Source organism: Arachis hypogaea, chromosome 13, assembly GCF_003086295.3.
Source record: "Arachis hypogaea cultivar Tifrunner chromosome 13, arahy.Tifrunner.gnm2.J5K5, whole genome shotgun sequence".
NCBI lineage: Eukaryota > Viridiplantae > Streptophyta > Magnoliopsida > Fabales > Fabaceae > Arachis > Arachis hypogaea.
In genome coordinates, this window is record NC_092048.1 from 54,003,609 (window position 1) to 54,061,098 (window position 57,490).

Below are 57,490 nucleotides of genomic sequence, written 5' to 3' on the forward strand. Positions count from 1 at the left end.
AGTTATTTTGTTTTTATTGAGTTCTTACTAATTCTCTGATCATGCAGCTATGTTCTTCCAGGAACCGACCACCTCAAGCTAGAAAAAGAAGAATGCTACGCAACGCGACCGCATAACAGAGAGTCACGCTGGAGCGTGGCTGGAGGCGTGCCAAATGGCACAATTCGTCCCACGCGTCCGCGTCGTATGGGCGTAATGGCCTCCCACGCGAACGCGTGACCCACGCGGCCGCGTGCCCTGATTTTCGACGTAAAACGGGTGCACAGTTGAAAGTTGTGCTAAAGTGGTGCTGGACTGGCGCTGGACGCGCAATTCCCTTCACGCGACCGCATGCCCCACGCGGCCGCGTCGTACCCCATTAACTGCCCACTCGCGCGATCGCATGCCCCATGCGATCGCGTCAACCCAATTTTGGCAATTATATCAATTTGAACAGAGAGTTGTGCTGGCGCGAGGCTGCACTCGCGCCAGAAGCACAAACTGGGTCACGCGAACGCGTGATTGACGCGTTCGCGTCAGTTACACATATGGCCATCCACGCGATCGCGTGCCTGACGCTAAGGCGTCATTATGAAGAATGCGCGACGCACACGATCGCGTCCTTGACGCGAACGCGTCGCTTGCGCCGCCCAGTTTTCTTCTCTCTCTCTCCCAATCCTAATTCTCTCTTATTCTCTTATCCTTTTATTTTTTTCTTTCATTTTAACATTTGTCTCTTCTATTTTCAGTTCTTATTTGCTTGAGGACAAGCAAACCTTTAAGTTTGGTGTTGACGCTTCGCTTAAGGGTTTTCTGTTTATTCCTATGGCACCAAAAGGGAGGCGAATCATCTTCACTGAGGAGCACAACCTGAAGAATAAATGATTGCTAGGATAACTAAGGTGGTTGAGTTCCTTTCATTTTTTTTTATTCCTCCCCTCTTTGTTTATGTTATGTTCCGGTTTTCTGCTATTTTTCTTTGTTTGTTGCATGATCCTTTATTAGTTAGAATCCTAGGACTAGTTTAGTTTTCTTTTAATTACTTTAATGCTGAAAAGATGTTTCATGTACCACTCACTGAACTTGAACCTAAAAAGAAAAGAAAAAAGAAGTGATGTAGTGCATGAGAATTTGAGTTTAATTTTTAGAATAGTCTTATTTACTTAAATGTGGTGGTATTTTCTATGACTCTGAATGCATGCTTGAACAGTGCATATTTTTTATAGTGAAGTTTATAAATGTTAAAAATTATTGGCTCTTGAAAGAATGATGAAAAAGAGAAATGTTATTGATAATCTGAAAAATCATAAAATTGATTCTTGAAGCAAGAAAAAGCAGTGAAAAACACAAAGCTTGCGAAAAAAAAAAGAAAAAAATAAAATAAAATAAAATAAAATAAAATAAAAAGCAAGCAGAAAAAGCCAATAACCCTTTAAACTAAAAGGCAAAGGGTAAAAAAGGATCCAAGGCTTTGAGCATTAATGGATAGGAGGGCCCTAAGGAATAAAATCCTGGCCTAAGCGGCTAAATCAAGTTGTCCCTAACCATGTACTTGTGGCGTGAAGGTGTCAAGTGAAAAGCTTGAGACTGAGCGGTTAAAGTCGTGATCCAAAGTAAAAAGAGTGTGCTTAAGAACTCTGGGCACCTCTAACTGGGGACTCCAGCAAAGCTGAGTCATAATCTGAAAAGGTTCACCCAGTTATGTGTCTGTGGCATTTATGTATCCGGTGGTAATACTGGAAAACAAAATGCTTAGGGTCATGGCCAAGACTCATAAAGAAGCTGTGTTCAAGAATTAACATACTGAACTAAGAGAATCAATAACACTATCTGAATTTTGAGTTCCTATGGATGCCAATCATTCTGAACTTCAAAGGATAAAGTGAGATGCCAAAACTGTTTAGGATTGCAGTTGTAAACCCCACTATAAGAGAAGACATGGGCTTAATCGAACTCTCATTCTCATGCAAATTCACATCCTAAGCTTATATTAGTTTTGGTTGCTTGAGGACAAGCAACAGTTTAAGTTTGGTGTTGTGATGCATGAGCATCTTGTCTATCTTTTCCTAGTGAATTTGCATCTAATTTTTTTAGTTTAATTAAGAATTAATTATATTTTAGCCACTATGGATGCTATTTTGAGTTTTGTGCAATACTGTTTATTTTACGTAGCATTTGGCGGAATTTGATGAAGTTTCTGCAGAGAAAGAGAAGAAGCCAAGGAGATGACCAGAGAATACTGATGAGTATTTTGGTGAAAAATAAATTTCTCCCAAAACACACAAATCTAACCGGCAAGTGTACCGGGTCGTATCAAGTAATAAAAACTCACGGGAGTGAGGTCGATCCCACAGGGATTGAAGGATTGAGCAATTTTAGTTTAGTGGTTGATTTAGTCAAGCGAATCAAGATTTGGTTGAGTGTTTTGTGATTTGCAGGAATTAAATTGCATTGAAGTAAAGAGAACAAGAAATAAATTGCTGAAACTTAAAGAACAAGAAATTAAATAGCAGAAACTTAGAGTGCAAGAAATGTAAATTGCGGAATCTTAAAGTGCAAGAAATGTAAATGGCTGGAAATGTAAAGGGGATTGGGGATTGGATTTGCAGAATTTAAACAAAGGAAAGTAAATAGCATCAAACAGAAGAGTGAAAGAGAATTGGGATTGAATCGGATATGAAGCAGAAAAGTAAATGAACATGGAAGGAAAAAAACAGAATGTAAATTGGGGATTTGGATCTCAGGACCCAGAGACTAGAAAACTGAGTCTAGATCTCAATGCCTTCCTAGATCCAATAAGAACAATTGCAAAGGAATTGTAAATTGCAAGAGAATAGATGAGAATCAAGTAACAGAAACGGAAATTCAAATTCAGTAAATAAAGCAGAGAGATCCAAGATTGAGATTGAAACAGAATTTCTTCAATTCTCCAATCCAAGATCCAAGACAATTGTAATTGAAATTGAAAGCAATAAAACTGAGAGAAAGAGAAGTGAATTCTCCTTCCCCAAGACAAAGAAATTAAAGTTCACTCAATAACAAAAGCTCTCCGAAAACTCTTATGAAAATTCCAAAAGAAAAGCTCTCCGAAGAACTTGAATTCTATCCTATTTATACACTTTCTTCAAATGATCTTCAAGCCTTGAGTTGGGCCTTTGCTCTTGGTGGAATTGGGTTGAAAGAGGCCTTGGTTGATTGCTCTTGAAGTTTGAAGAAGAACCAAAGTGAACCAATTGAACCGGGTTTGAGTTTTGCAAAAGTTGGACCAAAAGTTGGAGCTAAAGTTAGGGGTCTAACTTTGGCTCCAACTTTTCATAGCAGCCCACAAAACTTGCTTATATGAACGTTGGTGCCAACGTTAGGGGTCTAACTTTGACCCTAACGTTGGCCTTGCCTTGTGTGCTAGTGGCGCCAACGTTAGCCACCAAGTTAGGGGGCTAACGTTGGCGCAAACTTTTGTTCCTCTCCCTTGTATTTTCATGCGCCAACGTTAGCCTCCAAGTTAGGGGGTCTAACGTTGGCGCAAACTTTTGGTGCCCAGGGGAGAAATTCATGTGCCAACGTTAGCCTCAAAGTTAGGGGGCTAACGTTGGCGCAAACTTTTGGAGCCCAGGGGAGAATTTTCAAGTTCCAACGTTAGCCTCCAAGTTAGAGGGCTAACGTTGGGGCTAACTTTTCAACCAAAAGTTTGTGCAAAAGTTTGATGCTAACTTTAGGTCCAGCTTTTTGCTTCCTGGTTCAATTTCACTTATTCCATTGTCCTCTCTTCACTCCTAGCCATTCCTTCTTGCTTCAACCTTTCTCCAAGCTTTCTTCACCTATCATTAATCAACCAAACACATCAAAGCTATGCTCAAAATCATGAGATATTCATTCTTTCATAATATGCAACAAATATAGCATAAAACCTCATGAAATGGCATGAATTCATATATGGTTGATTCAATCAAGGGAAACATGAAAATCTACTCAATTAGCTTGCTTGTAGCTCAAGAAAGTGCATAATTCTAATGAAAACAAAAAAAAAGACTAGTTAAAATAGGCTAGGATGACTTGTCATCAAATACCGACGTGGACGCATGGCTCACGCGACCGCGCGGAATGGAGGAAATCACAATGACGTGATCGCGTGCCTGACGCAAACGCGTGGACTGGAATCTGCACAAATGACGCGAACACGTGGACGACGCGGACGCGTCACATGGGCCACGTGCAGAAAATGTAGAAAAATGCTGGGGGCGATTTCTGGGCTGTTTTGACCCAGTTCTTAGCCCAGAAATCACAAATTAGAAGCTGCAGAATGGACAAATCAAGTGGTCCCCACCCATCAGCTGAAGACTTGTTAATTAATTCGAATTTAAATTCAAATCTTATTTTAGGAAAAGATATTATTTTAATTTTAATTTTAGATATTTGATTTTTAAATTATTAGGATTAGTTATAAAAGGGGGAAGCTTTCCTTCCTTTGTAGATAGGTCCTGGGGAGGATCCCATTCCATCCCAATTTACAATCCTTATTTTCTCTTTTCCATGAGCAACTAAACATCCACTGTTAAGGTTAGGAGCTCTGTCTATTTCTATGGATTGATTTTATTGCTTTTTCTATTTTAATTTATGTATGGATTTATAATTTAAGAATTATTTTCGCTCTTTATTTTATGAATTTGGGTGAAACGGAAGTATGACCCTCTTTCTATTTGAGTTCTTGTAAAACTTGGAAAAGCTCTTTACCCGAACAACAGCTTGAAAACTATTTCTCCTAAATTTTAATTATTTGGACTTAACGGGATACGTGACATATAATCCTTTTATTTTTGGGTAATTAGAATTTTTGTGGCATATAAACTGGAATTTGATTATCACCCTCTAATTGGAATTAATTGACCAAGGAATTGGCTGTTGATGAATTTTAGAGGAGACTAGGAAGGTCTAAGGAATTAGGGTCTAGTCACATATAGTTTGCCATAAATTAAATCCTACATAATTAAAATAGTTAGTAAGAAATATTAATCCGGAAAAATAAGATAACTCTGAAACCTTAACTATCTTCTCCATATTTTATTCCCAACTTATTTATCTGCCTATCTTTAATATTTTTTATATTGTTTAATGTCTTTTATACTGCATCTTAACACTATTTTCTATTTGTCTAACTAATTCTATCAAACGCTATTGTTGCTTAATCCATCAATCCTCGTGGGATCGACCCTTACTCACGTAAGGTATTACTTGGTACGACCCGGTGCACTTGCCGGTTAGTAAGTGTGGTTGTAAATACCGCACCATCAGGACAAGTCAAATTCTTCATAGTCGGAGTAGACTATTTCACAAAGTGGATTGAGTCAGAGCCCCTAGCCAACGCCACTGCTCAAAAAAGCCAGAAATTCCTATATAGGAACATTGTCACAAGGTTCGGGGTTTCATACTCCATCACCACAGAAAATGGTACTCAATTCACAGATGCAGACTTCAGGAAATTAGTAGCCGACTTGAACATAAAGCACCAGTTCACCTCCGTCGAACATCCTCGAGCCAATGGGCAAGCTGAAGTTGCCAACAAAGTCATACGGGCTGGGTTGAAACGGAGACTGCAAGATGCGAAGGGAGCTTGGGCTGAAGAACTTCCACAGGTCCTATGGGCATATCGAACCACGCCACATTCCACCACAAACGAATCACTGTTCCGAATAGCATACGGTGTGGAGGCAATAATCCCAGTAGAGGTCGAGGAAGGGTCGCCTAGAGTAGTCCACTACAATGAAGAAGCCAACTCGCAACTTCAAAGAGAAGAACTCGACCTACTTCCGAAAATCCAAGAAAGAGCTCGGATCAGGGAAGAAGCACTAAAGCGCCGAATGGCTTCAAGATATAATCAAAAGGTAGTGCAAAGAGGTTTCGCAGAGAATGATCTCATCCTAATCCGAAATGATATTGGAACAACTCGACCCGGAGAAGGAAAGTTGGCAGCAAACTGGAAAGGACCCTACCGAGTCATAGAAGTACTTGGGAAGGGCTACTACAGACTGTCCGAACTCGATGGACGAGAGCTTCCCAGATCGTGGCACGCCTGCAACCTAAGAAGGTACTATAGCTAGAAAAGGTAAAAGATCTCATCATAGGATGCACTCTTTTTCCTGAAAAGATTTTTTAATGAGGCACCAAGTTGAGATCCAGATATTATCCGACTTAAAAGGATGAAAAACTCCAACATGTATACATTTGCGCTTTCTTTTGAATAAAAAATATTTTAGATATTCTACAAATTCTCAAGACGCATTAATCTGAAGCATTCATCGTCCGATTATAAAGCAACAAATCAACAGAAAGTGAAAAACAGATTCACTGCACGATCATGATAAAAGACCAATAAAGATGAAAACGCGATTCATCTAAAGGTCGACAGAAACCACCTTCTACAAATCGGCAAAGATGAACACAGAATAATGCAAGAAGTTATCGAAAGTGATCTGAAAAAGAACCTGACGAGGTCTTATGGATTGCTAAATAATAACTTAAAAGACTGGCCGACATTGAAAAGTCGGACCAAGTCAACCCAAGTTATCAGCAAATCCCTGGAAAGAGGTCTGGCCAACCCTATAAAAGAGGAATTTCTATAACTTAGAAGAGATCGACCTAACAAAGTCGGTCTCCTACAAAATAAGTTATATAAGTAATCCCTGAAAGAGACTTGACAAAGGTCCAAGAAAGAGGATTACAAAATAACTTAGAAGTGATCGACCTTACGAAGTCGGTCTCCTACAAAATAATTTATATAAGTAATCCCTGAAAGAGACCTGACAAAGGTCCAAGAAAGAGAATTACAAAATAACTTAGAAGAGATCGACCTAACGAAGTCGGTCTCCTACAAAATAAGTTATATAAGTAATCCCTGAAAGAGACCTGACAAAGGTCCAAGAAAGAGGATTACAAAATAACTTAGAAGAGATTGACCTAACGAAGTCGGTCTCCTACAAAATAAGTTATATAAGTAATCCCTGAAAGAGACCTGACAAGGGTCTAAGAAAGAGGATTATAAAATAACTTAGAAAAAGACGACGCAAAGAAGTCGATCTCCTACAACAAACAAGTTATAAAGTAGTCCCTAAAAGAGACCTAGCAAAGGTCCAAGAAAGAGGACTGCAAAGGTAGCTAAGACGAGGACCAACGTAAAGAAATCGGCTATGGGTTGCTAGAAATACAAGCAAGAGCAAGAAAACCGAGAAACAAGTTGGACCCGCCCATTCATGACCTCAAAGGAGTCAACCCGCAAGCAACAGGTGCAAAGCGATCCAAAGAGACCGAGAAGCAAGGCCCCAACATCTCCAAAAAGTGCTAAGACAAGTGCAAACGACCAGGATATAAAATACAATAACGAGCTTCAGGGTCAGCCCCAAAAGCTTGAAAACTACTTGTTGTTTTTCATAAACAAAGTTTCTAAACAAGCAACCCAAAAGGGTATCCACAGTCGAGCAAAATATTCAAACTACAAAAAAAAAGAGTTCAGAAGCCCACAAGCCGGGCTATTTACACAAAATATCCAAGAGAAATCAGCAAAGATCGGGAGCCTTTTCGACAGCATCAGTACAAGGAGAAGGAAGGCGAGTCTGAATAGGCACAGCATCCACGGTTCCATCATCCCGGTTTAGAATCTGGCAATCCAGACCAGACACAACTGGAGGAACTGAAGAGGTTGACACTTTGGCAGAAGACACAGGGGGAGGTTCAACATCATCATCATCCTGGTCATCAGGGACAATCTTACCATCCCTCACAACATTATCCAGGCTGAAAAGAGTAAGGTCGGCCTCGGGAGCAATAATCCGAACCTGCTCCTTCAAGTTCTCATAGGCAGCAGTTACGCTGCCAACAAGATGACCTTGAAGCTCGGAGTAATCAGCTTGGGCATTCTCCAACTCCTCCCTCAGGCGCACCACCTCCCGATAAGATGTCACATAACTGTCCTTATGCCTCAATGTCATGTCCTCGGCCAACCGCACAGAAGCCGCCAGAGCAAGGGAACTTACCTTTTCGTTCTCCAGATCCTTCTTCAACTTGGCTACCTTTACCTTAAGCTCTTCCTTCAGGCCCTTCATCCGGTCGAACTCCTGTTTAGCCTCCTTCATAAATTCTTTGGTGGCATGGAGAGGAAGATTCTGAGCAGTTCGGTACAGGGCAGCCCCCATATATGCCATTTTAACACTGTTTCGGGTCATAAAATCCAGATGGCGAAGGATTGACACATCATCCATGGGGAGGGTACCGTAGGGACCGATTAGCTGATCTACAAACTCGATTACATTAAAATCAGGGGCGTCAAGGTTAAAGGCCTCAATTGTTTTCTATTTCTTGTTGGGAGGAGCACCAGAAGTAATGGCAGAAGTCTGTGGAGGATCAGTCAGACGAACTCGAGGAGTGGGGATCACCTTCCTTGGCCCAGGAGAACTCGGCACGGGCGGCTTCACTGGAACTTGAGAAGATCCCTCTCCGGCCGCCTTGGCCGACATGTTTTGAGCAGCAGCAGCCTTCTTCACCTTCTTATAGGCCTTCATGGAATCATTGTTTTTCAACATCTCTGAAAATACAGAATCAACCATAATGATGAGTTACAACATAGGAGAAGAAAAACTCAGAAACAAGTATAGAAACAAGTCAGACAGTACCTAAAGCAGTTCGAACCAAAGATGGATCACTCAAGAATCTTTTTGTATCCAGATGGGGTGGTTCCCCCCACAAATCTTCAAGAACAACTACAAAAGCCCGCTCAACCTCATTAAGCATCTCCCATGTATAACGTGGCACTCTCACATTCTTTTGCCACTTTAGAGGAAAAGCAGGCTCGTCATTCTCATCAAGAAAAAAGGGGCGGACCCCCTCAATAGCACGGACTCGGAAGAAATAATTCTTAAAATCTTTAAAAGACTCATCATACATAGCAAAAACTTTATGCCCCTGGGCCGATCTGAAAGAAACCCAGGAAGCTTTCTTTTTGGAAGAACCTCCAGGCTTGGCCGAGACAAAAAGATAGAGGAAAATAGTTTGAGAAGGTGTTATGCCTAACTCTTGGCAAAGCAATTGAAATATCTTGATAAAACCCCAGGAATTCGGATGAAGCTGGGATGGAGCAATGTTACATGACCACAATAAGTCGGCCTCGAAAGCAGTAAAAGGAAAAGTAACGTCCAACTGGCTGAAGAAATATTCATAGGCATAGAAGAAGGGACGCTCCCCCTCGACAAAAGTAGGAAAACAAGCCCTCTCATCAGAGTCAGGAGCTACAAGCTCATAATCCCTCTCCCGAGAACTGTTACCACAGATCCTATGACTTTTCCTCAGCTCTACACAAAATTCAGCATCCACGACAGAGACACACATTAGGACAAGGGAGTCCAGCCAATCGGACATCCCCTCAGGAACTTTGGAAGACATCTCTACAACGTTATTGCGAGAAGACATGAGGCCAACTAATCCTACAAAAAGAAAAGAAGATTGGATTACTAAAAAACATCTCGGAGGAGGGGCAAAGCAACTCTACTAATATGATACAGACGAACAAACAGAAAAGAAAAACTCCAAGACTCAAACCAAAGTCCTGGGGCATCCTTTGGAAGCAGTGACAAAGCAAGATTTTCAGGAAAAATATACAGCTTACGTCTCAGCGTCCCCCAAACAAAAAAATATATATACAAAAAGTCATCAAAGCCACTATCTTTTTACAAAAAGCTTCGACAACACCAAACATGCCAAGCAGAGAATCGTCAAAGACACAGTCTTTCCTCCAGAATCAAATAAAAACCATCATCGAAAGCACAAACAAAAACAGTGATAACATGCAAAAGCCCTAAAAGCATCAAGCAACAGAAAAGACAAAAAAATTCATACAAAAGACGAAGAAACTCCAGAACACGCAACAATCAGGCACAGTAAAAGCAGAAAGATCCAAACTTTCTCCAAATAAAATCAAATTCAGACATAAAAATGACAGAGGAGGAAAAATCGAACCTGGAAAATAGAAGAAAACCTCGAAAGAAAGCTGAAGAAGCAAGAAGCGACAGAGCCACCCCCTCGAACGGAAAAAACTCGCCGGAAGAAGACGGAGGGTGAAATCCAGAATCATTCCTTTTCCACAGAAAGTGGTAGTAGAGCAGGCGTCGCAGGAAGAAAGTGCGAAACTCTAGGGAAAAACGGAAAATGAGGGAGTAAAGGGAGAAGTTACGAAGAGGAACGAATAAGAGAAACCATTTCTGATGGCAAAGTTCAAAATAAAAACCATGGGAAACGGGGCATTTGAAGTCAATTAATGAGGGTATTAAACCCTCGCACGTTCCCAAAGTACCGATATAAAAGCGCGCGCTTTTAAAGGAAAACATTCCACATTCAAAAAGGCTCTACAAAGAAAGGAATTGACAAAATGCTTGAGTTCGGCTTCACTAGAGAACGACCGAAGTCAAGGACTCGACCTCAGAAAAAAAGACCGAGCTCAAGCAGGGGCACTGTTCACACCCTGGGTCGAGCTATCCGACCTGGGATGATTGGCGACAAAGCGACCGACCTCTTCAGGTCAGGCTACCCGACCTCTTCTCAAAGAGGTCGGCCAAATCGACGGAAAAGCCCAATAAAGGGCCCAAATAGAGGAACACGACCCAAACCCAAAGGCAGTCCAAGCCTAAAGAAGTAAAGGCGGTTCCCTTAAAGATAAGCTGACCCCACCCAAAGATAAGATAAGATAAGATAAGATAACTAACTTATCTTATCAGAAAGGTCAGCCCACACTACTATAAATACACTGGAGCACCCAGGTATAACTCATACTCTAATTCTACTAAAAACCTGTTTAATACCCATGTTAACTTAAGCATCGGAGTCTCTTGCAGGTACCACCACCCTCCGGTGACAAAGGATCAGCAGTGCAGCCAGTCCAACAAGTCGGACACGACAGCTTCGGCCGCTACCCACCAGCCGGACACATCATCTCCGACCAGTACAGAAGATCTCGTCCGAGATTGACCTACAATTTTAGGTAACCCTCGGAACACCATCCAACCACCAACCTAATCCAATGTGACAAAACATTTCTAGCATGATTTTCTCATTCCTCTCTCAAGGTTCAGAGGAAATCCAATTATGAACAATTTCTCTGTCGAGACAATTATTCAATTGAATGAAGACTGAAAGCTTTCTAGCAAAATCAAGAGAAAAGACAGAAGAAGAAGAATGAAAACTATTATTGATCCATTGAATTACAACAGAGCTCCCTAACCCAATGAAAGGGGTTTAGTTGTTCATAGTTCTGGGAATGAAAATTGAAATTGAAAAGTACATGGCAAAAGTAAACTAAAAGTTGCAAAGAAAGTGAATTGTGCAGAGGGTTATATTTCTCCCAGTGTAGGTACTTTCTAACTTAAACTCTAAGCTATTTATACACTTTCTTTATTTGGCCTTCAAGTCTAGGATGTGGGCCTTGGCCTTTTGTTGAAGCAAATTAAAGTGGCTCTCAATGGTGTTGAGGATGGACGTTGGCCAATTAACATTCACACTTTGCATGGTGCCCAATTATGTGCTGCTGGTAGTAACATTGGTGCTGACGTTAGTAGGAAAACGTTGAGCAAAACATTACTTGAAAGAGAATTAGAAATGTTGCTAACGTTTGTCTCAACGTTGGTTCCCCAACGTTACATACAATGCTGCCTACTTATGCGTACACACGCTGCCTTGTGCGTGCGCACACTCACAATTTTTCTACTTGTGTGTACGCACACTAGGTCCGCGTACACACACAAGGCTTTTTTGGCAGCTCAAATTTGGAAACCCATCGTAGATGTTGGACCAAACGTTGGATTGCCAACGTTTCTTCTAACATTGCCTTCTTGTGCGTACGCACGCTGCCTTGTGCATGCGCACACTCTCTTCTTTTTTCTTGTGCGTACGCACACAGTGCTGTGCGAACGCACACAAGGCAAACTTCCCAGCTCCAATTTTAAGACTTCATCACAGACGTTGGACCCAACGTTAGATTGCCAATGTTGCCTCCAATGTTGCTCCTTGTGCGTACGCACGTTGCCTTGTGTGTGCGCACACGTTGAATTTTTCTTCTTGTGCGTACGCACACAAGGCAGTTTTCACAATTCCATATTTAAGTCTCGTTGAAGACGTTGGAGGTAACGTTGGTGAGCTAACGTTTCCTCCAACGTTGGCACCAGCAATAGCAGAATTTTGCAGCCCCTTGCACCAACGTTACTTCCTTTTTCTTCCTTCCATGGGCATTCTTCAGCTTCTTTCCATACTTCTTCCTTGCTTCTCTTCACCTATCATCAATCAATACATATACATCAAAGCTTTGCTAGATTCACAAGAGTTTGCATCATTCTTAACACACAAGTAAATATAGCATAAATCTTATGAAAATGCATCAATTTAACCATGTTTGAATGAATCAAGATATGTATGAAACTTTCATCCAATTACTTGCTTATTGCTCAAGAAAGTGACTAAAACCTAATAAAAACAAAAGAGAAAGGCTAATGAAACTAGCCTAAGATGCCTTGGTATCGCAAGCCCAGTAAGTGGTACATGAGACAACTTTTTACAATTGAAAGCAAATAACAGACTTAAAAATAACAAAATTAAACTAGAACCTAGGAATTGAAATAACTAAAGATCATGCAGACACTAAGACAAAATAGCAGAAAACAGGAACATAACATAACGATAGTAGAATAAAATAGGAAGTAAAAAAGGAACTAAGCCACCTCAGTTTCCATGGTGGGGATCTCTCTCCTCTACCTGTGGTCCATACAGGCTTCTCAGATGGCCAAAGTCCTGTCTCAGCTGGGAAATCTCCTGGCGCTGAGAATCCTAGGCAGCTCTCATCTGATCAAGGGTGGTGGTGAGATACTCCCCGCGGTTGTCTTGTATCACCCTCATCTGCTCTATGGATTCATTGAACTGCTGCTAGTGGCTATCCTGTGTGATTCTCATCTGCTCAATAGAGGAAATAAGTTGCTCCCAGTACTCCTGAGGTGAAAAGTAATGTCCCTGAGGTAATGAAGGATGGTCCTGTTGAGCTTCCTCCTCAACTTGGTCTTCTCTGGAGACCCTGTGATGTTCCCTAAGATGCTCCGTGGTCTTCTTAGTAATTGGCCTCTCAATAGGAATAGGGAAGTCATAATCCACCATTACCTTTGTTGCTTCACACAGGCGGTAAATCAGATATAAAAAACCAAGCCTAGCCTTCTTAAGAGGATTGGAGGCAATGTTATATATCTGTTTTGGAATAATGTCCTCTACCTCCACCACTTCTCTTTTTCATGATACAGTGAATCATGACAGCCTGGTCCACAGTGCATTTGGACCGGTTGCTAGTAGGCATGATAGACCTTCGGATGAAGTCTAACCATCTCCTAGCCATAGGAAGAAGATCAGTGATCTTCAGTTGGTTCGGCTTTCCCTCTACACCTATTCTCCACTGAGAACCTAGAATGCATATTTCTTCAAGTACTTGGTCCAGTTGCTGATCTCTATGCATCCTCTCACTGTAGCAAGCAAATACATGATCTGAAGGTGGCAGATGGAGGGCCTGTCGGATGCTTCTCGAACTGAAATTAATGACATTTCCTCTCACAAAGCTTTTGATAGTTCTTTTCATTGACCCCATCTACATCTTTGTAAGTGACCCAGAGATTGCCATAAAATTCTTGGACCATCAGTTGTCCAACCTCAGTGTGCGGGTTGTACAGAAATCGCTACCCTCTCTTCTGAATCTGAAATTGAATTTCCAGATATGCATTCGGTTGGAGCGCAAATCCCACTTCCGGAGGTACAGCCTTCTTATAAGTATGCTCATAAAAGTGTCTCATGGAGCTTGGAACGGAATCTCCATGCATTATAAGAACTGATGGCTGGCTCTTTGCCTTTCCTCTTCTTTGAGGACTCAATGGTTTTTGGTGTCATTACAATGAACAGAAAAATAACAAACAAAGCGACAACACCAAATTTAAAATTTTTGCTCGTCCTCGAGCAAATTAGAAAATTACAAAGAGGAAGACAGAGAGGAGTAAGAAATCTGAAAGAAGGAAATAAAAATTAAATTTAAAATATTCTTTTTCTCTTTTTTTTTTTACTGAATAAATACAGAATAAGAAGAAACTAAGAGGGGATGTTGGGGTCTTGTAGGAGAGTGGTGAGGGATGAGGTGCTCTATGAGGGGCGGGGTTACGGTGCAGGGTTGATGTGGGGAAATGTTGTGGGTTAGGAAGAGTGAGGTGGGGTAGGGTTTTGAATGTGTATAGAAAAGGGTTGGGGACGAGGGAAGAGGCTGGGCTATGTGGTACTCAAAGAGAGGGATTTGAGAGGGTTTATGTTAGTGAAGGATTGTGTGTATATTGAAGTGGGAGGGGGCTTTATAAGAATTGGGAGAGGGTAGTGTGTCACGGGTTGGAGGGGTTTGTTTAGGGAATGGTGTGAGGTATGAAGAAGGGGGTCACGGGTAGGTTAGGGGGACAAAGGGAATATATGGGGAATGAAAGGAATAAGAGGCTGGAGTCACGAGTAAGGGGGTGATGAGGAAAAGTCATCTTATGATAGTTTTACAAGCATTTTTCACTTGTTTCATTAGGTTTTATGCACTTTCTTGCACAATAAGCAAGTGATTGGAGTGGATTTTCATGATTATTTTGAATCAATCAAACATCATTTTTACACAAAATCATAAGGGTTATGCTAGAATTAATTGATTTTATGAATGATGCAAAGACCTTATAATTTTGGTGAGACTTTGATAGTTTGTTTGGTTGCTTGTAGGTGAAGACATGAAGAAAGGAGGAGGCAAAACAGTAAAGCGTTACGTTGAGAAGAAGAACGCTACGCTCAATAACAAACAAGGATAGCGTCCACTTCTCTAGTGAGCGTGGCGCTCACTTTCCCACCTTTTTCGTAGATTTCAAGTTGGGAGGCAAGCTTGGGCCATCTACGCACTAAGTAGCACTCAATAAGTGAGCGCAGCGCTCAAAAAGGGAGCGCTAGGCAAGGAATTGAATGCACCAAGGAAGGGTAGTGCTCAAACAAAGGAGTGTAACACTCCAAATTTGCACCAAGCATAGCGCTCAATGAAGGCAGCACGAACCAAGGGAGAGCGCTCAATAAGTGAGCGCAACACTCAATAAGGGAGCGCTAGTGGGAGGCACATTGCGCACCAAATTGGCGCACTGATGCACGAAAAACTTGTCTCATAACAAATTTCCTTCGGCAAGTGTACCGAATTTGTCATCAAGTAAAAACTCACAATAGAGTGAGGTCGAATCCCACAAGGATTGATTGATCAAGCAACTTTAATTAGAGGAATGTTCTAGTTGAGCGAATCAGAAATTGAGTTGAGAATTGCAGAAAGTTAAATGCGGGAAAGTAAATGACAGAAAGTAAATTGCAGAATCTTAAATAGGAATGGGGGAATTGCTCATAAATGTAAATGACAGAAATTAAAGAGAATGGGTAAGATCAGAAATGGGGAGTTCATTGGGCTTAGGAGATGTTGCATTCTCCGGATCAATCTCATTTACATCTCTTCCTCAATCAATGCACTCATTGATCTCATTGGCAATCTTAAGTGATTGAATTACAATTTCTTGTAATTCAATCTCTCAAATCTTGATCAATAGCCAATTCCTTGGTCAATTGCTCATGAGAAGAGATGAAGTATGGTCACTGATTATACCACATGCATTTCCCAAATCAAGAATTGAGAGGATTATAGTCACATATCCATTCAAACCCAATTTGGTCCAGCATGAGAAAGTATTTCTAGCTTGATCTCTTCATTCCTCTTCCAAGGTTCAGAAGAGATCCAAGTATGAATAGTTTCTTTTCCAAGATAACTACCCAATTAGATGAAGATCGAAAGCTTTCAAGTAAAATCAAGAGAAAAGATAGAAGAAGAATAATGAAAACTAGTATTGATCCATCAAATTACAACAGAGCTCCCTAACCCAATGAAAGGGGTTTAGTTGTTCATAGCTCTGGAAAATGAAAACAAAGATGGAGAATACATGATGAAAACTAGAAGAGCAGAGAAAGTAAAATACAAGAAGTAGTTCTATGCTATTTTTCCAACTCCCAGCAACTCCCAAAATAATTCAAAGCTACTCCTATATATACTACTCTTCTCACCTTCTAGTTGGCTCTTCAAGTCTTGGGCCTTTGGATCTTGAGTTTGAAGCAGTTCTTTTCTTTAATTGGGCTTGGCTTTACTTGCAGAGAGAAAGTGTGAAGTGGGCAGAGACTTTAGCTCAAGGCGTTAGGGGTGTTAACGTTTAGTGAAAATACGAGTTCGAGAACGTTAGTGACAATCAACTTTCTCACTAACGTTCCTTAGTAAAAGCCACGTTAACTTCAACGTTAGTGGCACAAACGTTGCCTCTAGGTCCTTCGCACACGTTATTGGGGCTTAACTTTCCCAATAACATTGAAAAGCCCCCCTTGCTCCTACGTTAGAGCCCACGTTAACTTAGTTAACGTGGCTCTTTAACGTGGGCTTGTCATCCTTCGAGAACGTTAGTGACATTCAACATTGTCACTAACATTCCAATGTGCCCCCATGTCTCACGTTAGAGTCCATGTTAATTTAGTTAACGTGGCTCTTTAACGTGGCATTGCTTAGCCATCCCCAACGTTAGTGACAATGTTGAGTGTCACTAACGTTGGCTCATCTTTTACTCATCCACGTTAGCTTCCACGTTAACTAAGTTAACGTGGGAGTTAACGTGGCTCATAGTGGCTTGTGTGGCTCCTTCCAACGTTAGTGACAATGTTAAGTGTTACTAATGTTGGCCATCACCTTCTTCTTTCACGTTAGCCTCCACGTTAACTTAGTTAACGTGGAAGTCAACGTGGCTCCTTGGGGTTGTGTGGTTGCTTCCAACGTTAGAGACAATGTTGGGTGTCACTAACGTTGTCGACCACCCTTGTCTCTTCACGTTAGCTCGTGGGAGTTAACGTGGCATTGTGCACTTAGGCCAACGTTAGTGACAATGCTGAATGTCACTAACGTTTGCTTCCTTCCCCCTTTTAACGTTAGAGGCCACGTTAACTAAGTTAACGTGGACTCTAACGTGGCCACTTATGAGCATTGGCCAACGTTAATGATAATGTTAAGTGTCACTAACATTGGCTCAAATTTCCTTCTTCACATTAGAGTTCACTTTAACTTAGTTAACGTGACTCTTAACGTGGGTAATGATGGCTTCGAGAGCGTTATTGGCAGTCACTTTTCTCATTAACTTTGCAAGTTACCTCCCATTCCTTGCTTCCTTTGGTCCTGAAATCAGGCAATAGAGTGCATCAAAGTTCTAGTCCAAGTCATGGGTAATGCAGCATACAATTTGTCACTAAACTCATGCAAAATCCTCATGAAATTATGTAAAATGCACAATGTATGCTTGAATCCAGGTGTAAGTGAATATCTACCCAAAACTAGCTTATTTCCTAAGAAAATGCATGAAACTACTCTAAAAACAGTAAAGAAAAGGTCAGTGAAACTAGCCAACATGCCCTGGCATCACAACACCAAACTTAAAGCTTGCTTGTCCCTAAGCAAGTACTGGAACAAGAGAATGATGAATGAAATGCCAAGAGAAATGAGTCATTCTTGTGGAAGTCATGTCACTGATTTTATGGTGGTTTCATGCATAGCAACTTAGGTTCATTCCTTCACTGGCTTTCAGACCTTTATCATACCCTACAATACTCACTTTGCTTACATCCCATGAGACTTTTATTCATTGATCCTTTTATTGTCATTTCAGGGCTTATTGGTGTTCTTCAGGCTAAGTGTTCTGTAAGGGGGCAACTCTTTAAGATAAGCTTTCAGCCAACACTCCCGAACCAGTTGGTTCAAGGTGCTAGGTGTTGAGACACCCCTAAGGACTTACTCCCTCAAGTCTCTCCCCCATACATACACACCACAGGCATATAGTTTATTCATTTTCTTTTCTTGAGGCCTTGGTGTCCAGCACCTCTTTGGGTTACTAAATGTTTTGTGGTGATGGTTACTCTTGATAGTGGACTTTCAGCTGATAATCCCGAGTTAGTTAACCCAAGTTACCAAGTGATAAGGCACTCCTAAGAGCTTATTCATCCAAGTAGATCCCTCACACAGGAACACCACAGACACATGCCTCAAGATTTAAAACCATTGGTGCCTAGCCTTATTGCTTAGTCTTTTTCTTTTATTCCTCAACTTTGATTGTTCTTTCCCTTTTTCTTATTAGGATCTTCTTATTTATCTAGTCTCATGGGGTGTGTCTCAAGTATAGTATTCATGACAGATAGTTATTTTCCCACCTTATGGTTGAACCAACTTAGCTAACTTATGATCACACCAAAAACTCATGAATGCACTTCCATATTATGAACTCCACTCTGGTCTTTTTAAAAACACAATCATTCTCTTTTTCATCTGATTTAAAGGGACAAACATACAAGTAAGCACGGTAAAGATGCAGTGACATAAGGACTAGATATCATAAACCTCTTCAACAAGAACTTAAAAGAAGGAATTTAGAAATGTTTAAACTGAAATGGAAGCAAGTTCTCTTTCATACAAGATCTTCCTTATTTAAAACATAAAGAAAGATGGACCAAAGAAGGAACTCCACCACCTTTTACTCTTGTGGATGTCCATGCTCTCCTTCTTAATTGCTTGTGCTCCCACTTCCCTTGCCTTTTCCAAGCAGCTTCTTCCTCCAATGTTGCATGGCAACCATTCCCAATGCATTCCCCTTGAGGCACGTGTGTAGTGCCCTCTTCATGAAGTGGCCGAACCTTTCCCATTAAATTATCCAATCAATCTCTTTCAATGCTCCTTTCCTTTCCCTATAAAGATAAAATAAGAAAAGTAAGAATTATCACAAAAAGAAATCACTTTAAATTTTTTTACGGCTAAAATAATAAAGAGATGAAAAGATGAGATTATTTATTCATGAACTCCAACTAACTAACTAACTGTGTATCCTTATATGCATTTTGGTGGCACCATGGGGTGACACCAAACTTAGTTTGGAGCACTGTGATCAAAAGTCTTGTTCAAAGCTCCAAGACTAGCAATGCTCTCTGTTGCATTCATGCTTTCTTGGTACGCTTTGAACACCAAACTTGTTCTTCACTATATACTGCAATATAAGGACTTCACCAAGTTTGGGTTGGAATTCATGAATATTGACTTATTCAATAGTAAAAGCTAATAAAACATGGGTTGCCTCCCATGAAGCGCTTCTTTAGTGTCACTAGCTTGACGTTTCTCCTTCATCAGGGAGGTTGATAATGCTTCAAGTCCTCCCCTCTTGCCTTGGACTTATATCTATTGGTTGTATCAATGATCTCTACATGTTCCAATGAGAGAACTCTGTTAATAGTGAAGACCTTAGGTAACTGAGATGGTACAGTGGGGAGATCAGGTGGGATATCTGGGAAGTAAGCTGAGATCACTTTATCTCCTGGAGAGAAATCTTCCGTAGGGATCTTCTTATTCCTCCACCCCTTTGGTACCTTCTTCTTTGTCTCTTTTGATGCTTCCCTGCTCTTGGTGACTTCTTCTTCTAAGTGAATTTTGTTGTTGTCTTCACATGCCTCTGGTGGTTTAGGTTCCTCCAGCTTCTCCTTGAGCTGTGACGATTGCTGTTTGCCTTGTTCATCATTCAGTGGGGTTTTCGGATGCGTTGGTGGTGCCTCAGTGCTTGTTTCCTCTGCCAGCATCTCATTATGATCATTGCTTGGTTCTTTATTTTCTTGGTCAGCTTCTTGGGAGAGTTTGAAGACATTGAAGCTGAGTTGTTCATCATTGATCCTCAATAATAGCTCCCCTCGCTCCACATCTATGAGTGCTCTGGCTGTAGCTAGGAATGTTCTTTCCAATATGATTGGGTGAGTGTCACTCTCTTCCATGTCCAAGATGACAAAGTCTGTTGGGAGGTAGTATTTCCCAACCTTTAACAACACATTTTTTACCACCCCTATTGCTTGTTTTTGAGTTTTGTCAGCCAGCCTGATGACCACATCTGTGAGCAATATCTCATTGATCTGCAGTCTCTTCACCAGGGCTAAGGGCATTAAGTTGATGCTTGCTCCCAAATCGCAGAGTGCTCTATCAAACATTGTTTCTCCTATGGCACAGGGGACATGAAAACTCCCTGGATCTTTTTTTTTTCGTAGGTAACTGTGGTTGAATGAGGGCACTACACCCCTTGTTCATCACTATAGTCTGGCCTCCCTTGAGTGAGCTTTTCCTAGGAAGCAGCTCCTTCATATACTTGATATATGCAGGCATTTGTTGGATAGTCTTGATGAATGGTATGTTCACATGCAAAGATGCAAACAAGTCAAGAAATCTTGAGTATATTCTCTTCTCCACAGCACCATTGAGCAGTTGGGGAAAAGGTGCATGGAGTCTCAACAGCTCCTGTTTTGAGATTTCTGGTTCTTGGTAATCTTTTTCCACCTCCTCTACTAAGGTATCTTCAGGTTGTTCTGACAGCTTGCTTGGCTTGTCCTCAATCTCCTTATCACTTATAGTGACCATCTTGCAATCTTCCCATCTTACTTTCTTTGTTTCACCTCTCGGATTCTTTTCTGTATCACTTGGGAATCCATCTGTGGGTTTGGGAATTTGCTCAGAGAGATATCCTACTTGAGATTCCAACCTCTTGATTGTGTCTCCCTGGTTCTTGAAACTGGCTCGCACTTCCTCCTTGAACACCTTGTTGTCTTGGATATCCTTGCATATGTCTTCAAGTAGATTTTCAATCCTTGAGATTCTTTCATCAAGTGATGATAAGTCAAGCTGAGAAGGGTTGTTCTGGCCTTGATATGAATGTGGAGAGGTGTTGTTATTGGGATGTTGATATGGTCTAGAGGTGAAGTATTGGTGGGCTGCATTGTTTGGATTTGGGCGCCTTTGATCAAGGCTTTGGTCTTGTTGATTTCCCCACCCAAAGTTTGGGTGATTTCTCCATCCAGGGTTGTAATTCTTGGAGTAAGGATCATGGTTCTGCCTAGGTGAATTCCCAATGTAGTTGGCTTGCTCCTGACTATCCTCTGCTTCTTCATTCACTCCTTCTTGGGTTGTTGATGAAGTGGAGATTGCTGCCACTTGGTTCATCTCCATATTCTTGGTGAGGTCAGCCAGCTGCTGGGTAATGAGCTTGTTTTGGGCCAGCAGAGCATAGAAGTATTCGTTCTCTGCTACTGTTTCAATGACATCGATGGCTTCCTCAATAGTCTTCTTCTTGTTCAAAGATCCTCCGGATGAATGGTCTACGGCCTTCTTTGACTCATAAGACAGCCCTTCATAGAAAATGTGCAGCAGCACCCATTCGTTGAACATGTCAGGTGGACACCTCCTTGTTAGGTCTTTAAACCTCTCCCATGCTTCATATAGAGTCTCACCATCTTGTTGCCTGAAAGTTTAGACCTCAGCTCTCAGCCTATTGATTCGTTGAGGAGGGTAAAATCTTGCTAAGAATTTGTTCACCACGTCTTCCCAAGTTGTCAAGCTTTCCCTTGGAAAATATTCCAGCCACTTGGCTGCCTTATCCCTGAGTGAGAATGGAAATAAAAGCAGTCTATAGGTGTCAGGATGAACACCATTAGACTTCACTGTGTCACATATTCTCAGGAAGGTGGTTAAATGTTGATTTGGGTCCTCTTGGACACTTCCTCCGAACGAACAGTTGTTCTGCACAAGGGTGATGAGCTGTGGCTTCAGTTCAAAATTGTTGGCATGGATGGTTGGCTTTTGAATGCTACTTCCACAGTTTCCTGGGTTTGGATTGATATAAGAGCCTAAAACTCTTCTATCCTCCCCAGTATGATTTGCTCGACCTCTTCCGCCATGGTTTTGAGCCTCTTCTTCATGATGGTTTTCCATGTTTTCTTCCATGTTTGGTTCAAAGTATTCCTCAAAGTGTTCCTCCTCTTCTTCAGCACCAACAACACGTTTGTCTCTTGCCTTCCTCCTTAGTCTAAGGAAGGTTCTCTCAGGTTCAGAATCAAAGGAAGTTGAAGCCCCGCTTCTACTCCCTGTCATACAACCAACAAGTACAAGCAAAGAGAATAGGTGCAGAAAGTATATCTGTCAGAATTACTGTTAGTGTGAGTGAGGCAATATATCAAACAGTTAGTGGGTTAGTGAGATGAAATGTAAATAACAGAAAAAAAAAAGTAGGGGGAAGGGAAGAAATTAACTAAAACAGGAAGTAAATAACTCAAATAGAAATTTAAATCAAACAAAAATAAAATGATCAATCTAGTTATCCTCCAATCTAATCATTGTTGATGCACAATCAATCCCCAGCAATGGCGCCATAAACTTGATGCATGGAAAACTTGTCTCATAACAAATTTCCTTCGGCAAGTGTACCGAATTTGTCGTCAAGTAAAAACTCACAATAGAGTGAGGTCGAATCCCACAAGGATTGATTGATCAAGCAACTTTAATTAGAGGAATGTTCTAGTTGAGCGAATTAGAAATTGAGTTGAGAATTGCAGAAAGTTAAATGCGGGAAAGTAAATGACAGAAAGTAAATTGCAGAATCTTAAATGGGAATGGGGGAATTGCTCATAAATGTAAATGACAGAAATTAAAGAGAATGGGTAAGATCAGAAATGGGGAGTTCATTGGGCTTAGGAGACGTTGCATTCTTCGGATCAATCTCATTTACATCTCTTCCTCAATCAATGCACTCATTGATCTCCTTGGCAATCTTAAGTGATTGAATTACAATTTCTTATAATTCAATCTCTCAAATCTTGATCAATAGCCAATTCCTTGGTCAATTGCTCATGAGAAGAGATGAAGTATGGTCACTGATTATACCACATGCATTTCCCAAATCAAGCATTGAGAGGATTATAGTCACATATCCATCCAAACCCAATTTGGTCCAGCATGAGAAAGCATTTCTAGCTTGATCTCTTCATTCCTCTTCCAAGGTTCAGAAGAGATCTAAGTATGAATAGTTTCTTTTCCAAGATAACTACCCAATTGGATGAAGATCGAAAGCTTTCAAGTAAAATCAAGAGAAAAGATAGAAGAAGAATAATGAAAACTAGTATTGATCCATCAAATTAAACAGAGCTCCTTAACCCAATGAAAGGGATTTAGTTGTTCATAGCTCTGGAAAATGAAAACAAAGATGGAGAATACATGATGAAAACTAGAAGAGCAGAGAAAGTAAAATACAGAAAGTAGTTCTATGCTATTTTTCCAACTCCCAGCAACTCCCAAAATAATTCAAAGCTACTCCTATATATACTACTCTTCTCATCTTCTAGTTGGCTCTTCAAGTCTTGGGCCTTTGGATCTTGAGTTTGAAGCAGTTCTTTTCTTCAATTGGGCTTGGCTTTACTTGCAGAGAGAAAGTGTGAAGTGGGCAGAGACTTTAGCTCAGGGCGTTAGGGGTGTTAACGTTTAGTGAAAATACGAGTTCGAGAACGTTAGTGACAATCAACTTTCTCACTAACGTTCCTTAGTAAAAGCCACGTTAACTTCAACGTTAGTGGCACAAACGTTGCCACTAACGTTGCCTCTAGGTCCTTCGCACACGTTATTGGGGCTTAACTTTCCCAATAATGTTGAAAAGCCCCCCTTGCTCCTACGTTAGAGCCCACGTTAACTTAGTTAACGTGGCTCTTTAACGTGGGCTTGTCATCCTTCGAGAACGTTAGTGACATTCAACATTGTCACTAACATTCCAATGTGCCCCCATGTCTCACGTTAGAGTCCATGTTAATTTAGTTAACGTGGCTCTTTAACGTGGCATTGCTTAGCCATCCCCAACGTTAGTGACAATGTTGAGTGTCACTAACGTTGGCTCATCTTTTACTCATCCACATTAGCTTCCACGTTAACTAAGTTAACGTGGGAGTTAACGTGGCTCATAGTGGCTTGTGTGGCTCCTTCCAACGTTAGTGACAATGTTAAGTGTTACTAATGTTGGCCATCACCTTCTTCTTTCACGTTAGCCTCCACGTTAACTTAGTTAACGTGGAAGTCAACGTGGCTCCTTGGGGTTGTGTGGTTGCTTCCAACGTTAGAGACAATGTTGGGTGTCACTAACGTTGTCGACCACCCTTGCCTCTTCACGTTAGCTCCCACGTTAACCAAGTTAACGTGGGAGTTAACGTGGCATTGTGCACTTAGGCCAACGTTAGTGACAATGTTGAATGTCACTAACGTTTGCTTCCTTTTCCCCTTTTAACGTTAGAGGCCACATTTACTAAGTTAACGTGGACTCTAACGTGGCCACTTATGAGCATTGGCCAACGTTAGTGATAATGTTAAGTGTCACTAACGTTGGCTCAAATTTTCTTCTTCACATTAGAGTTCACTTTAACTTAGTTAACGTGACTCTTAACGTGGGTAATGATGGCTTCGAGAGCGTTATTGGCAGTCACTTTTCTCATTAACTTTGCAAGTTACCTCCCATTCCTTGCTTCCTTTGGTCTTGAAATCAGGCAATAGAGTGCATCAAAGTTCTAGTCCAAGTCATGGGTAATGCAGCTTACAATTTGTCACTAAACTCATGCAAAATCCTCATGAAATCATGTAAAATGCACAATGTATGCTTGAATCCAGGTGTAAGTGAATATCTACCCAAAACTAGCTTATTTCCTAAGAAAATGCATGAAACTACCCTAAAAACAGTAAAGAAAAGGTCAGTGAAACTGGCCAAAATGCACTGGCATCACGCACCAAAGCAGAATTGAGCGCAGCGCTCAAATTGTGCACTGAGCGCTCTGCTGGAAGGGGAACCAAGCCACCCCTGATCCACTTATTCAAGGCCAAATCCAAATCAACAAAAGCCCACTCCAAGTTTTGATGACTAAAAATAGAAATTGTATAAATAGGAGCAATTTTGATTTGAGAAAGGACTTTTACTTCACACTTTTCTTTTACTTTTCTTTTTCTCTTGCAATTTTATTTTGGGAATTGGGGATTAGATCTAAGTTTTCTTTCTGTTTGTTCTTTCTTATGAAACTTCATTTTCTATTTTGGGTTTTGAATTCAGATTGGAGAACTCCACTGAAATTCATCATCTGAGAATCATCTTTTGCTTTTCCTATTTTATAGTTCTAAGAATTGGAAATTGGATCTGAATCTTCTTTTCTATTTTCATTTTACTTCTTCTGTAACTTCTTCTTTACTTTTTGGTCAAGAGAGTAATTGAGATCTAGATTTGCTTTCTATTTTTGTTACTTCACTGAATTTGTCAATTTCTCTTTAGAATTTCAGAGTTGATCTAAGTTCTCTTGCTGTTTTGATTCTTCTGCAATTTTCCATTTCTGTTTTGCTACTGAGATCCTGATCTGAATCTCTTCATCTCATAGTTCTCTGATTTACCTCAATTTACATTTTCCAGCTCAATTTTGAATCCCAGTACCCAAATCCTTTTATTATTCATGCAATTTAAGTTTCCTAGCAATTTAGATTCAGCAATTTAAGTTTCTTGCACTTTAAGTTTCAGTCATTTACCTTTCTTGCAATTTATGTTTCAGCTCTTTTACTTGCACTTTAATTTTTTGCAATTTATTTCTTCTGCACTTTAAGACTCAACCAGTTTTCATTCTACACTTTAGTTTACTTGCAATTTTACTTCTATTAATCAAGTTTCACTCAAATCATCAAATATTCACTTAACTAAATTCATCACCATATGCTCAATCCATCAATCTCTGTGGGATTGACCTCACTCTTGTGAGTTATTACTACTTGATGCGATCCAGTACACTTGCCGGTGAGTTTTTGTGGAATCGATTTTTCCTCATCAAGTTTTTGGCGCCGTTGCCGAAGATTGATATAGATTGACAATGATTAATTAGGGTGATAATCTAGATTAAGCATTTTTCTTTATTTTTTTCAAGCACACTAACTGTTTGAGATTTTGTTTCATCTAACCTTAACCACAATCTATCAGTAGAGTGTTCTGTTTTAGTTTTCTGATTTTGTGTGTGTTTTATGTCAGGAGGAAGAAGAGGTGAATCCACCTCCTTTGATTCTGAACCAGAGAGGACACTTTTAAGAAGAAGAAGAGAGGCAAGAAAGAAGGGAGTTATTGGAGAAGAGGAATCAGAAGAAGAGGATCAAGAGATGGAGGATAACATCCCAAATCACCCTGATGGTGTGGCCAACAACAATGGCCAGCCTCAGAGAAGATTCTTAGCTTCCTACACTATCCCCAACCCAAGGAATTGTGGGAGCAGTATCCTAACACCAAATGTCCATGCCAATAACTTCGAACTCAAACCTCAATTGATTACCCTGGTTCAAAATAATTCTCAGTATGGAGGAAGTGCTGCTAAATCTCCAAACCATCTCTCTGTGTTTTTGAGAATCTGTGACACTGTCAAAACCAATGGAGTCAACCCTGACATCTATAAACTCTTGTTATTCCCATTTTCACTGAGAGACAAAGCCACACATTGGTTAGAAACCTTCCCTAAAGAGAGCATCACCAGTTGGGATGATTTGGTTAGCAAATTCCTAGCCAAATTCTATCCACCCCAAAGAGTCTGATGAGCGGATAATTTATACCCTTTTTGACATTTTTTTACATAGTTTTTAGTATGTTTTAGTCACTTTTTATTATAATTTTATTATTTTTTATTCAAAAATCACATTTCTGGACTTTACTATGAGTTTGTGTGTTTTTCTATGATTTCAGGTATTTTCTGGCTGAAATTGAGGGACCTGAGCAAAAATCTAATTCAGAGGCTGAAAAAGGACTGCAGATGCTATTGGATTCTGACCCTCCTGCACTCGAAATGGATTTTCTGGAGCTACAAAAGCCCAATTGGTGCTATCTCATTTGCGTTGGAAAGTAGACATCTTGGGCTTTCCAGAAATGTGTAATAGTCCATACTTTGCCTGAGATTTTATGGCCCAAACTGGCGTTCAAACACCCACCAAAGACCCTTTTCTGGAGTAAAACACTGAAACTGGCACCAGAACTAGAGTTAAACGCCCAAACTGGTACCCAAGCTAGCGTTTAACTCCAAGAGTGGCCTATGCATGTGAAAGCTTCAATGCTCAGTCCAAGCACATACCAAGTGGGCCCCGGAAGTGGATTTCTGCGCTATCTGCACTTAGTTATTCATTTTCTGTAATCCCTAGTAACTAGTTTAGTATAAATAGCACTTTTTACTATTGTATTAGGGGATTATGATATTATCATCCTTGGACTTGGAGGCTGGCCACACGGCCATGCCTAGACTATTTTCTCTTATGTATTTTCTACAGTGGAGTTTCTACACCTCATAGATTAAGGTGTGGAGCTCTGTTGTTCTTCATGAATTAATGCAAGTATTATTATTTTTCCTTCAATTCACGCCTACTTCTTCTCTAAGATATACTCTTGTACTTAATTCAGTTAAGTCAGAATGAAGGGGTGACCCGTGACAATCACCCACTATCTTCGTTACTCGCTTAACCAAGATCCGCGTGCCTGACAACCACAAAGCGGTCTACATGATGTTCAACGTAGTCATTGGACGACAGCCGGAGTATATTTGACGTTAGGATTTTCGCCAGTAAAGAATGTCATAAAAACAGTCGCGTTGTAGATATAGTCTCTAAACCAACAAAAATCCCTTCGTACAAACGTTTTGGTTGTCACAAGTAACAAACCCCTTTTAAAATTGATAACCGAGTATTTAACCTCGGGTCGTCTTCTCAAGGAATTGCAGGGAGGTATGTTCTTATTATTGGTTATGAAGATTGTAAATTGGGGGTTTTGGAAGTAAGGAAGCAGTATGTTGCACAAAAAGAATAAAATAAAATAGTAATAATAAAATAAACTCTTGGCAAGGTATGAAGACTGGAGGTCCTATCCCAGCTATCCTTATCAATTGTAATGAGAATTGGATTTTTTCTCCCACTTTATTAACCTCTAACTATGAAGGTAAGTTAAGTGGATGAATTAATTCTTGAAGAATTCCAATTCTCAATCAACAATGAGTTTGATAACTCAAGAGTCACCAATTATTTAACCAAAGCCAAAAGGGGAGAAATTCTACTTGAATGAAAATAATTTGGATAAATCGAGAACTTTAATAAATTAAAGAAAGCAATCATAAGTCTGGAATACCTCAATTAACTCTAATAAAGACATCAAATGTAACATGGAAGAGTTCATAAATTAAATTGGAAAAATAAATAAAAATAAAGAACCTGGGATTGAGAGTCACTCCTAAAACTAAGAGAAATCCTAAATCCTAATCCTAAGAGAGAGGGGAGAACCTCTCTCTCTAAAAACTACATCTACTCCTAAAATGGTGAATATGAGAGCCTCCCTATGAATGGATGCAATCCCCCACTTTATAGCCTCTAATCTGTGTTTTCTGGGCCGCAAACTGGGTCGAAAACAGCCCGGAAATCGCTGGAGAAGAATTCAAACACGCTGATTTCCGTCACTGCGACGCGGCCGCATGGATCACACGGTCGCGTCGCCTAGCATCAGGGAACTATAGCATATTATATATCAAATCAAAGCCCCGGACTTTAGTTTTCCAACGCAACTAGAACCGCGTCGTTTGGACCTCTGTACCTAAAGTTATAGCCGTTTGAGTGCAAAGAGGTCAGGCTGGACAGCTTAGCAATTTCTCCAACTTATTGTATTCCTTCCACTTTTGCATGCTTCCTTTCCATCTTCCAAGCCATTCCTGCCTTATAATATCTGAAAACACTTAACACACATATCAAGGCATCTAATGGTAATAAGAGAGGATTAATAATAAGCAAATATAAGATCAAAGAAGCATGTTTTAAATCAAAACACATAATTAGGAAGGAAATATAAAACCATGCAAATAGTATGAATAAGTGGGTAAAGAGTTAGTAAAAACTACTCAATTGAGTACAAGATAAACCATAAAATAGTGGTTTATTAACCTCCCCACACTTAAACATTAGCATGTCCTCATGCTAAGCTCAAGAGAAGCTATAAAGAAATGAAGAGGAATGGTAGAATGTATGAAATGCAACCTATGAATGCAACTACATGCAAAATGTTTCTACCTACTTAGTTAAAAGTAAACAAATCCTTCAAGAAGAAATATAAACTGGATTTCACTAATTTAAATTATGAAAATGAAGTACAAATAGACTTGCAAGAAGAAAATAGCTCATGAAAGCAGGGAACAAGGAATTGAGCATCGAACCCTCACTGGTAGTGTATACACTCTAATCACTCAAGTGTTTAAGGTTCGATTCTCTCAATTCTCTACTAACCTTGCTTTCTAAGGCTTGCTCTTCATCTAACAATCAACAAAAATTTAATGCACAGATACACATATCAAGAGGTCTTTTAAGGGTTGTAATGGGGTTAGGGTCAAGATAGGATTGTATTTGGCCAAGTGGACTAAAATCTGAATCCTTAATTAACTTAAACTTTTCACCTAACTTTAGACAATCTATGTAATCACAATACAAAATCTAACTACCCATCAACCATGTTTTCCACATTATTCATGCAATCTAATTCTAAGTATCGTACATATGCATTGCTTTCACCACTTACTTTGGGACATTTTGTTCCCTTTCTCTTATTTGCACTTTTTCTTTTCTTTTTCTCTCTCTCTTTTTTTTTGTATATGTATATATTTTTTCTTTTTCTTTTGTTTTTCTCAATGCATATGATTAATTTATTGAATGCATGAACATGTCCTAAACATTTCTTTCACATCATGTAAAAATTTTAACATACTCAATTCTCAAACCAAATATTTCCAAACCAAATTTTCCGCACTTAAATCATAAGCACTCTCACTAGTCTAAGCTAACTAAGGATTCAAATTAAGGACATTATTGTTTTCCGCTTAGAGTTAATGATGTGCTAAAGTAAAGAACAAAGGGGTAAAAAATGGGCTCAAAATTGGTTTGCAATGGATAATGAAAAGGTTAAGGCCATATGGGTATGTAAGCTAAGTGAAACAAAGGCCTCAATCATATAAGTGCATGTATACAACAAACCATGGAAATATAGAATTAAGCAAGACAAAGATCACAATTTTAGAGAGAAAAATACACACTAAAAATAAAATATTGGTTGATAAAATGCAACCAATTCAAATAGGCTCAAAAATCTCACAGGTTTTGTGTGTTCGAGCTCTAAACATGTTCCAGTATAATATCTCTTCAAACAAGTGTAACATTAAATTTTATTCAAATTAGTGAAATTCTCTAAAAATTTTCTTGAAAAAGAAAATATTACTTCAACCAAGTGGTAAAATATGCAAGAAAATCAAATAATCATGCAATCAAACATGCAAATGCAATAATTAACAAGGAAAATAAAATATTGGTGTTTGAGAAGAAAATACTAACCCATGGAGATCGGTATCGACCTCCCCACACTTAAAGATTGCACCGTCCTCGGTGCATGCTGAGATGTGCAGGTGGACGGGTTGCTCCAACTGACGCTTGTAGATGGAGTTGCCTTAGTTGGAGATCTCTTGGTTCCATTCCTTGCTGGTGTCTTGTCAGTGGCCTTCTCTTTTTCTTTCTTGGTACCCATGTCTAAGGAAGAAGAAAAAAGGAAGAGTGTAAAATATAGAAAACTAAGACTGGAAGGGAGGAAATTCCAAGTGATAAGGAATGCCAAAGGAAAGATGATAGCCCAACTACATGGTAGCTACAACATGTAGGAAGGACAACAATAAAGATCAAAAAGGGGCAATTCAAAATAATAAGATGCAAGAGGATAAAAACATGCAAATAATAGGCATGAGAAGCATAGCTCAAGCATCAAGTAATAAATGTGCTAAATTAAAGAGCATGTGTAATGATGACAATTGTGAATGATAATCCCAAATACATTGGGTGTGCAAGTTAAAATAGGGATGAAAATAATGTAATCCAAATGTATATGAGAGCCATAAGTAAATGTCAATTGTCAAATCTCTTCTCCGAGTAGCCACGTGCTCAAATGAAATAAGGCATTTATCCAAATAAAACTCCAACACCAATTAGAATAATGCAATGAATGAAATATGCAAATAAATGAAGTAAAATAAAATGAGAGGGAAAAAGGATGAGAAGAAAAAAGAAAGTGAGAAAGGAGAGAGAAGGAAGAAATTAGGATTAGAAAAGAGAAGATAAGAAAATTGGCACTAATCTGGATATGTTGTGCGACGCTAGCGACGCGGTCGCGTGGATGGCGCGGTCGTGTGGTGCGCGATAAGGTTGGGTGACGCGGACGCGTGGGGCACGCGATCGCGTGACTCGATTTGTGCTAGTGGCGCAAGTGCAGCCTCGCGGTCGCACAACTCTCTGTTCAAAACTCAGTATTGCCAAAATCCAGGGTGACGGGGTCGCGTGGTCGACGCGATCGCTCGGGTGGCCTTATTTCCAATATGACGTGAACGCGTGGGTGACGCGTTCGCGTGGTAGGGCTTGTGCTACTAGCACGGGTCCAGCCCAATTCCAGTATAACTCTCTGCCATACACCCTTTTTATGCCGATTTCAGGTCACGCGGCCGCGTGGGAGGCCATTATTCCCATATGACGCGGTCGCGTGGGGTGATTTGTGCCATTGGCACGCCTCCAGCGCTGCTGCTGCGAAACTCTCTGTTCATATTAATATTGTCTCCCATCTCCTTTTGACGCGGACGCGTCGCTGATGCGGTCGCGTCGCGTGCTCGCTTTTTTTTTTTGTAATCTGAAAAATGCAGAGTGTTAATATGAATGTGATGCAAAACTTCAGGTTCAATATAATAAAATAAAATAAAACTAGAAAACAAATAAAACTAAATAAAAATGAAAAAGGAACGATTATACCATAGTGGGTTGTCTCCCACCTAGCACTTTTAGTTAAAGTCCTTAAGTTGGACATTTGGCGAGCTTCCTGTTATGGTGACTTGTGCTTGAACTCATCCAGGAATCTTCACCAATGTTTGTGATTCCAGTGTCCTCCGGGGTCCCAAACTAAGCATGTAAAGCCCTTAAGAAGCTTCAAACAGATTCTTAGGCTCCCAGGGTGACAAATGCCAGAACAGATTCCAGGATCCCAAACTTTACTTTTACACCCATTTTTGTCTCGATCTGCATTTTTCCAGCCGGGTGAAAGGTGATCTGAATTCTCATTGCAGCGACCAAACAGCTTCCTAGACCCATTCAGTTGAGCTTTATACCAACCCTTGCGTTTGAACTTAAAGCTTCCAACCATGATGAACCTTGCAGGACAATTCTTACCACTGGCCATCTTCCTCTTACTCTTAATATCACAAAGAGCTCTAAGTTGACCATCCGTCTCCAGTAGCCCATATTCAAGTGGGATTAGAAAGCTATGGGATATGAATTTTACCCACTTGAATGTTGTGAAGGATGATGGCAACTTAGGGGGAGGGGTTTTTAATGAAATTGCAAGCTCCACTCCCTTGTGCTCTTTTCTGATAACTACCACCTCTTTGCAAGCTTCTTCAATTTCAACCTCTTCTTCTTGGTAGCTTTCTTCCAATTCAATCTCCTCTTCATTGCTATCCAAGGGCATAGGAGGCTGTGCTTCTTCTTGTTGAATCTCCATCACTTGATCAACCTCTTCCAAGTCTTCAACTGTGATATGCCTTGGAGATTGTACACCCTCCTCAGCATCAAATTCAACCATCTTGGAAAGAGGTTCTATGACTGGACTTTCCTATGGAGGTTCTGCATCTCCTAAGTCTTCAACCAACTCTTCTTCTTGAACAATGACAGCTTCTTCTACTTGTTCTAGTACGAATTCATTCTCTGTCTTGTCCACTGAGGTTTCTGGTATCTCCTTCATGCTACGCTCTTCACTAGACTGTCCACATGGGGCTGTGGCTGATCCTTGTGTATTTGAGCGCCTAGAAGCCCATTGAATTACTACTTGCTCCAGTTGTTGAACGGTTTCCTGAAATTTAATTACTGTTTCCCTTAGGCGAACCTCTGCTTCTCGGGTTGCCGGACTTGGACATGATACAAAAGAAAGTGGTGGTGGTTGGGAGTGATTGGATTGGAATTGGGGTGGTTCTATATATGGTTCATATGGCTCATAAGGTGGTTGGTATGGTGGTTGAGGGTTAGGGTCATATGGAGGTGAATGGTGGTAGTTGGCTTGTGAGTGTGGTAGTTCAAAGTTGTGTTGAGGAAAGGGTTCATAGGCATATGGTGGTGGTTGTTGATAGTTTACTGGAGGTGGTTGTTGCCATGAGGGTTGATCAAATCCTTGTGGCTCCTCCCATCTTTGATTGTTCCAACCTTGATGCCTGTTCTCATTGTAATTTCTTCTTCCTGCAACATTATTGTAACCAGACTCATAGCCAAAGGGGTGAGAGTTCATAGTAGTAAATAAAAATTAAAAATAAAAATAAAAAATAAATTTAAATTAAAAGGTTATTTAAATTTTGAAATTGAAAATTAAATTTTTGAAATTTTGAATTTTAAATTTTTGAAATTTGAATTTTTGAAAATTTTTTAAATTTGAATTTTTAAAAAAATTTTAAATTTGAATTTTGAAATTTGACTTTTGAAATAAGATAAGATAAGATAAAAATTTTAAAATAAAAATCAATAACCTCTTAATTTAATAAAAATAAAATAAAAACAAATCAAAAAGCAAATATTTATAATAACCAATAATAAGGCACACGTTTGCAATTCTCCGGCAACGGCGCCATTTTGACGTTAGAATTTTTGCCAGTAAAGAATGTCATAAAAACAGTCGCATTGTAGATATAGACTCTAAACCAACGAAAATCCCTTCGTACAAACGTTTTGGTTGTCACAAGTAACAAACCCCTTTTAAAATTGATAACCGAGTATTTAACCTCGGGTCGTCTTCTCAAGGAATTGCAGAGAGGTATGTTCTTATTATTGGTTATGAAGATTGTAAATTGGGGGTTTTGGAAGTAAGGAAGCAGTATGTTGTACAAAAAGAATAAAATAAAATAGTAATAATAAAATAAACTCTTCGCAAGGTATGAAGACTGGAGGTCCTATCCCAGTTATCCTTATCAATTGTAATGAGAATTGGATTTTTTCTCCCGCTTTATTAACCTCTAACTATGAAGGTAAGTTAAGTGGATGAATTAATTCTTGAAGAATTCCAATTCTCAATCAACAATGAGTTTGATAACTCAAGAGTCACCAATTATTTAACCAAAGCCAAAAGGGGAGAAATTCTACTTGAATGAAAATAATTTGGATAAATCGAGAACTTTAATAAATTAAAGAAAGCAATCATAAGTCTGGAATACCTCAATTAACTATAATAAAGACATCAAATGTAACATGGAAGAGTTCATAAATTAAATTAGAAAAATAAATAAAAATAAAGAACCTGGGATTGAGAGTCACTCCTAAAACTAAGAGAAATCCTAAATCCTAATCCTAAGAGAGAGGGGAGAACCTCTCTCTCTAAAAACTACATCTACTCCTAAAATGGTGAATATGAGAGCCTCCCTATGAATGGATGCAATCCCCAACTTTATAGCCTCTAATCTGTGTTTTCTGGGTCGCGAACTGGGTCGAAAACAGCCCGAAAATCGCTGGAGAAGAATTCAAACACGCTGATTTCCGTCACTGCGACGCGGCCGCATGGATCATGCGGTCGCGTCGCCTAGCGTCAGGGAACTATAGCATATTATATATCAAATCGAAGCCCCGGACGTTAGCTTTCCAACGCAACTGGAACCGCGTCGTTTGGACCTCTGTAGCTAAAGTTATAGCTGTTTGAGTGCGAAGAGGTCAGGCTAGACAGCTTAGCAATTTCTCCAACTTCTTGTATTCCTTCCACTTTTGCATGCTTCCTTTCCATCCTCCAAGCCATTCCTGCCTTATAATATCTGAAAACACTTAACACACATATCAAGGCATCTAATGGTAATAAGAGAGGATTAATAATAAGCAAATATAAGATCAAAGAAACATGTTTTCAATCAAAACACATAATTTGGAAGGAAATATAAAACCATGCAAATAGTATGAATAAGTGGGTAAAGAGTTAATAAAAACCACTCAATTGAGTACAAGATAAACCATAAAATAGTGGTTTATCAATATTCTCTTGGGTCTCTAATACACAGACCGAGTCCGTGAGATTAGGATCTTCGTGGGATAGGCTAGAACCATTGGCAGCCATTCCTGAGATCCGAAAAGTCAAAACCTTGTCTGTAGTATTCTGAGTAGGATCTGGGAAGGGATGACTGTGACGAACTTCAAACTTACGGATGTTGGGTGCAGTGACAGTGTGCAAAAGGATAAGGGTCCTATTCCGACGCTAGTGAGAACCGACAGATGATTAGTCGTGCGGTAGCTGTACCTGGTATTTTTCATCCGAGAGGAGAAATCTGACGGTTGATTAGCCGTGAAAAGATCGTACCTGGTATTTTTCATCCGAGAGGATCATACAGCTTGCCATGGAAGGGAGCACGCATGGTTGGAAAAAGACAATAGGAAAGCAGAGGTTTAGAAGCAACAAAGCATCTCCAAACGCTTATCTGAAATTCCCACCAATGAATCACATAAGTATCTTATTTTATTTTATGTTTTATTTATCTTTTAATTATCTAAACCTCATAACCATTTGAATCCGCATGACTGAGATTTACAAGATGACCATAACTTGCTTCAAGCTGACAATCTCCGTGGGATCGACCCTTACTCATGTAAGGTATTACTTGGACGACCCAGTGCACTACTTGGTTAGTTGTGCGGAATTGTGAAAAGTTTGAATAACAATTTCGTGCACCAAGTTTTTGGCGCCGTTGCCGGGGATTGTTCGAGTTTGGACAACTGACGGTTCATCTTGTTGCTTAGATTAGGTAATTTTGTTTTTATGTTTAAGCCTTTTATTTTTAATTTCGAAAAATAAAAAAAAAAGTGTGTTTTCGAAAATCATCATTCAAAAATTTTAAGAATGAATTCTAGAGTTTCATGAGATATGTTGAAGCCTGGCTGGCTGTTAAGCCATGTTTAATCTTTTGGATTGAGGTTTCCACTTATCTTTGCAGGATTCCTATCTATTTGGTTGTTGTATGTAATGCTCTGCTAAAGCTTGGCTGGCCATTTGGCCATGTCTAATTCTTTTGACCGAAGCTTTAGACTAACATTGCACGAATCCTGGAATTCTTATTAAAAATTTTGAATTTCTTTATTCTCTTTTTCCAAAATAATTTTCGAAAAATACAAAAAAATAATAATAAAATCATAAAACCAAAAAAAAATATTTTTATGTTTCTTGTTTGAGTCTTGTGTCAAATTTTAAATTTGGTGTCAATTGCATGTTTTTTATTTTTCTTAAAATTTTCGAAAATTCATGCATTGTGTTCTTCTTTGATCTTCAAGTTGTTCTTGATGATTTTTCTTGTTTGATCTTTAATTTTTCTTATTTTGTGTTTTTTGTTGTTTTTCATATGCATCTTCGAATTCATAGTGTCTGAACATTAAAAATTTTTAAGTTTGGTGTCTTGCATGTGTTTCTCTTAAAAACTTTCAAAAATATGTTTTTGATGTTCATCATGATCTTCAAAGTGTTCTTGGTGTTCATCTTGACATTCAAAGTGTTCTTGCATGCATTATTTGTTTTGATATTAAATTCTTATGTCATGTGTCTTTTTGCTGTTTTTCTCTTTCTTCCTTAATTCAAAAAAATCAAAAATAATATCTTTCCCTTATTTTACTCATAAATTTCGAAATTTTGGGTTGACTTAGTCAAAAAAATTTCAAATTTTAGTTGTTTCTTGTTAGTCAAGTCAAAATTTCAAATTAAAAATTTTATCTTTTCAAATCTTTTTTCAAAATCAAATCTTTTTCATTTTTCTTTCATGTTTTTCGAAAATTCTACAAAATAAATTTTCAAAATTTTTTTCTTATTTTTATTTCATATTTTCGAAAACTTTACTAATAATTAATGTTTTGATTCAAAAATTTCAAGTTTGTTACTTTCCTGTTAATAAATGTTCAATCTTTAAATTCTAGAATCATATCTTTTAGTTTCTTGTTAGTCAAGTCATCAACTTTAATTTTAAAAATCAAATCTTTTTAAATTTTAATCATATCTTTTTCAAAATTTAATTTCAAAATCTTTTCTAACTTCTTATTTATTTTCAAATCTTTTTCAATTAACTACTTGACTTTTTCTTTGATTTTAAAAGTTTACTATTTCATATCTTTTTCAAAACCACCTAACTACTTTTTCACTTCTAATTTTCGAAAATCACTAACCACTTTTTCAAAATTCTTTTTAATTAACTAATTGTTTTAAATTCTAATTTTATTCTATTTCTTTTAATAATTTCGAATTCTAACTTAATTAATTAAAATAAAAACAAAAAGATTTTTTCTTTTCTTTTAATTAATATTCGAATTCTCTCCCTCATCTCTTTCTATTTATTTATTTATTTACTAACACTTCTCTTCTACTCATAATTCAAACCCTCTCCGTCTCTCTGTGTTTGAATTCCTCTTATTCCCTCTCTACCTCATTCTTCTATTCTTCCATTCTTTTACTCACATAAAGGAATCTCTATACTGTGACATAGAGGATTTCTCTTCTTTTCTGTTTTATTCTTTTTCATATGAGCAGGAACAAGGATAAAGAAATTCTTATTGAAGCTGATCCTGAACCTGAAAGGACTCTGAAGAGGAAGCTAACAGAAGCTAAAGTACAAAACTCTGGAGAGAACCTAACAGAAATTTTCGAAAAAGAAGAAGACATGGCAGTCGAAAATAACAACAATGGTGGAGATGCAAGGAAGATGCTTGGTGACTTTACTGCACCAACTTCTGACTTCTATGGAAGAAGAATCTCAATTCCTGCAATTGGAGCAAACAACTTTGAGCTTAAGCCTCAATTACTTTCTCTAATGCAGCAGAATTGCAAGTTTCATGGACTTCTATTGGAAGATCCTCATCAGTTCTTAGCTGAATTCTTGCAAATTTGTGACACTGTTAAGACCAATAGGGTTAATCTCGAAGTCTACAGACTTATGTTTTTCCCCTTTGCTGTAAGAGACAGAGCTAGGATATGGTTGGACTCACAACCTAAATAAAGCCTGAACTCTTGGGAAAAGTTGGTCAATGCTTTCTTGGCCAAATTCTTTTCACCTCAAAAGTTGAGCAAGCTTAGAGTGAAAGTCCAAACCTTCAGACAGAAGGAAGGTGAATCCCTCTATGAAGCTTGGAAAAGATACAAGCAATTGATCAGAAGGTGTCCTTCTGACATGCTTTTAGAATGGAGCATCTTATGTATATTCTATGATGGTCTGTCTGAATTCTCCAAGATGTCATTGGACCACTCTGCTGGTGGATCTCTTCATCTGAAGAAAATGCCTACAGAAGCCCAGGAACTCATTGAAATGGTTGCAAATAACCAGTTCATGTACACTTCTGAAAGAAATCCTATGAATAATGGGATAACTCAGAAGAAAGGAGTTCTTGAGATTGATACTCTGAATGCCATATTGGCTCAGAATAAAATATTGACTCAGCAAGTCAATATGATTTCTCAAAATCTGACTGGAATACAAGCTACATCCGGCAGTACTAAAGAAGCTTCCTTTGAAGAAGAAGCTTATGACCCTGAAAATATTGCAATGGAAGAGGTGAATTATATGGGAGAATCCTATGAAAACACCTATAATCCTTCAAGGAGAAATCATCAAAATCTCTCATGGAAGGATCAACAGAAGCCTCATCAAGGCTTTAATAATAATAATGGTGGGAGAAATAGGTTTGGCAATAGCAAGTCTTTTTCATCATCTTTTGAGCAGCAGACAGAGAATTCTAAGCAGAACTTCTCTGACTTAGCAGCCATAGTCTCTGATCTATCTAAGACCACTCTCAGTTTCATGACTGAAACAAGGTCCTCCATCAGAAATTTGGAGGCACAAGTAGGTCGACTGAGTAAAAGAGTTACTGAAATTTCTCCTAGTACTCTCCCAAGAAATACAGAAGAGAATCCAAAGAGAGAGTGCTAGGCCATCAATATAACCAAAGAGGCCGAACCTATAAAGGAGGAAGAGGCAGTGATTTTCAGTGAGGAAGACCTCAATGGACGTCCACTGACCACTAAGGAGTTACCTATTGAGGAACCAAAGGAATCTGAAGCTCATATAGAGACCATAGAGATTCCACTGAACTTACTGTTGCCATTCATGGGCTCTGATGAGTATTTCTCTTCTGAAGAGGATGAAGATATTGTTGAAGAGCAAGTTGCTCAGTATCTAGGAGCAATCATGAAGCTGAATACCAAGTTATATGGTAATGAGACTTGGGAGGATGAACCTCAATTGCTCATCAATGAACTGAATGCATTGGTTCAACAGAAATTACCTCAGAAGAAACCGAATCCCGAAAAGTTCTTAATACCCTGTACCATAGGCACCATGACCTTTGAGAAGGCTCTGTGTGATCTGGGGTCAGGAATAAACCTCATGTCACTCTCTGTAATTGAGAAACTGGGGATCTTTGAGGTACAAGTTGCAAAAATCTCACTAGAGATGGCAGACAAATCAATGAAACAGGCTTATGGACTTATAGAGGATGTCTTAGTGAAAGTTGAAGACTTGTACATTCCTGCTGACTTCATAATCCTAGACACTGGGAAGGATGAGGATGAATCCATCATCTTTGGAAGACCCTTCCTAGCCACAGCAAGAGCTGTGATTGATGTGAATAGAGGAGAGTTAGTCCTTCAATTGAATGAGGACTACCTTGTGTTTAAGGCTCAAGGATCTTCCTCTCTAACCATGAAGAGGAAGCAAGAAAAACTTCTCTCAATACAGAGTAAAACAGAGCCCCTACACTCAACTTCTAAGTTTGGTGTTGGGAGGCCACCATTAAGCTCTGAGTCTCTGTGAAGCACTCTAAAAGCTCACCGTTAAGCTATTGACATTAAAGAAGCGCTTATTGGGAGGCAACCCAATGTTATTTAATTATATTTATTTATTTATATTCCATTGTCATTTTATGTTTTCTTTAGGTAGATGATCATGTGAAGTCATAAAAACAACTGCAGAATTAAAGCAAAATCAAAAACAGCATAAAAAACAGCACACTCTGGAGGACAGGCTTACTGGCATTTAAACGCTAGTAAGGATAGCAGAATGGGTGTTTAACGCCCAGTCTGGCAGCATTCTGGGCATTAAACGCCAGAAATGGCAGGCAGACCTCAGCAATTTCAGAAGTAGAATGTACCTCACCGACGCCTCAGATGCAGTCCGTTGCAAAGCTTTTCCAACAACTCTCACAAAGACAGCAATCAGATGGTTCGACAACCTACCTCCAAAGTCCATCTCAAGCTTTGATGATCTAGTCAAAAAGTTCCTGGCCAGATTCTCCATCCAAAAAGACAAAGCTAAGTACGCCCCCAGTCTACTAGGAATCAAGCAAGGAGATCGGAAAAGTCTTCGCAACTACATGGAGAGATTCAACAAAACATGCCTAGACATACAAAGTTTACCAACAGAGGCCGCCATCATGGGCCTCATCAATGGTCTACGAGAGGGACCTTTCAGTCAATCTATATCAAAGAAATACCCCACATCCCTGGACGAAGTGCAAGAACTGGCGGAGAAGTATATCAACATGGAAGAAAACTCTCGGCTATGAGAAACCTCAAAATCCGGATTCTCCTACCGAGATAAAGATAAAGAGCCCAAAAAGAAGGAAGACCAACATGGGAAAAAAATTAAAAAATATCATAATTACATCCCCCTTCGGGTGTCTCTTGTGGATGTGTACAAAGAAGTCTGCCACACAGAAAAAATATCCCCAGCTCGACCACTCAAAGGCAAAAGAGGAGGAGGAAACCGAAACAAGTATTGCGAATACCATCGTGTCCGTGGACATTCCACCAACGAATGCTTCGATCTAAAGAACATCATAGAAAAGTTAGTAAGAGAAGGAAAACTAGATCGGTATTTGGCCACCCGAGACGATGAGCAAAGAAAAAGGAGGAGGGATGAAGAGGCCGGGCGAACCGAGCGATCACCTCGTACACCAGAAAGACATGTTTGTATGATACACGGAGGATTTGCAGGAGGAGGAATCTCCAAATCATCCCGCAAAAGATATCTTAAAGAAGTATATCATGTCGAAGGAAAGGAAGAAGCACCCGACATCCCTGCAATTACGTTCACCAAGGAAGATGCATCTGGTATCATCTCGGGACACGACGATCCCATGGTCATCACCATCATACTGGAAAATGCCAATCTCCACCGCACATTAATAGACCAAGGGAGCTCCGCCGACATCTTATTCAAAACTGCCTTCGACAAGCTCGACTTAGAAGAAAAAGAGCTTAAAGCATACCCAAACAGCCTGTTCGGACTGGGAGATACCCCGATACATCCATTGGGATATGTGCCACTACATACAACCTTCGGAAAAGGAAACCAATCTAGAACACTCAAAATAGACTACATCGTGGTCGACGTGAGTTCAACCTACAATGCCTTAATAGGACGGACAACCTTAAATCAACTTGGTGCAATAGTCTCAATTCCGCATCTATGCATGAAATTTCCAACTGCAGAAGGGATAGCTACAATAAAAATAGATCAAAAGATGGCACGCCGCTGTTATAACGAAAGCCTAAACCTCAGAGGCAGAGGAGAAGAATTCCATACAATTGAGCTTGGTGGAGTTCAGAGACGAGAAGAACTTCGTCCACAGCCCGAAGGTGAAGTAGAGAAAGTCCAGATCGGAGACACCTCGGACAAAACAACTAATATTGGCACGATCCTACGAGGAGGCGCAAAAGAATCACTGATTCTGTTCTTACGAGATAATGTCGATCTCTTTGTATGGAAACCTGCAGACATGCGAGGCATAGACCCCAAACTAATGTGCCACAAGTTGGCGGTCTATCCAGGATCTTGGCCAATACAGCAGAGACGAAGAAAACTTGGGCCAAAACGATCTCAAGCTGTGGAAGAACAGGTACAAGGGCTACTGGAGGCAGGATTCATAAGAGAAGTCAAGTACCTACTATGGCTAGCCAACGTCGTCTTGGTGAAAAAATCTAATGGGAAGTGACGAATGTGCACCGATTACACCGATCTCAACAATGCCTGCCCAAAAGATCCTTATCCACTCCCAAGTATCGACGCACTGGTGGATGCTGATGCGCATAAACTTGTTATGCTACGATTTAGGAAATTACACGATCGGCAAAATTCCTTCCGGCAAGTGCACCGGTTATCGTCAAGTAAAAACTCACAATAGAGTGAGGTCGAATCCCACAAGGATTGGTTGAATGAGCAATTCGGATTAGAAGTATGTTCTAGTTGAGCGGAATCAAGATTTAGATGAGAATTGCGGAATGTAAAATTGGCGGGAAAAGTAAATGACAAGAAATTGAAATGGCGGAATCTTAAGTTGCATGAATTAAAGAGCAAAAGCTAAATTGCTGAAATTAAAAGGGAATGGGGGTGATTGCATGAATTGAGTTGCAGAATGTAAAGAGAAAGTGGAAATCAGAAATGGGGAATTCATTGGGTTATAGGAGATATTGAGATCTCCGAATCAAAACATGTTTATCTCTTCCTCAAGCAATGCATTCATTGAATTTTGCTTGGCAATCTTATATGATTGGATCCCAATCCCTTGGCTCACCAATTCTCTCTAAAAACGAACAAATTCCCAATCCCTTGGTTTAAGTGTTCATAAGAAGAGATGATGCTCGATCACTGATTATACCACACAGTTTCATGAACCACAATTTGGTAGGATTACATGTCACAATATCCATCCAAACCCCAATCCAATTCACTGTGAGAAAGCTTCTCTAGCATGAATCCTCCATTCCTTTCCCAAGGTTCCGAAGGATTCCAATTATGGGTAGTTTCTTTCCCAAGACAACTACCCAATGGAATTAGATCGAGAAGCTTTCTAACAAAATTCAAGAGAAAAGATTGAAGAAGAAGATAAACTATTATTGATTCATTGAATTACAATAGAGCTCCCTAACCCAATGAAAGGGGGTTTAGTGAGTCATAGCTCTGAATTCAATTACAAAGATATGAAAACTAGCTAAAAGTGAAAGTCCAGGTCCTTCCTAACTTCAATTCTATCCTATTTATACACTTTCTATATTGAGCTTCTGTTGTGTTTCTTGGGCTTTGAGGCCTCTCCATGCTTTCCTTTTGCCTTGGGTTTATGATCCATAATCTTGATGAGGCTGTTGATCCAAATTCTGTAACATTCATTGAGCCAACTTAGTGATAATCAAATAATGACACATGACTCAATAAATTGAAATTTCAGACTCATCAATCCTTCAGGCCCAATCCCATAAACCATGATATTCAATTGGGTTTCATACCAGAGTAAGTTTAAGTTAATGTTTGTGCTCAAATACTAACTTAAACCGCAATATTTTTGGCCCAGAAACCTTTTCCAAGAGTGGCGTTTAAGTTGCAGTTTAAGCTTAAACTGCAGCTTAAACGCCAGACACTTCCAGTGATGCTTTTGTGGAAGCACGTTTAAGCTTCAGTTTAAGGTTAAACTGAAGCTTAAACGTGTTCGACTAAGTTACCCTCCAGGGCTGCCTTCTTCCATTTCCACGTTTAAGCTTCAGTTTAAGGTTAAACTGGAGCTTAAACGTGGAGATAGAAAGGGCAGCCCTGGAGGTCGAACACGTTTAAGCTCCAGTTTAAGGTTAAACTGGAGCTTAAACGTGGAAATGGAAGAAGGCATCCTGGAGGTCGAACACGTTTAAGCTCCAGTTTAAGGTTAAACTGGAGCTTAAACGTGGAAGCTGAGAAATGTAGCCCTGGAGGTGTCGAACACGTTTAAGCTCCAGTTTAAGGTTAAACTGGAGCTTAAACGTGGAAATGGAGAAAGCAACCCTGGAGGAGAAAACTTGGTCGAACACGTTTAAGCTCCAGTTTAAGGTCAAACTGGAGCTTAAACGTGGAAATGGCTCCCTGGTGCACTTCCCATTTCTGGCGTTTAACCTCCAGTTTAAGGTTAAACTGGAGGTTAAACGTGGAATGCTTCTTTGGTGAGACTTTCATTCTGGCGTTTAACCTCCAGTTTAAGGTTAAACTGGAGGTTAAACTTCAGTTTCAGCATTTCTTAGCCTTCATGATTCTGGCGTTTAAGCTCCAGTTTAGGCTTAAACTGGAACTTAAACTCCACATGTGATATTCAAGCTTCCTTTATTGACTTTGTTGCTTCCTTGCCTAGCCTCTTCTTCCCTGAAATCATCCAAACAATTGCATCAAAGTCTTACAAAATTTCATGAGAAATCTTCCATTCATAGCATTCAAGTAATATAACTAAAACTCATGGAATTTGCATCAAAATCATATTGTTTGGATGGTTCATTGCTTTGTTATTCTTTTAACCATTCTTGGTTACTTTAAGCTCAAGAAAATGCATAAAACCACTAAAACTAACAGAAAAATACTAGTGAAACTAGCCTAAGATGCCTTGGCATCACAACACCAAACTTAATACTTGCTTGTCCCTAAGCAAGTCCTGAGTTATTTGAGAAGAAAGTATGAAACAGAAAGCAATTACATTGGCTATATTAGCAAGCATTTGAAGTTCATCAGAAGGGTTTTATGCAGAAAGTTGCAGCATCACTTTTTCATTCTTATCAGGTAAGATTATCACTTTTTCCTTGCATCCATCAAACACTGCTATGGCCTCTTGTTATTCTTATGTCCTTGGCACTTCTCTTCTTTGTTTTTCTTTTCTTTTTCTTAGAGCTTCTTTGCTCCTTGTTTGCTTAGTGTCATGTGTTGCACAAGCCTTTGGCATTTTCTTTTTCTTATCAGTGCACTACACATATCCACTCCAGGCATTTTAGTTCACATTTCTTCTTGAGACATTGGTGCCCAGCACCTCTTTGTGTGACTAAATGTTTTGTATTTAGGTTGCTCTTGATAATGGACTTTTGGTTGATAATCCCGGGTTAGTTAACCCAAGTTACCAAGTGTTGAAACACTCCTCAGAACCTATTCATCCAAGCATATCCTTAATACATAAACACCACAGGCATTTGTCTCAGAAGTTCAAACCATTGGTGCCTAGCTTATTTTCTCAATTTTCTTGCTTTTTGGTTACCCTTTTTCAGTGGCTTTTTCTTCTTCTTTTTCTTTCTTTTTCATGGCCAAAGACATTTATTCATCAAGATCCATAGACAGTTTTCAATTTCTACACAAAAAATGATAATTCTACACTCTAATTCCAGTGATCTGACTAAACAATCAAGCATGCATACCACCACTTAATTCTACTTGATTTGTCACTAATTGAGCCAAGTTACTTTTGTTCAAACTTTTCTTTTATTTTTTTGGAAACAGAACAAGCATGGCAAGCACTTGTTTAAGAAGGTGAAGTTAAATCCAAACATCTAGGCATTCATTTTATTCAAAACAATAAACAGACACTCATACTAAAAAAAAAAAAAAAAAAAAAAAAAAAAAAAAAAAACTCCACATAACACTTAAATGACTTATGATGAAAGAAAGCTCATAAAGACAATCCACCAATTATCATTTGATTATTAAGGAACGAGACCACCTCTTATTTATTGCTTGGTTCTTCTTAATTCTTGGGATCCTGCTTCTTCTTGCTTCCTGCCTCTTTTTGACCACTTGTGCTTCCTTTGTCTTTTCTCATGAGCTTTTTCCAGAATCCAGCTTTTTTCATCGTTTCTTCCACTCCTTTTTCAAGGATCATTGCCTTGTTTATTTCTCCTTCTTTCCTCCCTTTGAAATACTCATCAAAAGCTGGGAATGCTGGGTCCATCTTGTGTAGATGTTCCCCTATGTAGTTAAGCTTGATTTGCGAACTGATGTTGTAATCAGCTTGGACTGAGTATCTTGCATTTTGTAAAGTGGTGGCTTCCTTGATTGCCAAGACATTGGCATCTTGGTGTTGGCATATGTGGCTGAAGGATTCCTGTAAGTGTAAATTCTGTTCCCTTTGCAGATCTAAGAATCTTGATTCAAAGTTCCTTTGCATATCCATCATTTTTAGGTGAAAGTCCTCTTGTCTCTCCTGAGACCTCATGTATTGTTGAGACATTCCTTCCATGATTTCCTGCATTCTGCTCATATCCATGGGGTCTCTGGGAATTCTTTGTCTTCTTTCTGGAATTGCTTGCTCTTCTTGCTCTTCTTCTCTGTCTTCTCCTTCCTGTCCTTCTTGTTTTGCTTCTTGTTCTGCTTCCGCTTGTTGCCCTTCTTCATTTCTTCTTCTTGTATGTCTTGGAGGAGTTGGGCCAAGAGTCATTCTGTACGCAGTTATGGCCAATCCAGGATATAGCCAATTAGGTCTTTCATCTTCAAGTGGTACTTGGGCATCGATGCATAATCTAATGATGGTGCTAGGGAAGTGGAGCCAGGATTCAGGGTCACTTTTCTCACTAAACTCTTGTATCTGTTCAGCAATGAGTTTATGAACTTTGATCTCCCCTCCCACCATAATGCAATGAAGCAAGATGGCTCTTTTAGGGACTATTTCTGAAGAGTTTGCAGTGGGTAGGATGGATCTCCTAACTATTGCATACCACCCTTTAGCTTCAGGTGTTAGGTCTCCCCTTCTCAAGACTCTTGGAGCCCCTCTTGTTTTTCTCACCCATTCAGCTCTGATGGCACAAAGATCTTCAGCAATAGTCGTGTAGTCAGGTTCTCCTATCATCCTTTCCTCATAACTTGCTTGGCTGAAATGTATGTTTTTCAGGCCAAGAGTTTTCATGATTGCCTTGGGGCTGAAGTCAACTTCCACCCCTCTCACATAGCTTTTGTATGTGGGTTTCTTGGTTGAGTCTTCCCTCACTGCATTTGCATAGAACTCCTTCACCAAGTTGATGTTGATTTTAGTGATTGGCTTAGTCAGGAGCTCCCACTTCCTCTTTTTGATCTTCTCCCAAACACCTGGGAACTCATCCTTTTCAAGATCAAAGGGAACCTCAGCTAGTACCCTTTTAGGTCTCATCCATTCGGCTTGAATCTCATGGAAAACTGATTTGTATCTCCTTGCATCGAATTCCCTGTTCTCCTCCATTGGTTGCTTGTCTTTTCTTCTTTTGTGGCTAGATGAAGCTGCCATTGGTTCTTTAGTTTTGGGGTAAGTGACAAGCTAAAGTTGACAAGGTGAAGCAAGAAGTGTTGTTGGAAATGTGGGGAGGTTGTTTTCGACAAGAGATAGTTTGTGCTATGATGAAGAAAATGTGCATGAAGGAGATTTGGTGGTGTTGAACTCGTTCCCCAAGTGGTTCTTTATAGGGCCCTTAAGTGAAAAATGGACGGCTAGGGTGGTTTGTGAAGGGTGTCTTGATGGTAAATATATGAATTAGGGAGAAGGACGAATTGCTTTTCATTTTCTTGGAAGTATTCTGGGTGCATTAGGTTGTACATGTAGCAATCTTTTCTTGCAGAACTTCCTTTTCCCATGTGTTAGCTTCAAAGACTTGTAAACTTTCTTTTTGACCAAGCACCGTACCTCCCTTTGTCTTTTTCCTCCATTTTTGTCTTTTCTTTTGTACCTGCACAAACAAACAAGTTTGCTATCATTTTTCGGTCCATGTGAATTATGAATAGTACTTGCACATGTAAATCAATGATTGACTTCATGAGCTTATAGCCGTGACTTCTATATGTATGCACACTTATTATTTGGACTCCAAACTTAGTATTTGGTAAAGTCTCCTGATGACATGAAATCCATATTGGTTGTCCTTAATGAATGTGCTTAATTCTAATAAATCATAGTCACCTTGGCTCTTTGATTCTAAACAAATTTACTACCCTAAGTAATTGAAACCAAAGCGTTAAAACATGCGAATGGTATACTTGTCATGAATTTTGAAATCCAGAGGAACTTCTTACTTTTCATAAACCGCATTCAAAGAGGAACACCAAACTTAATCTTTGGTTGTGCACTTTGAATGAAAAATTGAATGCACTTTGAATAAAATTTGGGGTGCCTTCAGGCACACCAAACTTAGAGACAAATTGCATTTTACATGCAATGTTTAGTGCACTCTTTCAGCAGTTGTCCTGAGGATTCAAGTTCATGCATAAGAAACCATGCTTTATTAGATGCACAACAAAACAAAACAAAAAAAAAATAAGGATATTAAACATGGGTTGCCTCCCATGAAGCGCTTCTTTAACGTCACTAGCTTGACGGTTGTCCCTTGTTAGGGTGGATTGTAGTGCTTGACGTCTTCTCCTCTCACTATGAAAACGTCCCCACTTGATTCATTCATGACCTCTAAATGTTCCATAGAAAGAACTTTCCTGATTGTGAACACTTGAGGGAGCTGGGAAGGAATGGTTTTGAGGCCAGGTGGGATTAGCAGATAATGACTTGATATCACGTTATCTCCCGGAGAAAAACCTTCAGTGGGAATTTTCTTGTTTCTCCACCCTCTTGGCAATCTCCCTATTATTCTTCCCTTTCTCTTGAGGATTTCTTCATTGACCCTTATGTCAGGAGGGTCCTTCTGATCTGTTTCCGTTGATTCTTGTGGTTTTAACTCTTGCAACTCTTGTTTGCCTTCCAAGGACTGTTTTAGAGTTTCAGCTGCTGGATTACTTTCCTCCAAACACAGATGGCTACTATTATCCTTAGGCTTTTCAGGTTCTGGTTCAGGCTCAGATGCAGGTTTGAAAACTTTGAAAATGAGCTGTTCATCATGTATTCTCAGAATTAGCTCTCCTTGTTCTACATCTATGAGCGCTCTAGTAGTGGCTAGAAATGGTCTGCCCAGAATGATAGGGTGTAAGTAGCTTTCCTCCATGTCCACAATGACAAAGTCTGTGGGGAAGTAATAATCCCCCACTTTCACCAGCACATTTTCAACTACCCCTTCAGCTTGCTTCTGAGTTTTGTCAGCCAGTTGTATGATTACATCAGTGGATCTCACCTCATTCAGTTGTAGCTTCTTCATAAGAGTTAGAGGCATCACATTTATGCTAGCTCCTAGATCACAGAATCCTCTGTCAATTTTTGTTTCCCCTATGATGCAAGGGATATGAAAACTTCCTGGGTCTGTTTTCTTAGAGACTGTGTCCTTCTTGATGAGAGCACTGCATTCTTTGTTCATTGTTACCGTTTGTCCTCCCTTCAAAACTCTTTTCTTGCTCAACAATTCCTTTAAATACTTGATGTGTGTAGGCATTTGATGGAGAATCTCAAGAAAGGGAATATTGATATGGAGAGAGTTAAATGTCTCTAAAAACCTTGAATAGGTTTTCCCTTTTTCACCTCCTCCTAACCTCTGAGGAAATGGTGCTTTTGGTTGGTATGTTTCCATCGTGCCTTTTTGCAGTTCCTTGGCTTGCTCAGTTTCACTTTCCTGCTTAGCTTCTTCCACACCTTCCTTCAAGATTTCTGGCTCCTGCTCTGAGGGCCTGATTCCTTCTTCTTCTGAGACTTCCTTCAATATGGTGATGGCCTTGCATTCTTCCCATCTTACTCTCTTTTGTTCCCCTTTAGGATTCTTTTCTGTGTCACTAGGGAACACTGCAGTTGATTTGGGGGCCTGTTGAGATAGCTCTCCTACTTGAGATTCCATCCTCTTGAGTTTTTCACCATGGTTTCTTAAGGTAGTTCTCACATCATCCCTGAAGCTTTTCAATTCAATTATGTCTTGACTCATGGTTGCCATCATTCCTTCTATCCGGTTTAATTGATCTTGAAATTGTTGGTTCGGATTAGGTTGGGTAAGTTGATTATTTTGGCCATGATATGGTGGTTGAGAGTAAGTGTTTTGTGTGGCTTGGTATGATCTTTGGTTGGAGTTTTGGTATGTGGAATTTTTATGTTGGTTGTGGTTGTAAGGTTTGTGGTTTTGTGGTTGGGTTTGTTGGTTTCCCCACCCAAAGTTTGGGTAATTTTTCCATCCTGGGTTGTAAGTGTTGGAATGTGGATCATATGATTGCCTTTGTTGGTTTCCCACATAGTTGGCCTCTTCCCAATCACCTCCTTCAATGCTTACTTCCTCTTGATCTTGTGTGTGTATTGCAGCCACTTGCTTTGTTTCTAATTGCCTGGTAAGCTCTGCTAGTTGCTTGGCAAACACCTTGTTTTGGGCTAGAATTGTATCAACATGGTTCAGCTCCATGACTCCCTTAGTGTTGTGCCTTTCTGATGCATAGTAGTACTCATTCTCAGCCACTGTCTCAATCACTTCAATGGCCTCTTCCACAGTCTTTTTCCTGTTCAATGAACCTCCTGATGAATGGTCTACAGCCTTCCTTGATTCATAAGAGAGTCCATCATAGAAAATATGCAATTGCACCCAATCATGGAACATGTCTGGTGGGCATTTCCTTGTCAAATCCTTGAATCTCTCCCATGCCTCGTAGAGAGTTTCACCATCTTGTTGTCTAAAAGTCTGAACCTCAGATCGAAGCCTATTGACCTTTTGTGGGGGGTAGAAACGTGCCAGAAACTTGCTTTCCACCTCATCCCATGTTGTTAGACTCCCCCTTGGGAATGATTCCAGCCACTTAGCTGCCTTGTCCCTAAGTGAAAATGGGAACAAAAGCAGTTTATAGGCATCTTCCTGGACTCCATTGGACTTCACAGTGTCACAAATTCTCAGGAATTTTGTGAGATGTTGGTTGGGATCTTCATTAGCACTCCCACCAAATGAACAATGATTCTCCACAAGTGATATTAGCTGTGGTTTGAGCTCAAAATTGTTGGCCTGAATGGGTGGTTTCTGGATGCTGCTACCACAATTCCCAGAGGTTGGGTTTATGTATGAACTAAGAACCCTCCTCTCAGGAATGGCATTGTTTCCATCAGCTCTCTCATGGTTGTGAACTTCTCTATCCATGTTGAGATCTAAAGCTTCCTCAAAATTGTCCTCAGATTCTCCTTCAGATTCCTCTTCTCCCAGTACTCTCTTCCCTCTTGCTTCCCTTCTCAGTCTATGAAGGGTCCTCTCTGGTTCGGTATATGGAGGAGTTGATGTCTCTCCTCTCCTACCTGTCATACAAGAACACAGCACAGGCAACAAACAAGTGAAATACTCTTGGTTAATGGAAGAGTATGGTTAGAGCAATTGAGGAATTAATTCAAACAGTTAGTGAGTCAGTGAGTTAGTTGCTTGAATTTAAAGGCATAAAGAAAGAAAGCATGTAACAGAGTGCAGAAATTAAAATTCAACAAGTAACTTGAACTGAATTAACAAAGCAAGAAAAATGCTCAATCTAGTTAACTTCCAATTTGAGAATTGTCAATCGAAAACCAATCCCCGGCAACGGCGCCATAAACTTGATGCGCATAAACTTGTTATGCTACGATTTAGGAAATTGCCGATCGGCAAAATTCCTTCCGGCAAGTGCACCGGTTATCGTCAAGTAAAAACTCACAATAGAGTGAGGTCGAATCCCACAAGGATTGGTTGAATGAGCAATTCGGATTAGAAGTATGTTCTAGTTGAGCGGAATCAAGATTTAGATGAGAATTGCGGAATGTAAAATTGGCGGGAAAAGTAAATGACAAGAAATTGAAATGGCGGAATCTTAAGTTGCATGAATTAAAGAGCAAAAGCTAAATTGCTGAAATTAAAAGGGAATGGGGGTGATTGCATGAATTGAGTTGCAGAATGTAAAGAGAAAGTGGAAATCAGAAATGGGGAATTCATTGGGTTATAGGAGATATTGAGATCTCCGAATCAAAACATGTTTATCTCTTCCTCAAGCAATGCATTCATTGAATTTTGCTTGGCAATCTTATATGATTGGATCCCAATCCCTTGGCTCACCAATTCTCTCTAAAAACGAACAAATTCCCAATCCCTTGGTTTAAGTGTTCATAAGAAGAGATGATGCTCGATCACTGATTATACCACACAGTTTCATGAACCACAATTTGGTAGGATTACATGTCACAATATCCATCCAAACCCCAATCCAATTCACTGTGAGAAAGCTTCTCTAGCATGAATCCTCCATTCCTTTCCCAAGGTTCCGAAGGATTCCAATTATGGGTAGTTTCTTTCCCAAGACAACTACCCAATGGAATTAGATCGAGAAGCTTTCTAACAAAATTCAAGAGAAAAGATTGAAGAAGAAGATAAACTATTATTGATTCATTGAATTACAATAGAGCTCCCTAACCCAATGAAAGGGGGTTTAGTGAGTCATAGCTCTGAATTCAATTACAAAGATATGAAAACTAGCTAAAAGTGAAAGTCCAGGTCCTTCCTAACTTCAATTCTATCCTATTTATACACTTTCTATATTGAGCTTCTGTTGTGTTTCTTGGGCTTTGAGGCCTCTCCATGCTTTCCTTTTGCCTTGGGTTTATGATCCATAATCTTGATGAGGCTGTTGATCCAAATTCTGTAACATTCATTGAGCCAACTTAGTGATAATCAAATAATGACACATGACTCAATAAATTGAAATTTCAGACTCATCAATCCTTCAGGCCCAATCCCATAAACCATGATATTCAATTGGGTTTCATACCAGAGTAAGTTTAAGTTAATGTTTGTGCTCAAATACTAACTTAAACCGCAATATTTTTGGCCCAGAAACCTTTTCCAAGAGTGGCGTTTAAGTTGCAGTTTAAGCTTAAACTGCAGCTTAAACGCCAGACACTTCCAGTGATGCTTTTGTGGAAGCACGTTTAAGCTTCAGTTTAAGGTTAAACTGAAGCTTAAACGTGGAAATGGAAGAAGGCAGCCCTGGAGGGTAACTTAGTCGAACACGTTTAAGTTTCAGTTTAAGGTTAAACTGAAGCTTAAACGTGGAGATAGAAAGGGCAGCCCTGGAGGTCGAACACTAGTCAGAGTTTCCAATGTAGGTGAAAGAAGGTCTTGTAGAGAAATCGAGTAAGAAGGTAGTACAGGGAGGGGGCTTATCCGAGTTACGAAGGAAACTTCGAGCTCATATTGGACATGGGTTGAGAACGGGAATTGAACTCTATGAGATCAAATTTCCCGTTGTTCCTCAGTAGCTCAGTCAGCCATAAGCTTTGCGTTTGTGGATGGAATCCCCCAAGAAGTGTTAGAATGGCAGTTCCTGCTCCCTGAGGGGTACCAAATAAATGACTACTGGAATCTGGGTTTTGAGCATAAAGATTCCACTGGCCTGTAAAAAGTGGACCTAATCCTTGAGGATGTGGCAATTAAACTGGAGCTTAAACGTGGAAATGGAAGAAGGCATCCTGGAGGTCGAACACGTTTAAGCTCCAGTTTAAGGTTAAACTGGAGCTTAAACGTGGAAGCTGAGAAATGTAGCCCTGGAGGTGTCGAACATGTTTAAGCTCCAGTTTAAGGTTAAACTGGAGCTTAAACGTGGAAATGGAGAAAGCAACCCTGGAGGAGAAAACTTGGTCGAACACGTTTAAGGTCAAACTGGAGCTTAAACGTGGAAATGGCTCCCTGGTGCACTTCCCATTTCTGGCGTTTAACCTCCAGTTTAAGGTTAAACTGGAGGTTAAACGTGGAATGCTTCTTTGGTGAGACTTTCATTCTGGCGTTTAACCTCCAGTTTAAGGTTAAACTGGAGGTTAAACTTCAGTTTCAGCATTTCTTAGCCTTCATGATTCTGGCGTTTAAGCTCCAGTTTAGGCTTAAACTGGAACTTAAACTCCACATGTGATATTCAAGCTTCCTTTATTGACTTTGTTGCTTCCTTGCCTAGCCTCTTCTTCCCTGAAATCATCCAAACAATTGCATCAAAGTCTTGCAAAATTTCATGAGAAATCTTCCATTCATAGCATTCAAGTAATATAACTAAAACTCATGGAATTTGCATCAAAATCATATTGTTTGGATGGTTCATTGCTTTGTTATTCTTTTAACCATTCTTGGTTACTTTAAGCTCAAGAAAATGCATAAAACCACTAAAACTAACAGAAAAATACTAGTGAAACTAGCCTAAGATGCCTTGGCATCAGATGCCTCATCCGGATATAAATACCTCTCGTTTATGGATGCATATTCTGGATACAATCAAATTCCAATGTATCCACCTGATCAAGAAAAAACCTCGTTCCTAACACCCAAAGCAAACTATTGCTACATCGTAATGCCTTTTGGTCTTAAAAACGCAGGAGCAACTTATCAAAGGCTAATAAACAAAGTCTTTTCAAACCATATCGGAAAAATCATGGAGGTCTATGTGGACGACATATTGATAAAGACACAAAGTGAAGAGACATTATTGTCCGACTTAGTCCAAGTGTTCGACACTATAAGGAAGCATGGCATGCGACTCAATCCTGCAAAATGCACCTTTGCAGTAGAAGCTGGCAAGTTCTTGGGTTTTATGCTAACACAAAGAGGAATCGAGGCAAATCCGGATAAATGCCAGGCTATACTCAACATAAAGAGCCCAACTTGTGTCAAAGAGGTACAACAACTCAACGGGAGGTTGGCGGCCTTATCCAGATTTCTAGCGGGATCAGCAATAAGGTCTCTCCCCTTTTACGCCACTCTAAGGAAAGGAAAAAAGTTCGAATGGACAACAGAGTGCGAGCAAGCCTTCCAGAATTTCAAAAATTTTCTGGGACAACCACCTATCCTAACTCAGCCACGAGAGGAAGAACCACCCGTATTATAACTCGCAGTAGGAAGTCGGGCAGTAGCCTCAGCACTGGTTCGAGAGGATGACAAAGGGCAACAACCTGTATACTTCATTAGTAAAGCGCTACAAGGATCCGAGTTGAACTACCAAAAAATAGAAAAATTTACCTATGCGCTCATACTAACATCTCGACGTCTCCGCCCATACTTCCAAGCTCACACCATTAAGGTTCGGACCAACCAGCCCATAAAAGAGATATTGCAGAAAACAGATCTAGCAGGCAGAATCCTACAATGGGCAGTTGAGTTGTTCGAATTCGACCTCCAATACGAAGCTCGGACAGCCATTAAATCACAATACTTAGCCGACTGCATTGCAGAATTTACAGACACCCCAGAGACCCCCATAGAATGGAATATTTACGTGGACGACTCCTCGAATAAGACTGGAAGCGGCGCAGGTGTGATAATTGAAAGCAACCAAGGAACCCAAATTGAGCTTTCCCTCAAATTCGGGTTCCCGGCCTCAAACAACCAGGCGGAATATGAAGCACTACTAGCTGGTTTGAAGCTGGCTAAGGAGGTTGGAGCTAAAAAACTCAACATCTTCAGTGACTCACAAGTAGTCACCTCACAAATAACAGGGAGCTACCAGGCCAAAGATCCCACCATGAAAAAGTATTTGGATAAAACCAGGAAACAGCTCGGACAACTCAGAGAATATAAGATCCGCCACATACCCCACGAACAAAACGTCCGAGCTGACGCACTCTCAAAACTAGCCAGCACCAAACCATAGGGCAACAATAGAAGCCTCATCCAAGAAATGCTACAGAACCCGTCAATCTCGGAAGAGAAAAAAGTCCTAGCCATAACAAGTCAGGATCAAGGATGGATGACCCCCATAATTAACTACCTCAAAACAGAAACACTCCCCACAGATGAAAAGGAGGCAAAGAGGTTAAAACGGGAGGCACAATACTACATTATCATAAACAACACCCTATACAAAAGAGGAATTTCAATACCATTATTAAAATGTGTGCCGACCTCCAACACAAGGGAAGTCTTAGAGGAAGTACACAGTGGCATTTGTGGCAATCATCTCGGAGTAAAAGCTTTTACCAAAAAAGTACTCCGGGCGGGATTTTATTGGCCAACTCTACAAAAGAAAGCTACAGAGTTTGTAAAGACATGTCCACCATGCCAAAAACATGCCAACTTTCACATCGTCCCGTCAGAAGAGCTCATCAGCGTAACCTCACCTTGGCCATTTGCAAAATGGGGACTCGATCTTCTCGGACCCTTTTTCCAGGGATCGGGACAAGTTAAATTCCTCATAATAGGGGTAGACTATTTCACAAAGTGGATCGAGGCAGAGCCCCAAGCCAACGCCACTGCTCAAAGAAGCCGGAAATTCCTATATAGGAACATTGTCACAAGGTTCGGGGTTCCATACTCCATCACCACAGACAATGGCACTCAATTCACAGATGCAAGCTTCAGAAAATTAGTAGCCGACTTGAACATAAAGCACCAGTTCACCTCCGTCGAACATCCTCAAGCCAATGGACAAGCCGAAGCTGCTAATAAAGTCATATTGGCCGGGCTAAAACGGAGATTACAAGATGCAAAGGGAGCTTGGGCTGAAGAACTTCCACAAGTCCTATGGGCATATCGAACAACGCCACATTCCACCACAAAGGAATCACCCTTCCGATTAGCATACGGAACGGAGGCAATGATCCCAGTAGAGATCGAGGAAGGGTCGCCTAGAGTGGTTCATTACAATGAAGAAGCCAACTCCCTACTTCAAAGGGAAGAGCTCGACCTACTTCCTGAAATTCAAGAAAGAGCTCAGATCAGGGAAGAAGCACTAAAACATCGAATGGCTTCCAGATATAATCAAAAGGTAGTGCCAAGAGGTTTCACTGAGAACGATATCATCCTCATCCGAAATGACATTGGAACAACTCGACCCGGGGAAGAAAAGCTGGCAGCAAACTGGAAAGGACCCTACCGAGTCATAGAAGTACTTGGGAAGGACTACTACAGACTATCCGAACTCGACGGGCGAGAACTTCCTAGGTCGTGGCACGCCTGCAACCTAAGAAGGTACTATAGTTAGAGAAGGTAAAAAATCTCATCATAGGATGCACTCTTTTTCCTGAAAAGATTTTTTAATGAGGCACCAAGTTGAGATTCAGAGGATAAAAACTCTATATGTACATATTTTCATTTTCTTCTAAATAAAATATATTAGACGTTCTACAAATTTTTCAAGACGCATTAATCTGAAACATTCATCGTCCAATTATAAAGCGACAGTTTGGCAGAAAGTGAAAAACAAATTCACTGCACGATCACGATCACGATAAATACCAACAAAGATGAAAACCAAATTCATCTAAAGGTCGACTAATCAAGGATTTAATCCACTTTCTACAAATCGGCAAAGATGAAAAAAGAATAAGGCAAGAAGTTATCGAAAATGATCCGAAAAAAGGACCTGACGAGGACCTGATGGATTGCTAAATAATAACTTAAAAGACTAGCCGACGTTAAGAAGTCGGACCAAGTCAAACCAAGTTATAAGTAAACCCTGGAAAGAGGTCTGGCCAACCCTATAAAAGAGGATTACTTTAACTTAGAAGGACCTGACACGACGAAGTCGGCCCAAAACACAAAGTTATAAAAGTAATCCCTGAAAGAGACCTGAACAAGGTCCAAAAAAGAGGATTACAAAAATAATTTAGAATGGCACGACACGAAGAAGTCGGCCCAACACATAAAGTTATAAAAGTAATCCCTGAAAGAGACTTGAACTAAAGTCCAAGAAAGAGGATTACAAAATAACTCAAAAGGGCCCGACATGACGAAGTCGGCCCAAAAACACGAAAGTTATAAAAGTAATCCCTAAAAGAGACCTGAACAAGGTCCAAAAAAGAGGATTACAAAAATAACTCAAAAGGGGCACGACACGAAGAAGTCGG

The 57,490-nt window shown here is 39.8% G+C and overlaps 2 non-coding genes across 2 annotated transcripts; both read left to right on the plus strand.

The window, feature by feature from the left end:
• The first annotated feature begins 21,344 nt into the window (after positions 1-21,344).
• On the plus strand, positions 21,345-21,448 carry LOC112740048 (small nucleolar RNA R71). The gene has a single exon (XR_003170983.1). It is a non-coding gene; the product is annotated as a small nucleolar RNA R71 (small nucleolar RNA).
• A 28,814-nt stretch (positions 21,449-50,262) lies between these two features.
• On the plus strand, positions 50,263-50,366 carry LOC112738568 (small nucleolar RNA R71). The gene has a single exon (XR_003169522.1). It is a non-coding gene; the product is annotated as a small nucleolar RNA R71 (small nucleolar RNA).
• Positions 50,367-57,490: the final 7,124 nt, after the last annotated feature.